The sequence below is a fragment of the Siphateles boraxobius genome, unplaced genomic scaffold (genome assembly GCF_051911475.1).
Source record: "Siphateles boraxobius isolate OS27281-9 unplaced genomic scaffold, OSU_SipBor_1 12, whole genome shotgun sequence".
NCBI classification, from domain to species: domain Eukaryota; kingdom Metazoa; phylum Chordata; class Actinopteri; order Cypriniformes; family Leuciscidae; genus Siphateles; species Siphateles boraxobius.
Window position 1 is genome coordinate 29,217,218 of NW_027508722.1, and position 72,089 is coordinate 29,289,306.

The 72,089-nt window shown below is 36.1% G+C and overlaps 2 protein-coding genes across 3 annotated transcripts in view; both read right to left on the reverse strand.

Moving 5' to 3' along the window:
* The window catches only part of calb1 (calbindin 1), an 18,927-nt gene extending 15,146 nt beyond the window's left edge, over positions 1 to 3,781 (reverse strand). The window contains exons 1-2 of the mRNA XM_077217703.1: positions 3,559 to 3,781; positions 3,205 to 3,281 (exon numbers count right to left, since the gene is read on the reverse strand). Coding sequence (XP_077073818.1) covers positions 3,205 to 3,281; positions 3,559 to 3,637 — 156 coding nt within the window. The 5' untranslated portion in view covers positions 3,638 to 3,781. The remainder of the gene's footprint in view (positions 1 to 3,204; positions 3,282 to 3,558) is intronic.
* Positions 3,782 to 12,822: 9,041 nt separating this feature from the next.
* pnp4b (purine nucleoside phosphorylase 4b) lies at positions 12,823 to 46,605 on the reverse strand. Of its 2 annotated transcripts, XM_077217714.1 has the most exons (9): positions 46,537 to 46,605; positions 46,404 to 46,438; positions 46,334 to 46,357; positions 43,414 to 43,471; positions 42,409 to 42,581; positions 39,277 to 39,380; positions 19,719 to 19,894; positions 19,407 to 19,597; positions 12,823 to 13,565 (listed from the first exon to the last, which is right to left on the reverse strand). In XM_077217714.1, exons 4-9 carry the CDS (start codon positions 43,434 to 43,436, stop codon positions 13,318 to 13,320), a joined length of 915 nt encoding a protein of 304 aa, XP_077073829.1. In that variant the 5' UTR covers positions 43,437 to 43,471; positions 46,334 to 46,357; positions 46,404 to 46,438; positions 46,537 to 46,605; the 3' UTR covers positions 12,823 to 13,317. The 2 variants fall into 2 exon arrangements, with proteins under 2 accessions (XP_077073829.1, XP_077073836.1); XM_077217721.1 differs by lacking the exons at positions 46,334 to 46,357; positions 46,404 to 46,438 and having other exon boundaries at positions 46,537 to 46,594.
* Between the last annotated feature and the right edge of the window lie 25,484 nt (positions 46,606 to 72,089).

The window sequence follows — 72,089 nt, forward strand, 5'->3', positions numbered from 1 at the left end:
GTGGGATTGCTGAAACTCAGTGCTGGTAACCTGAAGGTTACAGGTTTGCAGAAAATGTCATACTGTAATATACTGGTAGTTCATAATGAAACTACATCATCAGGGTCAGTTTTTTTCACCATTCATGGCCATTTAAAATTAGGTGCATTTTCTGGTGAATTTTGCGGCAAGCAACATGTATTGGTAATATTTTATATTAATATTTTCTATAGTGATCATTTTTATTATTTGTTTTAGTTTCATTTTTGTTTTATAAAAGCATTATTTCATTTTATTTGGTAGATAAAGACTATGCCCATTCTTGTTGTGCCATCAGTCAATCAACATTATCAATGTTTCAATATTATTTGGCCTAAAGTCACCCTGTGTTAAAAATCAAGTTTTTAATGTTGTTTATATGTCTGTGTGGTGCTTTTAATATGCTTTAAGACAAACCATCTGCAAATTCATAAGTCAAAATCACAATAAGTCACCATTAGTGAGTATTTTCACGACTCACTACTTTTTCTTTTTCATTTTTCCACACCACAACTATAACGATAACGGCACAGATAAACGATATAACTGGAATCCCTTTCAGATTGATTTTTTCCAGCTGATAAACGATAAAAACAAGAAGCCACCAGACTTTAAAGGGTAGAGCATTTAAAGATGCAGACGACAAAACTGCAGCACAGGCATATAATAAACGTTATTGTCCGCTGGTGTGGACACTAATGTAGTTATCATTAGTTACATTTATAGTTATTGTTTTTGGTGTGAACGGGCCTTTATAGTTTATAATCCGATCCCATAAGAAGCGACCCTTGTGATCTTTAGTACAGCACTTAACCCAGGTTGCTTTGGGCGAATTGTCCATATAGTGAGTGTAGTTTAACTGCTAAATTGCAATATACTCTGACCTACATGATGGAAGAACTGGAAACTTCACATTTATTATTATGACATTCATTACAGTCATTCAGTTACCAAGTATTCAGCATCTATTCAGTCATTCTCTGCCCTTATGAATGTTGTTTACTTCGCAATTTTAGCGTGTGCATTTTCCAGACAAGAACAAACCATCATTCGTTTACCAGTAATGAGTTTCATCCAAGGTCATTCCACTACATCAAGTCTGCACGCAGTTCTCTCCAATGAGGCTTTGGCTCTTTCATCTTTGTTTTCTACACACTGTGTGCTATGCTGTTCTTTATAGATAACAGCATAACCAGTAGATTGCAACTACAGAAGTATTGTAAAACAAACGCAAATGAGGATTTATCCTCTATGAAGCAAATGAGGGGAGGAGCCTGCAGCAGATGTGCATGGACACAGATGGGGAGACAGACTGACTCTAACGTGCTGACTGAGACAAACTGGGACAAAGTCTCTGTCCTCTATCAGAGCTTTTAACAGGTCTGATAACAAACCACTCCATCATATGATACAGCAAAGGAATTCACCATCATTTATTATAAATGCTAGACTGGAGACAATGTGTATGCCACAAAAATTGCAATATCTTCTATAAAAAGGTCATTATGGTTTATTTTGATGAATGAAAATGAGATGTATTCTGACCATGACCAACACCTCACACCCTCATATAATGCATAGACAGATATCATCTTGCTGGGGTGCAGTGGTGAAGTCCTGAAGTTATTTTTCAGTGGCAATAAAGTTATTACTTTTATTATCTTGTTATTGTGTTTATTATCTATTATAAATGTCATTAATTCTTTCATCTTTTCCTTTCATTTGTATACTTATGTTTAATATACAATATGCATTTATTTTAATTAACATTTTATTATATATTATAATATTACACATTATTATTATTATTATTTGGGCATCAGAGAACCTAAATTACAGAGACCCAAGATGGGTCCCCCAGGTTGGATGGTCCAAAATTTCAACCAATTCACAAGCAAACAGTACATACCACTCCGACAATTTTATGCAATAAGCATATTTTATGTAATGCTATGTTTTTGCTAATTCTGAAACTTTATGTGCTCTCCACTATTCTTTATTTTCTGGAAAAAAATAGCTTTTTTCAAACTTCCAGGCTGTTAGTCTAATTTACATGACGTTACATCATATTCTAAAAAGTTGTACAAAGATTTTTTTCAAAGCAGTTTAAAGACACAAGCTAGTACAATATTTGAGTGTGGCCCATATTTACTTCTTGACATATATCTTCTAAATTCCTAGTCCAACATTCATAAAACTGGACTATCCAACACCAGGATAATGCATGTGAATTTTTTTCTACTTATGGCCATAGGGGGAGATACAACTCAAAAACAGTTGTCTGCAAACGTTTTATGGAGGTAAATTAATGACAAATGTCTTTGAAACAAAGAAAGTCTATTGAATTGCACTAATTAAAAAAACAAACAAACATTGAATTAACAGTGCTTGCATTTGAATGCATTGTATTTTCAGGGCTTGCATTTTTGAGGGCTGAAATTCAACATTGTATTTTTAAGCATTGTATAGCAAGTAACTGCAGAAATAGCAGTAGAGTACGAATGCATCTCCATCTGCTGTTAGTCGGCCATAGGCTGACTTCCATGCGCTTTAGTCAAGGAAGTTGGCAATCTCTAATCAATCTGATAGCTGCTTGCACATCAAACAGAATGACCATCAAGAGCAATCCTATTTAAGCATATTAATGTGTGTGTGTGTGTGTGTGTGTGTGTGTGTGTGTGTGTGTGTGTGTGTGTGTGTGTGTGTGTGTGTGTGTGTGTGTGTGTGTGTGTGTACACGCAAACACACATATATACATTATCATATAGGAAAATGTGAGGACGCATTCAATTTCATAATTTTCCAATGTCAGGGGATACAATATTTGAAGAAGAAGACAAAAAATAAAGCTATGCAAAATACAATAAAGATTTTGATTTATTTTATTTTTTACATAGGACCCCTTTTTTATATATGTGGCTATTTTTGTCTGTATTTTGTCATTTCTTCCAGAAATAACTTTTTTGCTTGGACCCCAATAATTGATGCTGGCAGCTAGCTTTATTTATAGTAATAATAATCATAGTCATTAATTCCTACTCAGTGTCATTTATTATTGTTACGGTTGTTGTTGTTATTATTATTATATTGTGTTTATCAACCCTTCTTGGTTTGTGTCACATAAATCCCTGCCTTCTAGCTGATATCACTATGCAGCAGTAGATTAAAATAAACAGTTTGACTTACCAGTCCTGCTTGTTTTCGTGCTTGCTGAAGTTCTTTAATAAAATTCTGCAACTCCTTCCCCTCGATATATCCATTACCTGAGAGCATTTACACCCCAAATCAATGACACAACACAGTTTCAATGCAGATGAGCTTTCATCAGTCTGCCAAAAAGTAGATTTCAAAACCATCTGAAATTACTAACGGTATACCCCACAGGTTAATGCATGTCAGATAGGTAAGATAAATTAGACAAATAATTACAACCAAACTTTTGGAAACCAGTTGCAAAACAGGTGGCAAGAATAATCCCATTTTTTTCTTCCCCAAAAATGTTTCAGTTCATAAAATCCACAAAATAAAGAAAGAAATTACCATCGTTGTCATAATGATGGAATATATCCAGGAACTGAGAAGCTGATATCTCTACCCCTTGCAGGTACGCGTTTGCCATGTTCTCTCCGTGTATCAGGCGCTGATGCTGTGAGACCGATGCTGTGAGAATGGCTCTCTGGTGTCTCCAGTATTTAAGTGAAGTTCCTCCCTCCCCTCCTCTCGGATGATGGCAAACGCCCAGCGCACCTATGTCTCCTCACACCGCAGGTAGCGCGCATATAGTGCTGAGCTACACAGATGTGAGACGCATTTCAATCAGGACTTCTTTCTAGCGCGGATGTCACAGACTCTAACAGAGCACACTGACACTAATCAAAGTCAAAATAGGAACTGTGGAGAATCTGGCAACAAAAAATAAATAAAATAAAAAATCATGAAGTGCGCTTAATCGATTACTCTCGACTATTTCTGGGAGGGTAAATGTCTTTTAGGCCTATTTTCTCCAAACATTTATTAGTTTTAACAATGTTTTCTAGCATATTCAGGTAACTCAGAGCGCGTTTTTTCATACGTCCAAACAGATTGTGAAAATTCTGTCAGATATAGGCTACTCACATGTCGCTTAAAACCTTTCGTTCATCTTCGCCAGAACACAAATTAAGTAACATGAACTAGCCTATGCTGCGTAAAGTGATGTTGAAAAGTTCGTTTATAGCAGCTGACTCTGGGCCGGATCCGCCTCCAAACCGGCAGATCCGTGTAACCGTCACGCCCGTTTTACTGCCCCGTTCCAGATACATGTAGTCTCTGTATAATCAGGAGCAGGCTTGAGCATCCATCAGTCGGCGGAATCATAATAGTTCTGGCCCGGACTCGTCGGAACGAGCGCGCGAATTTTTTTTTTTTTTTTTTTACCGGTTCATACCAGACCAGAAGTCAGTCGGCGGAATCGTTGTTGTTCTGGCGCGGGGCGTCGGAACGAGCGCGCGAACTGTTGGTCATTTGGATCAATTCGGAGTGCAAGCTTTGTGGAAACAGTTTAACAGTGGAAACAAGTGTGCTTGTTTTTAATAGCGGTGTAATGCTCGTTAACATCATTTCGGAATGTTTTGACCGGGTTTTAACTTCTTACGATGGCTAATTGAAGAAGAGGCAATGGCTAACGTACGCTTTTCAGCTGGGTTAGCTAAATTAACTGAATGAACTGATAGCTAAGCTAGCTAGCATTAATAAACAACTTTGTGTGCAGCTAAAACATTAATGCTGTTTAACGTTAGTTAACTTACAATGATGTTGTACGTTAGTTTTGAACAGCACCAATTGACAGCACCTGTCTCCTTTTTAGGTTCAATCTTTTCTTCAACCCTGGCAGAGAGCCCCGGATTAATAGGGTAAGTTAACTAAAGTATTTTTCCCGGCTTTGATTTGATTTTCAAATCCTGGCTATAGTAAAGCATAACATTATGAAGTTATGATATTAAGTGTCAAAAACCAAAGCTAAAAGAAATTAGAATTTTCATCTGACATTAGTCATAAGTTAATTCATATGTGTAAATTAATTCTGAAGTTCACTGTCAAATTATGACAAATAAGGTCTATGGGCGGGAAAATGCATCTCTCATTGACTTATGAAATCCCTTCGTGGTATTATGGTTGAGGAGCAGTTCCTGATTCATTTTGGATATTTATTTGGGGCGTTTTCCGAGGGATATAGTGTGCTAGGTTAATGTTAAGCTTACCAAGTATTTACCCTCAGATTTCTGTCATGAGCTGTGAGAAATGTTATTTGTTTTGTCTAGAGGCTGATGGTTATCAGTAATGAATCAAATTTTACAGTTTAAAATTGTAATGATCATGAAATCAGTACATGCATTTGAGTCAGTTTGACAGCCTGAATACAACATTCAAATGTATAATGCAACTGCAAAACTACCTGCTACTTAATATTTCTCTGTGGAGTGCAGTAATAAACAGTGGCACCGCTGACAGTTTGTCAGACTTAGCAGCAGTAACTAAGGTGGGTGGGGCTTAGCAAAGGGTCAATTGGTCCAGGGTGTGTAGCGGGTATTTTAGAAGAACAGCCAAGATCAGCACCTCCTGTGGGCTCATGAAGTCTTCTGTTACGTCTTGTTACGTTTCCTATTAAACGTCTGTATAAGGGATACACCGAAATGAAAATTCTTGGCCGAAGCCAAAACCGAACATAAAGAAAAAATTGGCGATATGCCAAATTTAGGTGGAATAAGTCTGTTGTGTGCACTTCAACATTATCTTATCAATTAACATTTAGATAATTGGTTTTTGACATCTGTGAGTCTAAAAAAACACCCCACCTACAATAGTTGAGCATGTTTGCGGTACAAGCCTGCTCAGTGAACTAGGAGGGCAAATAAAACAAAATAATCATTCATTAGTTGTAATTGCGGTAAAATGTTCACTTAATCTGGATTTTGATTTTAGGTCAATTCTTCCAGCCTAGTCCCCTTTAATATTACCAATCTCTGTGGATTTTATGTAATTTGTGATTGCCATTATCAATTGAGTTCTTACATTCTTTTATACTTTGCAGAAATGAACGCATCGGCCATCCCCCTCTCTTCCATCACTGATAATTTGTTGGGTGTTATGTGAGGGTTGTGGGCATTCCCACTTCTCCACTTGCCTCATCAATGATTCCCGTAAAGCCATGAACGCGTATGAACATTTTGCAGTTTTTTCTGGGTTTCACATTACTAGAGTTGGATTTTGTATTGTGGCTATAAAATCTTTGTTATTTATACCATGGTAATGGAAAATGGTTAAAATCTAAATGACTGGCAGGTATTATCTATTAAGACAAAACTTATCATTAATTAAAACGTTACATCTTGTGTGTTTAGGCCGTAGAATCTCGTGTGTCTGCTGGCTTTAGCTTTTTTTCTGTATTAATTAAAAAAAATAACACCTGTGTCATAGGTGTGTGGTAGTAAAGAAGTTTCTTGTTCCTACAGTTGTTAAAGACAGAAATGAGCTGTAAAATGTGTTTATTAGATTGATTGTTAGTTTGGCAGTTATCTACTTTGTTTTAAGTTTCTGTCCTGTCTTTTTATCTCAGACATTTTAAATATAATTTAAAATGTGTATTTTAAATAAAATTTAAAATGTGTCACTCATCTGTTCTATCACTTTCTTTGCTGAAATTCTGTGTAGGACAAATAGAAACAGTCTGTGTAACAGAGTGTAGCAGCTTTGACTGTCCATGCTTTTTAAATTCAAAAGAAAGAAGTAATCGAGTTTAAAATGCAAGGAAAAAGAAAACGCAAGTAAAACAAGAAATCTTAAGATGGTGGGAGAAGGGGATTACGGTAGTAATATTTACTCATTTCCATTGACGACAACGTTGCTCAGTACGATTGCTCTAAAAGTTGCTCCGTGTATCATCAGCTTTAGTGTACCTTGGTAATATACAAGTCACTATTTGTTATACATTATATAGACCAGTCAGTTAATAGAAACAAAAATCAACAGATTAATTGAGAATGAAAGTAGCTGTTAGTAGCAGACTTCTATCCTATAATTGTAACAGTGCATGGGCATTAGCTCCTGCCATAAGTTCTGTGGTTGAAACTATCCCAGTAACCCTTTGGCTTCTCAGACAGAAATGGTGTACCTTCACTGATATCTATTACTAGGACCCATAGCACAAGCTGAATCATGCACAACATCTAAAAAAAAATTAAACTATCCCTTTAACTGAAAAAAAAATCTGTATTTTTGTATATGGTTTGTTTTGTGGGTATAGATCAAGGTTATGACAGAGGCCAGAGGTGGTGTGAATCCGGGCCAGAACTAATAAATGGAGCTGGCCCAGTGTCAGTCCAGATGTGGCCCAGAGTATCTTGGAGACTCTGGACCGGATCCAGTATGGAACTGGTCCAGATCTGGCCAGCCTTTGAGCCAAATGACAATAAAATAATTCTCATCCGTTCTGGAGCTGGGCCAGTGCCGGCCCAGATGTGAAAACCGGATCCGCACCGGCATTGGCCCGCTGTGCTAAAGGACACCGGCCCAGGTCCGTTTTACAGATCTGGCCCAGAACTTATGAAGGATCTGGGCCGCATGATTTTTGTTATCTGGTTGACCGCGCGCATGAACGCCACCACAAAGTCGTAAATACCAGTGGGAAGCCCCGATCTTTACGAGTTGGGCGTGTCAGTGAAAAACGTTACTATAAAATTTATAGGCTATATTTAGCAGTGACATTGTCAAGCTTTTTATTTACAACAAAATAAGCTAATTCCCTGCACATGGGTAATATACAACGTTATTGCACAACATTCGGCTATACTGAGAGACGATGTTCTGACAATTTTTTTATGCTAGATATGCCTGTAAATATCCCCCATTTTGCATTTTATGTTTTAAAGTTAATTTTAATTAGTAAGATAATTATACTTTTTAATTATTGTTTATCCTTATTATTATTATTATTATTTAATTGGGCTATCAGTAAATTAGCCTAATTAAAATCAATACCGGCAAGTCTACACTTTGAAGAGTAAAAATGACAGAACTGCAATTAGCTTAATGCACAAAAAAAAAATAGAGTCTGACAATATCACTGCTAAATACCTTAAATATTTTGGTATTCCGCCATGTTTCTCACTGACACGCCCCCAACTCGTAAAGATCGGGGTTTAAAGAAAATCCCGAGCTTCCCACTGTATTTAACCCACAACATTGTGGTGCCGTTCATGTGCGTTCAACTCGTAAATACGATCTTTAGGAGATGACTTGAATGCACCATTGAACCTTGAACCCACCATAAACATTTAAGTAGCCTAGGTCTACTTACCAGAATACGCCAACATGTGTTGCGCGATTTCTGTTGTAGTCAGTTTCGGGCAATAGCGATGAAGCATGACAAGTCTACTGTCATTTAGCTATTTGCACATCACAAATATTTCAGGCTAAACGTTTTGTGGTTTATTTAAAAAAATCATTTTAAATAACAATAGCCTACGAGTTGGCACACATTTGGACCCTGACATTTATATTTTACATTTAATAATTTGGCAAATGTTTAACAGTGCTTTAAAAATGACGGAATTCATTTTAAAATCTGTCCCCTGAAAGTCAATGTATAATTCTTCTCACATGAATTAATCCTTGTATCCTGTGCCAGTTGGGTCCTTTGAAGATAAAGCTTGCAATTGGATTCCAGAAATCAAGGTGTATAAAGAAAAGTGATCTTGGGTAGAAAAAACAGTCTAGTTTTAGTTCTAGCAGAAAGACTCGGGAGAATAAATACCATTATATACATTTATTAACAGCCCAGCAAGCAATATTATGATATAAAGTTCTTTGGCGTAGGCCCCGTCCGTAGCTCGCAATCCGAGGGTCCGGACTCTGCATTTCCTGCCTGAAGACGAAGGAGGTATGGGAAGCGACCATCCTGGTGGTGGGGAGGATGGAGGGCAAGGAACCATCTTGGTGGTGGCGGGGAGGATGGAGGGGAATGAAAGCGTCAGCATCTGCGAACTCAGACATGTGTAAGGAGATCTTTTATACTACAAGTATTAGAACACGATTGGATAGATGATAAGGCAAGTGACGGAACAATTGAGTCTTCCCGGCAGGACTTATGCTGAAGCTTTCATTTCACTGATTTAGTTTGGAAGACCTCGTGGGTTTGGTTTAGTGAGCTAGTGTAGCCCTACGTCTTTTTTTAGTTTGTGTGTGTGACACAACTACTTTACGTTGGATATTTATTGAGTACGTATTTTGTTCAAAGGTAAACTTGCAATGTGACATGTCACGTGGCTTTTATAATTGCTTGGCCTTCACAATTCAGTGGCTTTGTGTATGTGCTTTGTGTATGAATTATTCTCAGTGCTGAACTTATGGAATTGATTTTCCTTTTGCCTCTGTGCATTATCCCCTTGTACGTTTGTCTTGTTGGTTTTCTCATATTTATAGAACATTAATTTGTAAAAATGAGCAATGACCCATGAGATAATTGCTCTCCATATGTAAATTAATGAGGCTCTTCCCAGACAAATGACGGATGGGTCTCTGGTCCTCTGTAATGGCATCCTGCCTGGCAGGTAGGCAGGCACTGACAGACAGATAGAAAGACAGTTCAGCATCGTCACCACGCACAGAACTTCCCTGGTAGTCTGGCAGAGTGAGTGAAATAAGCTTAAATTAGACTACATGGTGCTAATGATGAATCCATATGTTATCACAAAACTGGTGTTTCCTAGGTCCCTTGCTCTCAGATCATTAGTGGTTCACAACACAGAATCAATGAGTTAATACAGACTCCTGAATCCTGATCATATTGTTGTTACTTTTAGGCAATGACTAACACAATGTCTCTGTGCCTCTAGAGAAAGAGAAGCAGGACAGTGTGACATATGTTTGTGGTGTTGGTCACTAATTACTGTATAGACACACCGATGGGTTGGCTGGCAGTTGTAGTGTGAGCCCTGGTTATTATGAAACACTCCTGAGGTATTGTTGTGAGGAGCTTACATCACACCTTAGCAAGTAAACAGTGACACCTGCACATGAAAACAACTTATCTACACCTCAGATGCTGAGATATACGCCATATGATACCAAAAGCAAAAAGAGTTGGAGACTTCTTTTCATGACAGTTAAGCTAAAAAAGAAAGATCTGAAAGAATCTGAAAGAGTCTGAAAGTTGCGATTGGTGTGTAAATGTACGTTTTTAACCGTTCACTTTTAATGTTATTTCTAGTGAGACATTACTATTGTAGTAATTAAATATTTGCTTAGTTTTCACCAAAGCTCTCTTTATTTTGCGGCAGATCGTTAAAACGGTTCCTTGCCTCAGAAGTCTGTCTGAAATCAGTTTCTTGAGGTACCTTGGTGCGCAAACGCTGCCTGCAAAGTCATCGCCTGATAGGGTTGCAACTTGCGAGGCAACAATTCAGCTGCCTAAAGTTTTCAGAAGCAGCCCTCTTCTCTTCTCTGATGATGGGTTTATTGGCGCAAGGGTGGGGCAACACGTCAATCAAATGAGATCACAGCAATAGCAAACGACTATGATCCAACAATCCAATCAATTCCCAATGAACAAAATCAAGTCCTGCCCAACATTTTTTCTTGTCCAAAAAGCCGTTTCACACTGCACCACTTCGGTAATAAGAAAACGGTTTTAAACTTACTAAAGAAGTAAGTTTTAAGGGACGATTTAAAAGCACAAAAGGATTTTGCATTCCTTATCTCAGAGGGCAGGGAATTCCACAATTTAGGAGCCAAAGAAGGAAAAGCCTGATCAACCATAGTTTTTAGGCGTGTTGTTTGGACAGTTAAAAGACCAGCTTCAGAAGAGCGTAGAGCACGTGTAGGGGTGTATGGGATTAAAAGTTCACACAAATATTGAGGGGCCAAATTATGCAAGGCCTTATAAGTGAGCATGAGAATCTTAAAATCAATACGGAAACTTTTTTGCAATTTTTCCAGAATAGGTGTGATGTGCTGCCTTGCACTGGTCCAAGATGCCACAGCATTTTGCAGCCTCTGGTTGTTTAAAAAAATCTCAGATTTAAATTCCTGAAGAAATGTAATAACCTTTCACAGGTAAGAATGTGTTTTTATATTAACTCAATATTACAGTGATTTAAACTATGGTAACTTTTTAATATTGTGTTAGCTAATGCCTTTGTCTTGTTTTGTGTTAATGATAGTTTACTGTAGTTTTCAACAGTTTTGTTGTTCATACAACTTTTTATAATTGGTGTAGAAACTTTCCTCACTAAAAGATGCCTCAGTGTATGTTATTCATGGAAGAACAATTTATCCATTAAGCAGATCACTGTTGAGCAACCAGTGGGAAAACGGAACCATTTTGTGTTTTATTTTTGTTTGTCTTGATCACTCATATGTCTATTTTAAATTACTTTCCTTTCTTGCTAAATATGCCAAATATAAATGTCTTTATTGAAATCATTGTGATGTGAAAAATGCTTGCCTTACTATTTTTCAATAATTTGTATCTCTCTCACAAACTAATTCAGCTTTGCTGCCAAATGAATTGCCAGCTATTTTTAGGAAGTCCGATTACAGCCGGTCTTTGCCTGGACGCCTAACATAAATAAAGTACTTTTTTGTCCCTCAGATAGAAGCAAATTGCCTACTGCGCTATCAAATCTGTGACAGGTGTATCAGCAACAACACAGACATTTTGTTCTGGGTATTTTGTAACACCTTCTAACCAGGATGACATTTGGCAAGAAGTAGCAGGTCTGGATTTCTCTGATTATTCCACAGTAAGCAGTTTCGTTCTTGTTAATGTATGTGTGAGGCTGTGAGCTTAAATGGTCGAAGTTCAGCCTTATGTTTAGTGAGAGATTTAACAGTCTGAAAAGAGTTTTAGATCCGTCTTTCTAGCAGAACTTTCAAAGACCCAATGATTGTTAAGAGGGGACCAATGTTTCATGCTGACTCCAAAAAAACAGTAATGCGAATTTGGGCCCAGTGAACTTTTAGTTTCTGCACATGACATTCAAGGGAAATCAAAGAAGGTTGTGCCCGCAACATCAAGACAAGTCAAAACTCCTGATTAAGTAAAAATCCATTTTATTGATAAGAATACTCATTATAAGATGGGGCTAAATAGAAGAATGACTTTTTGACCCTGAAAGTTGCATCTTAGAAGAGCAAAAATTAAAGTAAATTATGAGTTATTCAAAATAGTTTGCCCCAAGCTAATATTTTTACCGTAACTGACATTATCACATAAATACCTGCACATAAACAACTCATCTACAATTCAGATGTTGAGATGCAGAGTATATTATAGAAAATTCAAATTCACCAGTGTTTGTTAACACACCAAATAGATAATGCACTAATTTATAATCTCAATCTACTAATCTGAACATTTTAGTCATTAATATTTAGATTGATTCATTTTTTATTAACATTAGGTGTCTGTCAAAATAGATCCGCAAAATCATTGCCTTAGTTGTCACGTCGCCGGTATCTGCAAACTCAAACATGTGTAAGTACCGATCTTTTATACGCGAGTATAAGGACATGATTGGATAGATGTGAAGGTAATAATGATGTAGTAATTAAGTCTTCCTGGCAGAACTTTATGCTAAAGCTTTCATTCCCAAGTAAGTTTGTAAATCTTATTATATGTTCAATATATCAAGAGCTATTTGTTGCTGTGCTTTTACACTGTGCTTTTACACTGTAAGAAATAAAATCTGTAAATCTCTAAAACACAACACATTGCAATGTGTAATTCAAAATTTTGGTAAGATAATACAGCTGTTAAAAATTCAATACAGAAAATTCCTTTTTATTAAAAGGTCACATATAGGTTTGTAGTTGGAACAACTGATGAGTAATTGATGACAGAATTGTCATTTTTGGGTGAAATGACCCCTTAACTTAGTACATAGGACAGCGTTTATATGGACTTTTCTTAATGAGTAGATTAAGAACCGTACCTTGTGAAACAGAATGTTGTTTTTGGCTTATAAACATGGTTTGAAACATGTTCCCATTGAGATGTCAAACGTTTCATTTCAACTATAGGGAGGTTTATTTACAATGTTTTGTATTTTCATATTGAAAAGTCAGGAAAAGTCAAAAAGACAACAATCACAATCTGTAAATCAAATACATCATCTCCAAAAAGCACAGTGAGATCTCACATTGAATTTCTTTTAAAACAACCAGGTAAATAAAGGCTAAACATTACATGGAGCCTTTAGAGCTATTGTATCCAATCACATGACTTCTACAGCGCCCATGATTGATCTGGTTTGACTGACCCTAGACGGTATTTGAGTAGATGCAGTTGTTGTTGTTGATGGTCTCCACTTGGTGAGAGCGAGCGATGAAGGTCTTGAGCATGTTCTGGAGCATCTCAGCTCTCATCTTGCTGATCTGCAGCACCTCCTCATGATTCACTTTCTCCTCACGACTGTAGTCAAGAGAAACCTTGTTGGTGATGAGTGATAGGCCAAGGACCCGCAGTCCGCAGTGCTTGGCTACCGTCACCTCAGGAACGGTGCTCATGCCTGTCAGAGCAGCAGGAAAAAAAGAGAAAGAGAGAGAGACTCTTAATTAAATTTCTGTTGTGGCGCAGTAGGTGATTCATTATTAAAGCAGACCAGGTACATAACACTTAATGAGGACTATTGGGGTCCTGATGTATACACAGGAGGGAGGACGCACACAGGAACCAGTTGTTGAGCCAGAGGAGCCTACTAAGCACATACCCCACGCTGCTGCCGTTTGGTAATCGGAGTCCAATTATCTAAGACATCATTCAACTCATCAGAGGACCAGGAGTAAGTATAGTTTATGCCAATCATATGGACAAGAGAGTTATTCATATCACCGATTAACATAATCACATTGATTGAAGTGGGCGACTTTGGCCCTTTGGCCGGGCCTAATTTCCATCAGTTAATATGTCAGGTCTGCTAATACGGCACATCATTATTAACGAGCTATAATTTTCCTGAAGCACCAATTAAAGTGGCATTCGGCAACTATTTAAACTTAGGGTGTATTCACACCAGGAAAGTCAGATAGTTCACTTGCTTTGGTCCAGACCAAATAATTTTTTTATTTTTTTTTGTTGGTACGGTTCGCTTTCACACTGCTCTTTTTGCAAGTGAACCAAAATGTCGTGCCGACTCGGTGTCATTGGTTGTTGGGTTAAATCTTACCCAGATACAATAGTTGTCACGACACGCACACACGGAGAATAGAGATCCAAAAAAGCAGTTTATTTAAAAGGGTAATCCGTACTCACAACCAGTCCAAGCAAAGGTCAAATTCCAAAAAGGCAATCAAAAAACATAAAAGACAAACACTAGAAATAGGCTCGAAAAGACCACGGAAGTGTGGACAATATACAAGGACTCCGTGACAAACACTGAAACAGACAGGGTATATATACACAAGTGCAAACAAGGTGACGAGAAACAGCTGTAATGCAATGAACAATCAGTGACAGACAGGATCATGGGAAGTGTAGTGAGAATGCATAGACACCGTGAAATCTGAGGACCTCTAGTGTTTAAACCAGGGAATAACCAGACACTGTGACAATAGTGCTATTTTCTGATTGGCTAACAACACCAGAGGAGACGCGCTTCCTGCCGGTTCCACAGTGAGAGCGGCGCGACCAGAGTTTTGGGCGCTGCGGCATATTAAATATATTACAAATAGTTTTTCAGCGTGAGAAATACAATGTGTGGCGGGAGAGCGTGACAAAAGACCGAAATGAGTGACTGTCACGCTCAATGCGTGACACTTGAGAGCCCTGTCACTCATTTATTCATTCATTCATTCCATTCCAATGATGCACACACGACGCGCAGAAAGACGCGCAACAGTATCGTGTGGCCAGACAGCGCACCGGAATTGAATGTAGTAGGCTGTCAAAGTTTTCCTGTTAACTCAAAGGCGCAGTGCTTTCTTGCAATTGGGTCGGTTCATGTTCACACAGTAAACGAACCGTACCAGAGTTCGTTTGTAACCGTACCGAGACCACCTCTTCAGCTAGGTCTCGGTTCGGTTGTTTGGTCCGCACCCAAGTTCGATTTCTGTATTCACACCTGCCCAAAAGGTCCGCACCAGGGGGGTAAACGAACTAGAGTTCGATTCAATCGAACCAAACAAGGCAGGTGTGAATACACCCTCAATAAAACCGTTTAGAAATCATTTGGATGGTTTAATAACCTGTTCTGGTGAGAAGGGTGACTTTCCCCGCACCCCCCAACGTTCCTAGGCGGCAAACCAACCTTCCAACATGCGGATTAACGTCCCGGTAAGTTGGAAATAGGAAGTCTCATGAGAAGCGAGAACGAGCGAGAAACACAAACTGCTTTACGGCAATTCGACATAAACACACACGCCGCCCTCAATGTGTATTACCCACCTCGGAAGACATAGCTCCACACGATAAAGTTGGCCGGCACCGATAATAACAAATGCACATGAGCAGCGGTAGAAAGGGGAAGGAGGGGCCGCAAGGGAGTTTTTTTTACGACGTTGTTGTGAAATATACGCCTCACAGCTGTAGGGGGAGCTCGCTGAGAAAACATGCGACAACAAAAGTGAAAATGAACGAAGAAATAGCTAGAGTTGCCGAATGCCCTTTTAAAGGTGAGGCACTAGACGCAAAAGAAAACCGGAAGTTAAACCACTCAAACTCCTCAGAGAGAGGAAACCTGATGCAGCATAGGAGAATTTTATTATTTATAAACTATATTATCTTCTTTAGATACTAGTATTTATTAATTTTGAATTAGCTTTCACTTTTATATTATCTGTTTTCAGTAAGTTTTAGAGATTTCTGTTATTTTTGTTAATTTTCATTAGTTTAGTTCTAATAAAATATAAATACTAATAAGCATTTTTATTAGTTATTTTTATATTTCTATACATTTATTTTAATATAAGTTTTAGTCATTTTAGTACTTTAGTACTTAATTTTTTATTTTAAGTTTAAGATTATCACTTATTATTATTATTATTATATTTACAATTATTTATTTATTGTTAGTTTTAGCTTTAGTTTTAATTTTACAATAACAACAGAACAGGGGGTAAAACATTGCAGCTTTTTCTGGCCTAGAACCTTCCACTTAAACTGAAAGTGGGTCAGTGCATTTATTAAGTTGGCTTGGAAAAGCCAACTTACTGATATTGTATTTAAATCTTCTTCTTCTTCTTCTTCTTCTTCTTCTTCTTCTTCTTCTTCTTCTTCTTCTTCTTCTTCTTCTTCTTCTTCTTCTTCTTCTTCTTCTTCTTCTTCTTCTTCTTCTTCTTCTTCTTCTTCTTCTTCTTCTTCTTCTTCTTCTTCTTCTTCTTCTTCTGAGCCAAATTTTAGACTGTATCTCCTCCTAGACCGTTAAAACTACGACCACCAAACTCGGGTCAGACCTTCAGACTGTTCTGACTTGAGTTGCTATATCTTTTCAGACTGATTTGAGTTTCAGTTTTCTTAAATTAGTATTAAAAATCATAAAAATACCATAGACTTTCATTGACCAAATGTCCAAGACTGTTTGAACTGTTTAACTGCCAGAAGCCCTTAATACTCATTTAAGCTTTAAGCTGTGTATCTTCTTTTTAACTACTAACTAATATTTCTTTCTTTATTTCTGTCTCTCTCTCTCTCTCTCTCTCTCTCTCTCTCTCTCTCTCTCTCTCTCTCTCGCTCTCTCTCTCTCTCTCTCTCTCTCTCTCGCTCTCTCTCTCTCTCTCTCTCTCTCTCTCTCTCTCTTTCTTTCTTTCTATCTTATCTATATATCTTTCAATCATTCATTAAGTTGTTTCATTAAACTTTTTCTATCTCTCTATCTAAAATCTATCTATCTATCTATCTATCTTCAAACTTATATCTATCTATCTTCAATCTATTTTTTATCTTCAAACTGTTTCTATTTATCTATCTCTTTCTACCAAATTTATCTTTCTTTCTAACTAATCTTTCTTTCTTTTTAACTAATCTTTATTTTTCTTTCTTACTAATTAATCTTTCTTTCAAACTAAGCTTTCTTTCTTTCTTTCTTTCTAACCAATCTATCCTTTAAGCTATGTATCCTCTTTTTAACTAATAACTAATATTTCTTTCTCTCTCTCTCTCTCTCTCTCTCTCTCTCTCTCTCTCTCTCTCTCTCTCTCTCTCTCTCTCTCTCTCCCTTTCTTTCTTTCTTTCTTTCTTTCTAACGAATCTATATATCTTCCTAACCAATCATTCATTAAGTTGTTTCATTAAACTTTTTCTAACTCTCTATCTACATCTATCTATCTATCTATCTATCTATCTATCTATCTATCTATCTATCTATCTTCAAACTATTTTATCTATCTATCTTCAAACTGTTTCTATTTATCTATCTATCTCTTTCTACCAAATGTATCTTTCTTTCTAACTAATCTTTATTTCTTTCTTTCTTTCTTTCTTTCTAACTATTCTTTCTTTTTTACTCTTTCTTTTTCTTTCTTTCTTTTTTACTTTTCTTTCTTTTTTCAAACTAATCTTTCTTTCTTTCTAACTAATCTATCTTTCTTTTTTACTTTTCTTCCTTTCTAACCTTTCTTTCTTTCTAACTAATTTTTATTTTTTTTCTAACTAATCTTTCTTTCTTTCAAACTGATCTTTCTTTCTTTCTAACTAATCCATCTTTCTTTCTTTCTTTCTATCTAACTATTCTATCTTTCTTTCTAACTATTCTTTCTTTTTTCCTAACATTTCTTTCTTTCTTTCTTCATTCATTTCTTTTTTCTTTCCAAGAGTGGCAGTTTCTATCCATCTCTAATCTTTCTTTCTAACTAATCTTGATGATCTATCCATCCAACCATCCATGGTCATGTTAAAACATGCTAAATCATGCTAGCAATGTGGCAAACCATACTTGAAACATGTTAAACTGTGCTAGAACAGTTTAAAACTTTTTCAAACTTTATGGCTAGTCTTTTCCAAGCCAACTTAAAGTTTGTCTATGAACTTTACCATCTAGTTTCTATTATTATCTATTGTATCAAGAAATAACTTATGCCTGGTTCAGATTACACGATTTTAGCCCGATTTTGGCACGATCCGTTTGACGTAGGGTGTCGTGGGGATTCGTAAACGACAACGGGCGTCGGGACGCAAGATTCGATCGTATCATCTCGTATAGTGTGTCATAGTGGGCGACAACCTACTTCGCGTCTGCGATGCTTCACGACATCACGACAAAAAGACTAGCATGTTTAATTTTTTTAACGGTTGTCCACGACGGGTTCCGTCACATATATGAGGTTGACCAATAGGAGCACAGAAGCTATTCCGTACACAGCTTTCAAAAATGGTGAAACGAAAGAGAGACGATGGTGCTACTAGGTGGAGTATGACATGGAGGAAAGGTTCGTGGAGCTGTGACAACAGTACTCCTGCCTATATGATGTGTCATCGAGGGAGTGCGCGTGTGATTGTGTATGTATGTGTATGAGTGAGTGCGTGCGTGTGTGTGTGTGTGTGTAATCTGTTATCGTTGTGGCAAGCTAGCAACATTATTACTTGTACTACTGGCTAAAAGTAAAAATAAGAAAACAATATTTTACCTCAAGTTCTCTTTGGAGGATTGACAGCCCATACTGTCCTCTTCGAGCAATCCAAGAATGTTTCCATTGTCGGGTTTTCTTTTTTTTTTTTAATGTTTTTCTGAACACAGGACAGCCTCACCGCTTCATCCATTGCTTGTTTCGCCTTCTCGATGACATCACGCGCGTCATTAAAGACGGCACGCGATGACTGGTCAGGAAGCAACGTGTAGTCTGACATGTTTCTTGTCCACGACACGACAAGATTTTAGGAGTCAAAATCGCGTAGTCTGACACAGTGACTATCGTAACAGACAAAAAAAATCGTGTAATCTGAACCAGGCATTATATCAAGTAATAACTTATTGCAACTATATGCTAATGGATGTTTTAATAAGAGTGGCATCAAAAATGTTTCCCCTTTACGATTTATTTTCATTTTTAACCATTTTATTTCACTTAATTGATTAACTTTACCTCAAAGTACTGTAATGACAATAACTGACTTTTCAGCACAATGTAACTTATGAGTATGAAAAACCATACATTAAGAAAGGATTGTAAATTATTTTTAAAAGACCTAATAGATGTTTAGAATTGTCACAGATTTTCTGAATCAGTATTAAATCACTTATGCAAAGATGGAAAATAAAGAAATAAAAAATGTCATGTTGTTTTGATGAGTGTGTTTCATATAAAGTGCTCCTATGTTTTTGACGACTTGAGTTGTGCATTTTCCCTGTGGCAGCTCAGAATTTTTTCATACGCTTTTTTTGCCAGTTTTCCACCTTGTGTATTGTGACTGTTCATACCAACAGAGTCGCTCCCCAAGATGTGCAGCATGCGTGCCTCTGCGATGGTCTCAAAGTTGGGTCCACTAACCATACAGTAGACCCCCTCACGCACAAAATTGGAGTAGCCCAACTCAGCAGTGATGTCCAAAACTAATTTCCTCAGCTCTTTGCTGTAAGCATCAGACATACAAGGAAACCGGATCCCAAATCTGAGGAAGACAAGAAAGGACATGCACCATATTTTTCATAAAATGGGAAACAATTCTGTAAAATAATAACTCTCACTCTTTCACATTTCATTCTGCCTTTTTATCTCCCTCATCTGCTTACCGTTCATCATTGGGTCCACACAGTGGGTGCTGTCCAGCAAACCCTGGCAAGTTAATATGGTCCTTAATGACCATAATATCTCCCACTTTGAAATCCTGACAAAGACCTCCAGAGGCGTTTGTTACGATAATGGTCTCCACACCCATCAGCTTGAAGATCCGCACGGGGAACGTGACCTGGAAAAATTTCCCAGAAAACACAAGCTGTTATACAGCAGGATCTCTATGACATATTATTTTCACTTTTAAATGATTACTTGAATGATACTTAGGCCTGGTTTAACAGAGGATTGGGTCTCTTAGTTCAGTTAGGACATTTAAGTAGCAGTTAAAAACATAACTGGCATGTTTCTTGAGACAAAACAATGGACTGCATTCTTACAATATTTATTTATTTATATTTTTATGTAATGAAGTTTACATTCATTTGATCAAATTTATAGGCTATTGGACAAATAAAAGCCTCCTTTAATTTCAGACCACGTGGGTATGACAATATCCAAAGGCTTAAATGTGTGACGGTATCCCACAGAGCCTAGTAACCACAGTTTTAGGCAGGTATTAAATAAGCTTTAGTAATTCTAAATGGGATAAATATAGGAGTGTAGAGCAGGGAGCCATTAAGGGAGGTGTCAGTGTGAGCAGGAGATGAATAATGAACTTGCGGGCTCAGTACAGCACAGCTCAAGAGGGATGTCACAGTCTGTCAGCCTGCTCTCAAGCTGACGAACCAGGGTGGACGTGTGGGGCTTCCACGTGCAACACGGCCATTACAGATATACACAGACGGGTCGCCAAGGTGGACCAGAAAATACGCCTCAGTTTGGTTAGCCTACCCTTTAAATCAAAGATGACTTCTTTGTGGAACGTAAACTCTCTGAGATCAAATTGCTTCATATTTGAGTCTTTAACTCTCCTGAGAGAATTTGTCTAGGTGCTGGACTATAGGTTACCCGTCACCGGCAGTTTGATTAATGCGCACTATTACAGAGTAATAATGAGAATATGTCTATAAGAGGATAATGTATGTCTTGGTACTGTATCATGAATTGGCATTTATTTCAATTTAAGGGAATTCGCTGAGAATGGATTGCACTCGCTGATTGCGTCATAGGCTATTTGCACGCGCTGTATGTGTCCTTTTAGCACCGGTGTGTTGTGCCGAATTTTAACCCCTTGCCAAATTATTACCCCCCTCGTTGAAGTCAGAATCTGATTGCCTAATCCTAACCACACCCCTAATCCTCCCCCACAACTAATCCTAAACCTACCAATGCTATGGGGTTAATAATTTGGCGGGGGTCGAAATTCGGCACAACAGGTGTTTCACTCCTGAAGTAGTATGCAAATTAGATAATTTGAATATTAAAAATGCCTACGCCTGGTTTCTGTTATGTATAATTAGTCTGCATGTAGCCTAAATAAATACTGCATGAAACGTTGATGTGAATTGAAATTATTTTATGAATTTGCCTGTATAGTTTAGTAGTTATTAGCCTACACCTTGTGTCAAAATGATTTATGACCCTATGATTGACAGGTGGGCGTGGCTTTCCTTTGATCTTCCCCCGCCCCTTCCGGTTCCTCCCCTTCCTGTCCCGCCCCTTCCGGTTCCTCCCCTTCCTGTTACCTTTGACCCAGTTCCGCCCCTTCCTGTTACCTTTGACCTAGTTTCCGCCCCTTCCGGTTACACTTTCTGTCAAAATGATGGATGGTTACCTTTGACCTAGTTCCGCCCCTTGCGGTTACACTTTCTGTCAAAATGATGGATGTGTGACAGTTAGTTTGATTGTTTGATCAAGAAAAGGGAGGTATTGGCCTTGTTAACATAAGCTTTGATGTTACAGTTACAAAGTGATGTGACAGTTAGTTTGAGATGTGATTGTTTGAAGTTGGCGTTTTGGTCACCACATCCCTGAGCTTTATCAAGGGGAGCTGTGAAAGTGATAAGAAAAAAATGTACAACTATTCACTGGACCAAGCATTATGTTCATTTAAATAAAATGGTGAAAGTTTATCTGTTCTGTAAAAAAGAATATAAAATAAAATCTCACACAAAAAGTTGAAATAAATGTACAACTATTCACTGAACCAAGCATTTCAGTTTAAATAAAATGGAGCCACAAAAATAAAAAATGTACAACTATTCACTGAACCAAGCATTTCAGTTTAAATAAAATGGTGAAAGTTTATCTGTTCTTTAAAAGAATATAAAATAAAACCTCACACAAAAAGTTTAAATAAAATGGAGTCACAAAAATATTCCAAACAGTTAAAAAATGTATTAGAGAGTTGAAGAAAAAACATACAGCTTATGTAAAACCTCACACAAAAAGTTTAAATAAAATGGAGCCACAAAAGTATTGCAAACAATCCAATGTATGAATGATCTGACTCTGTCTCAAAAACATAGGGAGCACGCGCGTCTATGTGTGTGTGTGTGTGTCAAAGCAGGAATCCCCCCCCCCCCCCTCCGCATTGCTGAGGACCTTGAAAGTTTATCTCACACAGAAGTTGAAAAAGCATTATGTTCATTTAAATGAAATGATTATAAAATTTACATTTAGTCATTCACAAATATTTGACACTGACTCAAGTTGAAAAACCATGCTGTTCAATTAAAAGTATATAAATTAAACAAAAATAAAATCATCTTACTGTTTCACCATGGTTGAAAAAAACCCACAAGTGTTTCCCCTGAAGTCTTTTCTCTCTGTCACACCAGTGTGTGGCTGGCCTGGTATCTGTTTTTGTGACACGTTCCTGAGCCCATTGAAAAGCATTGTGTTCCTTTAGAAGTGTATAAATTAAAATATATCATATATAAAATAAATAGTTTACTAATTGTTGTTCATTTAAAATCTTACTAAATTACTTAAGTTGAAAATCATGCCGTTCATTAAAAAATCTTACTAAATTAATGAAGTTGAAAAGCATTCTGTTCATTTAAAATAAATATTTTACAAATTTACTGTAGCAATTATGTTAGATTTAGATAAAAATAAAATCATCTTACATTTTCACCAGGGTTGAAGTAGCTCCTATCACATAGATGTCCATATTGACCATTTAAAGTTGAAAAGAACCCCAGAGTATTTCTCTCTTTCTCTCTCTCTCACACCAGCGTTTGACAGTCAGAGGGCTGTGTTCAGTGATCAGAATGAGACTGTGAATGTTTGCTAAATTTATTTCATAGTGTATAAGCATTAAAAGTTTGAAATAGTTTCAAACTTATTCAATGAATTCATAAAAAACAATTATGCTATATCGATGGTCTCTGGGGAAAACTTGACTATATTTTTTTATTTATCAGGGTGCATGTAAAGAACTTTGAAATTTGCGGCTCTCACAAGTTATCTCACACATTGTGTGAAATGTTTAATAATTCCTCAAGTAGTATCTGTGAGAAAATCCCCACATAGGCCTATCTGTAGTGAGAGAGCAACAATGAAGACTTTTAGAATCTGTGATGCCTCAGGCCGAGCCCCATTGATAGCCTGCTTATAAGCTCCTTCCGATCACCAGCACATCTTCAGAGAAATACGTTACTTTACAATAATGTTAGCTTCAGGATATAGGGTGACAGAGCAGATGAGCCTCTGTGCATCACGTAATGTTAGTCTGCTAACGCCTTTCCAGAGCCAAAGTTTTGTTCGTACTAAATTTATTTCAAAGCATAATCGTAAAAGTTTAAATATGATCTTTTAAAAATGAAAAGATTGTTTAAATGAAATCTTTACATCTTTACAATCTTTTTTTTTAACGGTGACCCAAAGTATAATTGTTATTAATATAACCATAATGATTTTTGTACTGTAACAGCATATTCTACCCCGTACACCTAAACACGACCATCACAGAAAACTGCATTTTTACATTGTTTTTTACATACTGTTTTGCACTCTCACACACTAAGTTGGTTCCATAAACTCAAATAAAGTAAATAACTCAATGTATAATGACAAAATGTATTCCAACAATTTAACCTTAGTTTTAGCTAAATAATATATATAAAAATTATATATATATATACAAATATAAAATATAAAAACTCCTTACATTTTCATAGAACTGAAGAAGTAGTAGAAACTAACAATAAAAAAACAAATAGTTTAAGATGTCATAAACAAAAACCCTCCCAGATCCTTCAGGGATAAACTACAGGGTGAGATGAAGCTTCACACCCTCACAGAGACGAGAGGAGTGACAGGCCAGATGAGCCTCTGGGGTCACAATGCCCCAGCATATGCAAAGTTAGTCTGCTTTCCACTGTTTTATTCATATTAAACTTGTTTAATTAAAAGCATAATCTTAAAATTTTAAATGAGATCTTTTCAAATTAAAAGACCGTTTAAATCAAATCTGTAAAGTTTTATTAAAATCGTATCTTCTATTTATCTTCTACTTCTGTATGATATAAATGAATTTCATAAATTTAACCTAAGGTATTATTTTTTTACTAAACATCGTTTGTTCAAAAAATTGAATACATTTTTTTATAAATCAAGAATTGTGCTTTGGCGTCTTAGATCTTATTTCAAACAGTATTTTTGTCCATGCGACATGAAACATGTTGTCACAATGTTTTTGTTGTTTTAAAAGAAATCCCAGGACTCTACATTGCTCTTATTTAGATTAAATTGTATCATTTAGAAAATCACCACACATGTTCAGAGACGCGATGTGCCTCTGTGGTCCATGAGTAATAAGTAAAGTTTGTCTTGAGCGAATATATAATTTTACTCGTCTTAATTCAAAGCATGATCTTACTTTTTCTACGGTAGCTATGATCTATTGTACGTATAAGATCATTTTTACTTTTCTTGTATCTCCCAAACTATCCTTATTCATTGTGGAAACACACAGGGTGAACCCCTTTACTGAGAGTATACTATCGGTTATCTACTCAAAATATATGTAGAATTTTAAAATGTTAGCCTTTGTTGATGCGACAGGCCACATGAACAGACTTTGGAGAGAGCTGATGATACTATAGCAGGAAGCATGCCCCTTTGACCTCCTCCATTTTTGGAGGCTTTTTGTTAAATACCCTATAGCTTAGTCCTTAATGGTACGCTGTGTAGAAATTTCCCCATCTAGCGGTGATATTGTATTTTGCATTCAAACGCATAGTGCTCTCTAGCGCTTCGCTTTTTCAAATGCGTATTGCAACTACGGTAACCGCTATGTGCCAAGAAGCTACGCCCTGTCGTCCAATTGCACTTCATCGAGTTTAACTATACACGTTTTACCGTTATGTTGCCTATATAATGAATTACACAACCACGGAATGAAAAAGCTTGTAATTTAGACCATAACACTGACTTAACTGTCGAGGAGAAAGCAGGACTTCGGTGTCCCTTTCAAAGTCTTTTCTCCTTCATTAGCTCTATCCACCTGGGAAAAGCCACCCCCATATTTACCCTCGTTTTAAATTTGCCGGTCGCGTTTCCTTTTAGATTAAATTTTTAAGCTTCATCATGGCTACGAGGATTGCATTATGAAGTGCCGTGCAATCTTTCAAGCGCCTCTCACTGACCGCTTCAGTGGTTTCAGTCAGCCGGCTCTGAACGAAAAGGTTGGCTAGTTGAGCTAGGCTAGTGCTTTTTGTCCCTCTCTGCTATTATAGTTTTTCAAGATGGCGGAACGACATGGAGGCCTCCATGGACTTACCCGTACCATGTAAATAAAGATAAGAAATTCTTTGCTTACGAGGATAAGTCAGTTCGTTGGCAAAGGTAATTTTACACCAACGAGAAAATATTTATGAATAAAGACATTGATTTTAGCTAATACAATACTTTATAAAAAAAACTACCATAAGTTTAATTTCAGATGTGTAAATTACGAAACTCAATTTTTTAACCGAGTGAATCTACGCATGAGAGATCTTCATAAGTCATAACTTCAAACCAAAAGATTAAAAACCAAAGATTAAGCTAAATGACACTAGGTTCCAGCGTACCTAAAAAGTTAAAAAGTTAAAATCATGCATACGTGTTGTGTTCTGACACAAGGCCATTAGCTGATTCTTTTTGTTTTATAAATTTACTTTACTGATTTCTACAAATATCAGCCTGATAATATGTACTTAATACACGATGAAACAAGATAATCATGCTACCAATTACGTCTGACACAATGTTTTTAAGAAAAGTAGAGTTTTAAAATGCAACTAAACCAGATGATTTTTCTTTTGACAAACCTACAGAAATGCATGTCGATTACTAAGTTTCAGGCATAGTGCAAACATGCAATGTTCGAGAAAGTGTAATCTTTGCGAGGTCTCACCCACAAACGCAAAACTTTGTGTTGGGAAAATATTATGGAAGTAATTTTCAAACCGTAATTATATTACATTTATATTTTATTACTATTATGGTTTCATGTTGATTTAAAGTATTTGTTATTAATTAATACCTTTATTTTTATCTAACAATTCAATATCCAGCTCAAAATTTTGTTCAAAAATTGATCTCTGATCCCAAATAATTAGATAATGTAATGCTCACAAGCCACAGATATTCTCCTGCATAGTATGTGTGTAAATAGTAGTGCTTAAATCTTTGGCTGTATTTTGTCACCCTCATGCTGATCCATGCATAGCTTTTTACTAAAAGAAAATATTATGGAAGTCATTATCAAACTTGAATTAAACCATATTTTATTTATTAATATTAGGCTTTCGTGCTGATTTAAAGTTTTTTATTTGTTATTAACTAATACCTTTTTTTTTTTTTTTTACATCCACCACAATTTTTTTTTCAAAAATTGTTCTCTGACCCCAAATAAACAGATAATGGAATCTTCACAAGCTACAGTTAGATATTATTCTGCTTAGTATGTGTGTAAATAGTTGTGCTTAAATGTTTCGATGTAAATTTACACGCCAACATATTCTGTCACACCGTAGTGATGTAAAGTTCCACACTATTGTAAAGACTATGGTCTAACTTTAAAACATAATCTTTATACATGAATTCAAAAGACCAAATCACTAAGAAAAGTACCGTTTAAAATAATAAATACACAAAAGTTCACAAATGATGGTTTTATTACTATTACTATTCAGATAGCAGACGACACTGGTTCACATTTTGAATGTGTGTCTGTTTTAGGTGAAGACTTTTCTTTGAGAGCCGTCGACATTCATTGTTTATAGGAATAAATGACCATTGATAATTTAAGTGTTTGTACTCTGAAGTATTTCTGTTTGACAATGTTTGACCAAATTGCAACTTTCCCTCTATCTACGATGTGGAATCACACAAAGTATTAACGCAAAAAGTATGTGCATGCTGTTTTACACGTTACAACAGAATCACATATGACTATTGCACTGAGAGAGGCGTATTCATTAAGACTGTTAAACAAATCGGTTTAAACCTGCAGATAACATTGCACAAAGTAAATTCTAGTGATCAACTTTCTAAAAAGTAAATACAACATGAGCCATACAGAGAAGCCACTTGTGATCAGTTTTGTATGTTTGTAATTGACATCATGTTTCTTTTTGTACAGTTTGCAAAAACTATAGTCTCCGAGCGTGGTCAAACATATAGGAATTTATGAAAAACATGAACAGATATTTCTACATGAGATATTTATTTTAGAACATCTTTCAGCTATGTCTACGAAACATCGACATGAAAGATGAGTATTGCTGTTTTTCTGTTACCTATAAAACTATTATACTTCAAACTCGTCTAGCTATTGCCCATTTCACAGCACAGTCGGTTATTTTTTTCTACGTGGCTAAACAACGGTTAAGCTAATGAATTACCGTTGAAAGGCGGGATGATTCATTTTTTATTCCGTCTACACCGATACTTTGACACAAGAGTTTTAGTCAGGGGGTCTTTTAGGCCTGATCCAGAAAACAGACATTGTGTTTTATGTCTTAATAATCGTTCTTCTTTTTATGAAAAGTAAGCAGTTTTTGGCCTCATCATCAAAAATGTTTAAACATATTGTAAATATCAATTGTTATATAAATTATATGTGAAACACGCTCAGTCGCATTAGAGTCGGATTCTTGTTTATATTGAAGTTTGTTATTGAACCGCTAGTGTTCTTAAATTCTTTACCACGGTTTCATTTTTAACAACACAATCGTAACACTTTTCGTATTTTGTACGATGTTTTCTTTACACTCTCACCCCATGGATATCGGTTTCCTACAGTTAGCTGTAATGTTGGTGAACTCTAGGCCTTCTCTTTTTCATATACGACAGTATTTGCATGAATTGGCTTGATTTAATAAAATGATGGTTTAAACCACATTATATTATTATACCATTTTTAAATTGCGCTTAAATGTATATTTTATATTTTAACCCTTTATGCAAATATAGAATAGGCCTACCGCACAAGGATCTCTGAAATATTTTTTTCGTGTAAAACATCTATGTAGATCTATGTTTTTAAAAATACAAAGACATCTTTCTACCAGCGACCCTCAAAATCTGGGCATACAACAAAACACAGTGCATCCGTGTAGCTACGATGATTGATCAGAAAATTACTTTTGTCGCTTTGTTTGAAGAAACACTTTAATCAGCTGGTGCTTGATAACTATTAAACAACCCTCAATTCGGTAATGATGCGATATTGATATCGCGTTTTAATTTCAACTCAATGCGCTAAAGGTCTATAACTGAACTTTAACGTCTTAATATTTGGTAAAAGTTAACTTAAAGCCTTACTTTCTAAACGCTTCTCTTTCGGCTAAAGGCAGCAGCCATGCTGGTGGGGGTTTGGTCACTCTCCATTCACGATTGAGAAACCTAGCCAGAGGTCGACGACGTCGGAGACGATCTCCTTGCTGGATTTGTCCAAAAGCTCGTCTCTGATTTCTTGTAGTTTAGTACCGATGAATGGCTCGTCTTTTAATTCGCGCAGAATAGCCCCGAGTGTTCCTTGAATAGTCTCAGGCTGTGATTTTAACCCGCACCTGTTTAGGACAAATGCTATGATGAGTCGTAGAAGACTAGTTTGCGGTAGGTTCAAACAAACAGGAATGTCGAAGCAAGCTTTAGCAGGCCAACCAAATGTTTACCACGGTTCCTTCCAAATGTTCCTTCAACTTCTGATTAATGAGATGTAGCAGTAGACCCAACAGTCAGCGTTTTTACGATTTTGAATCCATTTGAAGCAACCGTCTGTAGCGTCGAAACCAGGTTTAGCAGCGTTACCACCACACACACACACAAACAGTTAGGAGAAACCGGCTTGCGTGCGATAACTGAGGCTGGGCTCTGTGTAGAGTTTATCAGGACAACTGATAGTGCTCACCCGCCCGTAGGAGGAGTTGTATAGGGGTGTCATCGTCATGACATCGTAAACTGTTACGTAGGATTAAAGCCTCATTGAATCATAAGTCATGGAGAAGTTATGCATATACCGCCAGAGAGAATTCTATTAATTACACCAATATATATATATTTTAAACATATGGCTGAGTGAATGTTCGCAACAAGTTCCGTAAAAAGCGTTTAGAAAGTAAGGCTTTAAGTTAACTTTTACCAAATATTAAGACGTTAAAGTTCAGTTATAGACCTTTAGCGCATTGAGTTGAAATTAAAACGCGATATCAATATCGCATCATTACCGAATTGAGGGTTGTTTAATAGTTATCAAGCACCAGCTGATTAAAGTGTTTCTTCAAACAAAGCGACAAAAGTAATTTTCTGATCAATCATCGTAGCTACACGGATGCACTGTGTTTTGTTGTATGCCCAGATTTTGAGGGTCGCTGGTAGAAAGATGTCTTTGTATTTTTAAAAACATAGATCTACATAGATGTTTTACACGAAAAAAATATTTCAGAGATCCTTGTGCGGTAGGCCTATTCTATATTTGCATAAAGGGTTAAAATATAAAATATACATTTAAGCGCAATTTAAAAATGGTATAATAATATAATGTGGTTTAAACCATCATTTTATTAAATCAAGCCAATTCATGCAAATACTGTCGTATATGAAAAAGAGAAGGCCTAGAGTTCACCAACATTACAGCTAACTGTAGGAAACCGATATCCATGGGGTGAGAGTGTAAAGAAAACATCGTACAAAATACGAAAAGTGTTACGATTGTGTTGTTAAAAATGAAACCGTGGTAAAGAATTTAAGAACACTAGCGGTTCAATAACAAACTTCAATATAAACAAGAATCCGACTCTAATGCGACTGAGCGTGTTTCACATATAATTTATATAACAATTGATATTTACAATATGTTTAAACATTTTTGATGATGAGGCCAAAAACTGCTTACTTTTCATAAAAAGAAGAACGATTATTAAGACATAAAACACAATGTCTGTTTTCTGGATCAGGCCTAAAAGACCCCCTGACTAAAACTCTTGTGTCAAAGTATCGGTGTAGACGGAATAAAAAATGAATCATCCCGCCTTTCAACGGTAATTCATTAGCTTAACCGTTGTTTAGCCACGTAGAAAAAAATAACCGACTGTGCTGTGAAATGGGCAATAGCTAGACGAGTTTGAAGTATAATAGTTTTATAGGTAACAGAAAAACAGCAATACTCATCTTTCATGTCGATGTTTCGTAGACATAGCTGAAAGATGTTCTAAAATAAATATCTCATGTAGAAATATCTGTTCATGTTTTTCATAAATTCCTATATGTTTGACCACGCTCGGAGACTATAGTTTTTGCAAACTGTACAAAAAGAAACATGATGTCAATTACAAACATACAAAACTGATCACAAGTGGCTTCTCTGTATGGCTCATGTTGTATTTACTTTTTAGAAAGTTGATCACTAGAATTTACTTTGTGCAATGTTATCTGCAGGTTTAAACCGATTTGTTTAACAGTCTTAATGAATACGCCTCTCTCAGTGCAATAGTCATATGTGATTCTGTTGTAACGTGTAAAACAGCATGCACATACTTTTTGCGTTAATACTTTGTGTGATTCCACATCGTAGATAGAGGGAAAGTTGCAATTTGGTCAAACATTGTCAAACAGAAATACTTCAGAGTACAAACACTTAAATTATCAATGGTCATTTATTCCTATAAACAATGAATGTCGACGGCTCTCAAAGAAAAGTCTTCACCTAAAACAGACACACATTCAAAATGTGAACCAGTGTCGTCTGCTATCTGAATAGTAATAGTAATAAAACCATCATTTGTGAACTTTTGTGTATTTATTATTTTAAACGGTACTTTTCTTAGTGATTTGGTCTTTTGAATTCATGTATAAAGATTATGTTTTAAAGTTAGACCATAGTCTTTACAATAGTGTGGAACTTTACATCACTACGGTGTGACAGAATATGTTGGCGTGTAAATTTACATCGAAACATTTAAGCACAACTATTTACACACATACTAAGCAGAATAATATCTAACTGTAGCTTGTGAAGATTCCATTATCTGTTTATTTGGGGTCAGAGAACAATTTTTGAAAAAAAAATTGTGGTGGATGTAAAAAAAAAAAAAAAAGGTATTAGTTAATAACAAATAAAAAACTTTAAATCAGCACGAAAGCCTAATATTAATAAATAAAATATGGTTTAATTCAAGTTTGATAATGACTTCCATAATATTTTCTTTTAGTAAAAAGCTATGCATGGATCAGCATGAGGGTGACAAAATACAGCCAAAGATTTAAGCACTACTATTTACACACATACTATGCAGGAGAATATCTGTGGCTTGTGAGCATTACATTATCTAATTATTTGGGATCAGAGATCAATTTTTGAACAAAATTTTGAGCTGGATATTGAATTGTTAGATAAAAATAAAGGTATTAATTAATAACAAATACTTTAAATCAACATGAAACCATAATAGTAATAAAATATAAATGTAATATAATTACGGTTTGAAAATTACTTCCATAATATTTTCCCAACACAAAGTTTTGCGTTTGTGGGTGAGACCTCGCAAAGATTACACTTTCTCGAACATTGCATGTTTGCACTATGCCTGAAACTTAGTAATCGACATGCATTTCTGTAGGTTTGTCAAAAGAAAAATCATCTGGTTTAGTTGCATTTTAAAACTCTACTTTTCTTAAAAACATTGTGTCAGACGTAATTGGTAGCATGATTATCTTGTTTCATCGTGTATTAAGTACATATTATCAGGCTGATATTTGTAGAAATCAGTAAAGTAAATTTATAAAACAAAAAGAATCAGCTAATGGCCTTGTGTCAGAACACAACACGTATGCATGATTTTAACTTTTTAACTTTTTAGGTACGCTGGAACCTAGTGTCATTTAGCTTAATCTTTGGTTTTTAATCTTTTGGTTTGAAGTTATGACTTATGAAGATCTCTCATGCGTAGATTCACTCGGTTAAAAAATTGAGTTTCGTAATTTACACATCTGAAATTAAACTTATGGTAGTTTTTTTTATAAAGTATTGTATTAGCTAAAATCAATGTCTTTATTCATAAATATTTTCTCGTTGGTGTAAAATTACCTTTGCCAACGAACTGACTTATCCTCGTAAGCAAAGAATTTCTTATCTTTATTTACATGGTACGGGTAAGTCCATGGAGGCCTCCATGTCGTTCCGCCATCTTGAAAAACTATAATAGCAGAGAGGGACAAAAAGCACTAGCCTAGCTCAACTAGCCAACCTTTTCGTTCAGAGCCGGCTGACTGAAACCACTGAAGCGGTCAGTGAGAGGCGCTTGAAAGATTGCACGGCACTTCATAATGCAATCCTCGTAGCCATGATGAAGCTTAAAAATTTAATCTAAAAGGAAACGCGACCGGCAAATTTAAAACGAGGGTAAATATGGGGGTGGCTTTTCCCAGGTGGATAGAGCTAATGAAGGAGAAAAGACTTTGAAAGGGACACCGAAGTCCTGCTTTCTCCTCGACAGTTAAGTCAGTGTTATGGTCTAAATTACAAGCTTTTTCATTCCGTGGTTGTGTAATTCATTATATAGGCAACATAACGGTAAAACGTGTATAGTTAAACTCGATGAAGTGCAATTGGACGACAGGGCGTAGCTTCTTGGCACATAGCGGTTACCGTAGTTGCAATACGCATTTGAAAAAGCGAAGCGCTAGAGAGCACTATGCGTTTGAATGCAAAATACAATATCACCGCTAGATGGGGAAATTTCTACACAGCGTACCATTAAGGACTAAGCTATAGGGTATTTAACAAAAAGCCTCCAAAAATGGAGGAGGTCAAAGGGGCATGCTTCCTGCTATAGTATCATCAGCTCTCTCCAAAGTCTGTTCATGTGGCCTGTCGCATCAACAAAGGCTAACATTTTAAAATTCTACATATATTTTGAGTAGATAACCGATAGTATACTCTCAGTAAAGGGGTTCACCCTGTGTGTTTCCACAATGAATAAGGATAGTTTGGGAGATACAAGAAAAGTAAAAATGATCTTATACGTACAATAGATCATAGCTACCGTAGAAAAAGTAAGATCATGCTTTGAATTAAGACGAGTAAAATTATATATTCGCTCAAGACAAACTTTACTTATTACTCATGGACCACAGAGGCACATCGCGTCTCTGAACATGTGTGGTGATTTTCTAAATGATACAATTTAATCTAAATAAGAGCAATGTAGAGTCCTGGGATTTCTTTTAAAACAACAAAAACATTGTGACAACATGTTTCATGTCGCATGGACAAAAATACTGTTTGAAATAAGATCTAAGACGCCAAAGCACAATTCTTGATTTATAAAAAAATGTATTCAATTTTTTGAACAAACGATGTTTAGTAAAAAAATAATACCTTAGGTTAAATTTATGAAATTCATTTATATCATACAGAAGTAGAAGATAAATAGAAGATACGATTTTAATAAAACTTTACAGATTTGATTTAAACGGTCTTTTAATTTGAAAAGATCTCATTTAAAATTTTAAGATTATGCTTTTAATTAAACAAGTTTAATATGAATAAAACAGTGGAAAGCAGACTAACTTTGCATATGCTGGGGCATTGTGACCCCAGAGGCTCATCTGGCCTGTCACTCCTCTCGTCTCTGTGAGGGTGTGAAGCTTCATCTCACCCTGTAGTTTATCCCTGAAGGATCTGGGAGGGTTTTTGTTTATGACATCTTAAACTATTTGTTTTTTTATTGTTAGTTTCTACTACTTCTTCAGTTCTATGAAAATGTAAGGAGTTTTTATATTTTATATTTGTATATATATATATAATTTTTATATATATTATTTAGCTAAAACTAAGGTTAAATTGTTGGAATACATTTTGTCATTATACATTGAGTTATTTACTTTATTTGAGTTTATGGAACCAACTTAGTGTGTGAGAGTGCAAAACAGTATGTAAAAAACAATGTAAAAATGCAGTTTTCTGTGATGGTCGTGTTTAGGTGTACGGGGTAGAATATGCTGTTACAGTACAAAAATCATTATGGTTATATTAATAACAATTATACTTTGGGTCACCGTTAAAAAAAAAGATTGTAAAGATGTAAAGATTTCATTTAAACAATCTTTTCATTTTTAAAAGATCATATTTAAACTTTTACGATTATGCTTTGAAATAAATTTAGTACGAACAAAACTTTGGCTCTGGAAAGGCGTTAGCAGACTAACATTACGTGATGCACAGAGGCTCATCTGCTCTGTCACCCTATATCCTGAAGCTAACATTATTGTAAAGTAACGTATTTCTCTGAAGATGTGCTGGTGATCGGAAGGAGCTTATAAGCAGGCTATCAATGGGGCTCGGCCTGAGGCATCACAGATTCTAAAAGTCTTCATTGTTGCTCTCTCACTACAGATAGGCCTATGTGGGGATTTTCTCACAGATACTACTTGAGGAATTATTAAACATTTCACACAATGTGTGAGATAACTTGTGAGAGCCGCAAATTTCAAAGTTCTTTACATGCACCCTGATAAATAAAAAAATATAGTCAAGTTTTCCCCAGAGACCATCGATATAGCATAATTGTTTTTTATGAATTCATTGAATAAGTTTGAAACTATTTCAAACTTTTAATGCTTATACACTATGAAATAAATTTAGCAAACATTTACAGTCTCATTCTGATCACTGAACACAGCCCTCTGACTGTCAAACGCTGGTGTGAGAGAGAGAGAAAGAGAGAAATACTCTGGGGTTCTTTTCAACTTTAAATGGTCAATATGGACATCTATGTGATAGGAGCTACTTCAACCCTGGTGAAAATGTAAGATGATTTTATTTTTATCTAAATCTAACATAATTGCTACAGTAAATTTGTAAAATATTTATTTTAAATGAACAGAATGCTTTTCAACTTCATTAATTTAGTAAGATTCTTTAATGAACGGCATGATTTTCAACTTCAGTAATTTAGTAAGATTTTAAATGAACAACAATTAGTAAACTATTTATTTTATATATGATATATTTTAATTTATACACTTCTAAAGGAACACAATGCTTTTCAATGGGCTCAGGAACGTGTCACAAAAACAGATACCAGGCCAGCCACACACTGGTGTGACAGAGAGAAAAGACTTCAGGGGAAACACTTGTGGGTTTTTTTCAACCATGGTGAAACAGTAAGATGATTTTATTTTTGTTTAATTTATATACTTTTAATTGAACAGCATGGTTTTTCAACTTGAGTCAGTGTCAAATATTTGTGAATGACTAAATGTAAATTTTATAATCATTTCATTTAAATGAACATAATGCTTTTTCAACTTCTGTGTGAGATAAACTTTCAAGGTCCTCAGCAATGCGGAGGGGGGGGGGGGATTCCTGCTTTGACACACACACACACACATAGACGCGCGTGCTCCCTATGTTTTTGAGACAGAGTCAGATCATTCATACATTGGATTGTTTGCAATACTTTTGTGGCTCCATTTTATTTAAACTTTTTGTGTGAGGTTTTACATAAGCTGTATGTTTTTTCTTCAACTCTCTAATACATTTTTTAACTGTTTGGAATATTTTTGTGACTCCATTTTATTTAAACTTTTTGTGCGAGGTTTTATTTTATATTCTTTTAAAGAACAGATAAACTTTCACCATTTTATTTAAACTGAAATGCTTGGTTCAGTGAATAGTTGTACATTTTTTATTTTTGTGGCTCCATTTTATTTAAACTGAAATGCTTGGTTCAGTGAATAGTTGTACATTTATTTCAACTTTTTGTGTGAGATTTTATTTTATATTCTTTTTTACAGAACAGATAAACTTTCACCATTTTATTTAAATGAACATAATGCTTGGTCCAGTGAATAGTTGTACATTTTTTTCTTATCACTTTCACAGCTCCCCTTGATAAAGCTCAGGGATGTGGTGACCAAAACGCCAACTTCAAACAATCACATCTCAAACTAACTGTCACATCACTTTGTAACTGTAACATCAAAGCTTATGTTAACAAGGCCAATACCTCCCTTTTCTTGATCATACAATCAAACTAACTGTCACACATCCATCATTTTGACAGAAAGTGTAACCGCAAGGGGCGGAACTAGGTCAAAGGTAACCATCCATCATTTTGACAGAAAGTGTAACCGGAAGGGGCGGAAACTAGGTCAAAGGTAACAGGAAGGGGCGGAACTGGGTCAAAGGTAACAGGAAGGGGAGGAACCGGAAGGGGCGGGACAGGAAGGGGAGGAACCGGAAGGGGCGGGGGAAGATCAAAGGAAAGCCACGCCCACCTGTCAATCATAGGGTCATAAATCATTTTGACACAAGGTGTAGGCTAATAACTACTTAGTTTCTTAAAACTTCTGTTAAAAAATTAAGAAAAATAAAATTACAAAACTATTCAGCCAAGTAACAAGACGAACACTGCTGCAACAATATTACAGTAATGTTAATACAGAAATCCTCAGAGGTCATTGCCACTATATCAGTAACTGAGATGCAAGATGTTGTCAATTGGATTTGTAACAAAGAGCGAGAGTCTGTGGCGTGAGAGACATGAAAATCACGCCGGTTCAATTCACTGTTGAGTGAACTGACATAAAGCATAAATATTAGGAAACATCAGATGGCTTAAACTGCAAAATGACACTTATATTACGAGGCCACACAATAATGACCTTTCAGCTCTCTTTCTATTTCTGAACAACAGAATGCAGAAGTAGTTTAGTGGAAAGAAAACCCCCAGTACAGTCTAGAGATGCGTACAGTTTAGACAAGCCCTCTAAATGCATCTGAACAGCATAAAGCTGCTTTACTTGCTGCAGAACTAATCTCGACTGTCCAATTACCCTCCAAAGCACAGCTCTCCACAACAATGAGATCACTTAAAGAAGCCATAATAACTGTTTGTGTTACCTAGGGCAAACATGAAAGAAAGTTTGCATCATAAACTGTAATGGAAATGAGTTGGGTCCAATTTTAGGATACAGTGAGTTGGCACCGATTTGCACAGTGACAGATATGAGTCAGCTAAAGCAAAATGAACATTGGATTGAAAGTACAAAACCAGCTGTCACAGTTTGACAAAAGATTTAATAACCAGATTGGTTGAGCTTTTTAATTAATCAAAAAAATAAAGACAAAACATTGCGAAGCAAAGAGGACACTGATAACCTACCGACAGAGCAGGTTACTTTTGATATGAAACAAAGTCTCAGCTTTCAAATTCTGTCAATTTTATTACAAAATTCAAACAAATGTGGCATGACAGATTGCTGTATCTGTGTTCCTCTTTATTACTAATTATAGCACCAAATAAACATGAATGAACATCAGAAGGTATGCTGAAAGATACAGTACAGCTTTGTAAAATGTATAAAATGTATATACATATGTCTCATGTAGTCATTCAATGAGGGTTTCAACGGCAGAAAAGATGTTTATTGTGAACAGTATGCCACGTAAAACCAATTAATGACCATTTTACATGTTAGTTAGCTAGAAAAATGAACTCCACATAGGAGCATTTTGCTATATATATGCACTATATTACATTTTTATTATTTTACACACTATTATATCGTTAAAAAATATTAGGCTATAACATTATTATAAAACCCCCATTATATTAATTGTATAAGAATGAGTTGTTCATTTTTAACCTTTAATAAAAATACCACAGCAGACAGGTTTCCCTGTATGTTTACAGCATTAGTTGAGAGAGATTTGATTCCTTGAGAAAAATGTATAGGCCCTACTCTTACTAATATTTAGCCAAATGAATCAATATTGAATCAAGATCAGAGTCGAATTGCAAGCTTATGAAAGGAATCACCCCCCTACCACCACCCCATCCGTAATTCTCACTCCAGGCTAAACTGAAAAGTTGGCAGCCCTGCCTTACAATACATAATTAGATTCCCAATACTATGGCAGGTTCTTCCGCTCAATCCTTGTCATTTTTTTAATAGAAAAAAATATTATGTACCCAACACCTCAACCAAATGTTAGGATGTTGCGCTGGTAATGTCATGGGTGAAAATGTCATCATAAAATACTATAACAGGGACATTTGCCTCACTATTTTTAACATCTGCCTGATTTGATCTGACATACGCGGATTGTTTTCCTGCATCCTATTTAGGACAGATATGCAAATTGGGCTGCAGTGCGTTTTTATGTGCCACAGCCATTAAGACATTAAATACAAAATAGTGTTGTGAAAAGCTTGAGTTTGATAACACAGGGGGCTGATGGATGTAATGCCCCAGCCTCATATTAAGAGTAAAAAGCTTTTGGCTGGCTGTAGAGGGCATGGTGGCCATGACAACTGATTGTAATGCATTGTGTCATGCTGTCAGGGCTGCAATTACAGTGACAGTCCCACTCCAGGGCAAGAGGTTGCAGATTCCTTGGTAAATTAGTAAAAAGTGTCTCTCTGGCCCCATGTGCAACAGATAATTTATTCCCCTGCAGACTTTGATAGAGAGAAAGCCAAGGGCTCACACAAATCATGCTGCTTGGTTGAACTCCGGGGTAAATTAACATTTGAAAACTTATAAATTAACAAGGACTTTTAACCGATGTGCAAATTTATTCATGATTAATATCATATTTTTCTTAGTCAACATGCTAATGCATTCAGATCCTTTTTAAAGGAACAAAACTATTCTCCTGTTAACAAAGGACGACGAGAGCAAGCTTAATATTGTCGATGAACTGCTTTGAAACGAGAGTGACAGGAGCAGTGAGCAGTTTGTTTCTCCTCCACACCTGCTTTCTCAGCATTCACCCTCAGTATTCATGCATCTCCTGGTTGGGACAGATAAAGTTAATGACCCATACTGGAGGCAACAGCTCCTCTCTGTTTTAACAAATAGGAGCTGTTTACAATGAGTTTACTTGTCCTTGAAATGATGCTAAAAGGGAACCAAGGCCACTGCTTGAAACGCATGCCACAATACTTTACACGACATTGATGCCGCAGAGTTGACAAAAATGGGATTTGTGATATAGCTTTTACTTCAAGTGAAGAAACCACTGTGCTTGTAAGTATTATAAATGGATACAGCTAAGAACTGTATCGAAAGGCAAGATGAAGTTATATCAGTTCAGGGCAAGATAAACAACAAGATGGCTGTGGTAGCACCTGCAATAGAGGCATCAAACTGTTTATTTGAGCTCACCTTGCACAACGAGTAACCCTCGTACAGATGGAACCTTCCTTGCATGAAGACACAGGACTCGCCTTTGATTTGACCAAACACCAGACACCCTTCATGACCAGGAACTATGCATAAAGAGACAAACATTTCAGTGAAAAACATGCTTACTCTTTTTAGTACAACATTATGTATATACCATATTAATATTTTTATTAAATGGATGGATGGATGGATGGATGGATGGATGGATGGATGGTATGGTGCTTTTAGGATGGATGGATGGATGGATCGATTGATTGATTGATTGATTGATTGATGGATTGATGGATGGATTGATTGATTCCAAGCACTGTAGGTGCTGGAACCTTGTTATTTGTACTAGTTTTCTTCTTCCTCTTGAAAATCATCATCTTTTTCCTGCCCTAAAAATGTATGGGTGTTAATTTGTAAATTGTAATTTTATTATATATATGTATATATACTGTATAACATATTGCAGTTCAACACACATCATTTAAGAATGTGACCATATCCAAATATACCAACTTGAGGAGATAATATCATGAGACCAACGTTTTTGGAGGTAAAGGATAAAGGGAGACACATTGTAATTGCAGCATTTCACATAACAAAGAACGACAAACTCTACAAAATCATTTAGGGCCTGATTTACTAACCAGGGTAAATTAACGCAAGTGCAAAATGGGTTAAGAAATGCTTTTTTGGGTGTTAAATAATGGCTCAAATAGACTACCACATACTAAAATACTGTATACATATGAAATAAGGTCAGGTGCAAAAACATTTCCACACAAAACTGTCCACTCATTTCCATCTCTAATTTTTCACTGCAGGTAAATCATGTAAGGAGTTTTTGTTTAATGCCAAGTTTGGCATAGTAAAATTGGTCCTTAGTCTGAAAATATTTCCCTGTGAAAAATAAATAAATATTACTCTACCACGGTGTGATGTATGAAGCATCTTAATGATAAAAATGCAGTGTATTGGGCTCTAAAGCTGTCTCTCCCCAATAAAGAACCTCCTGCTGTAAAGAATTTACTCTTTGCTGTCTCCCTATCCCTAATATATTACGTCTACCTAAGGGGTTATTCATCTAATGCAAAACCTCTCTGTAATGTGCAAATAAAAGGTCAGATGCTGCCATTGATAACAGATGTCATCTAATCCTTTTCAATAATATGGCGTTAACTGACTAATGACTGTCCCCAAGTCTAAGAGATCCTGCTGGCTTGGCTGTATTTAGAAGTTCATTGATTTGCATTTGCATGTTCACTTTGCTCATTCAACAATCGTAAAAAAGTTAATACCTGCTGCTTAGGGGTGACTGCTGATGTCATCAAGAATGGCATTAGTGAGACTGATTGTGCATCTTTAGTGTACGAACAGGTGGAGCAAACATTGTTTTCTAACGTTATGAGCCAGTAGGAGGCTGCAGTTTGTTTGTGGCTTCGGGAACTTACTTTGACATGGGAACAGGCTGACTGAGCCAAGTGAATGTAAGCTTATGTAAATATAACCTTGAATTTTGGCCGATGAGATGTGTTTGGCCCTAAAACCTGCAGCGTAATGAGGTTCTTTGGAATAATAGCTCTGTTTTTCCAGGGGCCGATTCCTCTTTTCTTGCACGAGCATTGATGAATGGCTCTGAGAAAAAAACTCATTCAGAGAGGGGGCTTATTACACTCACCGTGAAATGTATTTCCTGCAACATTGTAAAAATGAATGAGCAAATGAACAAATTTATTTCCTGCAACATTGTAAAAATGAATGAGCAAATTAACGTTTCAGTGCATGCGGCCCGAGTTTTTTTTTAATCAGATTGTCACAAATTGACAAAACAGTGAGTGTAATGAGAACAGTTCTGAGATAAATTTAGTAATGCTTAAAAATGACTAATTATCGAAATTAGTTTTAATGAAAAATAAGTGACATATTCAAGATGAAGTACATATTTTGAAAGTTATACATATATATATATATATATATATATATATATATATATATATATATATATATATATATATACACACACTGTATAACTTTCAAAATATGTATTGTTATTTTGTATATTTTTTATTATATTAATCTGTCTATATATTTATATATATAAACTGATTAATATAATAAAAAAACATACAAAATAATAATAATATGCACTTGAATGCAGTATAAATGATAATTCGGTATAATCATATTAATATTAGTTGTTTACTATAATCACTTCTTAAAATGCATCAAATCACATTTTTACTACCTGTAGCACTTATGTGTGAGTTTATTGTCTATTTTGTCCATATTTTGTCTGATTTGACACTTGCTGATTTATATGAATGATGCAATGGGCAATGTGAAGAATTTATTATTTAAAAAATGAGCACAGAGCATCCATAGTTCATTCTCATTATTCAAACTGTCCATCATTTCTCTGTTAGTCTCCAGCAGCGAATTTAAATTATGAAGTGCATTAGAGAAAGAATGACAACACAAATGGATTCTAAGACCCTTATTATACTTTCCCTTATTTACAAGGGCTCTTATTCCACACACACACACACACACACACACACACACGCACGCACGCACGCACGCACACACACACACACACGCACACGCTATAGGTAGTGCAAAATCATTTGATGCATCTGAACACTTCCCAAGATTATTCACCTCACCATATTAATATTTAAACCTGTCAAAGATATCATAGTATTAACTCCCTGTGGCAGACATTAGGGGCTATTTTTGCTCCACAGTCATAATATTTTATTCATAGGCAGTAGTTATTCATTTTGTAGTTCATATTACCAGGAGCTGGGCATAATTTGTTAACCATACAATACAATGAGAGACAGAATGAAAACCTCTGTGCTTTTAGATTCCCTCCAACAACTCCTGTATCTGTCTAGTGGCATTTTATAGACTCAACATGTTGACTGAAATGTCCACACTATGTAAATTAACATAAGAACATCCACGACTTCATCCTTTGCTTTATTACTGCATATGCCAACTAAAATGTATTGTGTAGCATTGCTATGAGGGTTGATCTTTCGAAAGATAGAAAGGAGCAAGAAAGAAAGTTGTAAACTGTTCCATTAATTCAGCTCTGATACACTTCCATGAATCCGGTACCTGTGCTCACTGGGAAGTTGGGAATCTCCTCATAGCGGATGATCTGTTTATTTGAGACACTGTCTGCGAGAAGTCCCAGGCCAGAGCCGCACACGATAGCTATCTTTGGCCTGTGTCTCGTCCTGCTCAGCAGCCATTCTGTAGTCAGTTTGCAGTCATCAAAGGAACAGCAGCTGAGTCGGGAGAAAGAAAGATACATTAGAACAGGTCACATTGATAACTGCTCAAATTGTGTCTGATAAGATACAAAGTGGAAATAAACAATCATCTGATTATATCAGCCAATGCTTACAATGAAAAACATGATAATCTTTCGAAGATCATCAAGACATCTTTATGCAATATCAACATCATATCTTGATCAGATATCAATACACCATATATATATATTTGATATTAAATTCCACCATAATGTAAGAACAATCAAACTTCACTGTAATAATTTTTCATCATTTTTATTACATCCCAAGATTTCCGGAGTCAGTTATGGAAATATAATGGCATAGCACACAGGAAATTAACTAATATAAATGAAACCACAGAGACCCTCTTGATAGTTGAAAATATGCTGGTATCAAAAAAGCTGAGAATATAAAGCTGGCGTAATAAAGCTGAATAGGTAAAAAGCTTAGTAGCAATCACAGTGAAAATGCAAACAGTAGACACATTTACAGTTCCAAAAGCAGTTTTAACGATTCCTAAACACAAATTTACAGCATGCAGTTATCAAGGCTCTGTTTAATTTGCATCTCATTTGAAGATAATTCTGCATAGTCTCCATGTTGTGACTCAGCTGTGTTTGGCAGGGCTGATATTTTTTATTGGCCTTACTTATTTGATTAAATGCATAAAGGATCTTACTCTAAGATAACAGCTGTGAATCCAAATTAAATTATCAACTGACTCTTTTAGTAAACAGAAAATGTAAATATGTTTTCATCAAATATGTTCCTTAACTCATTCTCTGGTATGTATATATATCAATGACATAAAACTAAAATTTACCATGAGTTTTCCTTGGTGTGCATGATCTCAGTCACAAGTAGTCACAGGCTGACAGCACCTGGAAAAAGTGTGTACTTGTTCTATGAGAACAGATAAGAAAGAGATAGCCCTAGAATAACCCCTCAAAGGACTATAAGGTCTCGTCTCATTGGCTGCATTAATGGTGAGAGCAGGAAATAATCCTTTCCAAGAAATTATATGACCCTGTCCCCTGAGAAACTTTACTTTCACACACTAAAATAAAAGCAATTTACTCAAAATGCAGATAAACGTGAAGAAAGTTTAGAGGCTATAAATGCATCTTTTATGTTAGATCTACTGGTTTGAGAACTATCACTTAGATTATGGGCCTTAAAGGGAAAACACATTGTAGCCACATCAGTCTATGCGAGGTAGCGTGACTTAGACTATGGTAAATAGCAAACACTTTTACATGTTTGTGCACTTTGCTGAGCTGTGAGATTACTGTATACATTATAGCTCAGAGCTTCAAGGTCCATTATAATTCTCTAAAGCCGTAATACTGTGGCTTGGAAATGGATTGGCAGACTCAGTGTTGGAAAGGTGCGACTCTAAATCTAAATACACTGATGCATTTACAGCAGTGCCTGAAGCATAATTTTTACTCAGAGATTTTGAGCTGAATCCAAAGATAGAAAACTTACTGTATAACAGAAAATAACCAAATCTGAACATTATATGAGAACCCACAATTAGGCAAAATATGTAGCTAATTGTTTTTCACTAAATTGCATAAAATTGTGACTTATTATTTACTTATTTACATAATTTGTTGAATGAAACAAGCTTAGTATCAGGACTCTTTATTTTGTGCCAGGGGTCCAAGGTAGTTCCTGTCAATGAGTAATATAACCAGATGTTAAATTATGTAACAGATGGGCCTACTTGATATCCACGCAAGGCAGACTGACCAACAGCGACAGAAAAGTGAATGGATTAATCATTCATTCTACTTTTACTGAGTTCAGATGGTTCAAAGATTTGTCAAGTGCATATTTCCAGCTGAAAAGGAACACAGGGAAACACAGATCATGACTATCTGTACACACATAGGCTAACTATTAACCTAGCTCTGTTAGCATAGGTCAACTCACTATCAACAGCTCACGTAAAAACTCTTTATTTTTGGCCATTTCACAAGTTTAAAGGGATAGTTCACCCAAAAGTGAAAATGTTGTCATTTAATCAAAAAGTTGTTCCAAACCTGTATGAGATTCTTTGTTCTGTTGAACACAAAAGAAGATATTGTAAAGAATGTTGGTAACCACTAACCAGACAGTTGACAATAGCCACTGACTTCCATAGTACTTTTTTTCCTACTATGAAAGTCAATGGCTACTTTCAACTGTCTGGTTACCAACATTCTTCAAAATATCTTCTTTTGTGTTCACCAGAAGACGGAAACTCATACATGTTTGGAACAACATGAAGGTGAGTAAATGCTGACAGAGTTTTCATTTTTGGGTGAACTATCCAACTAACTATTTAATTTGTAAACGTTTTCAATTCAGTAGGAAGAATTAATGCCTTTTCGAATCAGGACATTGATAAGTTAAGTATTAATCTGTATAATAATTATAACGTTACTCTGTTTATTAGAATTTAGCTTATAGGTTCTATCAGGGGTGTAAAGTCCAGGGGTCAGAAAGTAAAAGTCCTGCTATATGTTTATTCCACCCATGAACTCAGCCAGCTAATTTCACTAATTAGTTCTATCTCCTGGCTGAAAAACTGATCTAATTAGCAAATCCAGGTGATTGGAAAAAAATACAGAGGAGGACTTTTACTTTCTGAACCTGGACTTTACACCTCTGGGTCCTTTACATACAATCTGCAAGCAATCGCATCATCATCGCATGGCACAAGCTGATTGGCCTCTGCTGATCCTGCAGTCAATGTGATTGCTTGCTCAAAATTTAAACAGTCTGGTTTATGGTTTGCTGTAAGCTAGTCCTGCAGTGCGCTATCAGAGTTCCTCTGAAACCCTCCAGCTCCACCTGCCTACATCTGAAATGGGATTTATGCATCTACTTTATTTATGCAGCAGCAGCATATCTTACATGCTCACAGAAGCATGCCTGTGTATCTATTAGCAGTAGCAAGTCCATACTTGCTCTGCAGCAGCAGCGAAATCAGCAAATTCCTGTGCACCAAATCAGCAATTTAGAATTCCGAAGGATCATGTGACATTGGACTGGAGTGATGGCTTCTTTTTTCCGTATGTATCTATTTAAAAAAAGACTTTGTCAGACAGACAGACAAATAGATTTGTCAAGCCAATACAATTAAAATCTGACATGATCTCTATCTGGACTGCTATTGGACTGGTGTTGTTTTGATCACATTTCATTTGACGAGCCCTGCAGGGAGGACGGGTGAGACTGACCGTAACTGTTTGTCCAGACATACAGTGTGCCAGCTGTCTCACCAACATACAGGTGCTGGCAGAGCTGTGGGGTCCCTTCAATTAGCAAACAATCTTCCAGCGACCCATCAGATGAGGGGAGCGTGGGGTCAAGGTAAATTAACATTTTAAGAACTGGCAGTGCATGTTACGTATTGCATGTGTGTGTTTAATGGATGACTTGGCATGGATATCAGACATGCCATCTGTTCACTCATCACAACATAGCTGGTTAGTTGATGCTGAGCAAGTGAATAACCTGGCAGGTCAGATAAAGAGGCAACAATATAAAGACACTCAAACACTACAGACAGACCAACTAAAAGCCACACACACACATACACAAAATGATTTGATAAGATTTCAATAATGATGCAAGCTATTTAAAAACAGTATATTACATCACACTCTCCCGTACAATAAAATCACTTAATTGAGAAACATATATGCAGTCACAGATTAAGCATTGATCGGGTGATGTAGCATGTATCATACCTTCATCGTTGTTGTTGCAGAAGTATATGGTTTTTCATTCAAACTTTTCATTCATTCATTTCATTCATTCATATGGTTTCAAAAAGTCTCCCTTCTGTATCATACCTATCAATTCCATAATGCATCCAGACTGGTTTAATTGCACATGGCTTCACTAACATCAGCTCAATGGACTTAGATCAACCTATAATTAATCATCTCACCAGACTTTATTGAGGTCAAAGGTTAATGATCCATCAAGCATATATTCGCTGGGTGGCCGTGACTGAAATGTCAAGCCTGAAACCTCTAGACTCTCCTGACTGGTTTGCTCCACAAGCAATTGGCAACTTAAGATGACTAGACTAACAATGACATCACTTTACTAAGTGTCAATACCATCTTACTTTTGAATCAATATATGATCTTTGTAGAATTCTTCCTTCATCTCTCCTCTGTCAGAAAACATTGCTTATTTAACTGCAGGAAAAAAAATTGACTTGTTTCCCTTGGGGCAATTTAAATCAATAATATTTCTGCTTCTTACTCACATTCTACATAGATCTTCTGCCAATAAAACACTGAAATCAAGGTCACATTGTGTGAGCATGCAAAACCAGATATTGCATATCCAGGTCAAGATCTCTGAATAAAAAAACAAATATAAGTACAATATATATTTCCTTTGTTGTCAACAGATTAATCATCATAGTCCCAAGAAGTTTCTGTCCCAACGAACTTGACAAATCAGACTCAATTACATTTCAATGGAACAAACTGCTGATGCAATCAGGGAAGCAAATATCCAGATCTATAATTCTGTGCGTCACATCAGCAATTTCTCAGCTGAGAGCTCAGGACTAATCATGTATTAATAATGATCTTACAACACAGCCATTGTGAAGCTTCATGATTCTGTCATTGTTTACTTGTTCCAAACTTGAATTACTTACTTTCTTCTGTGGAATGCAAAAGGGGTGTTTACTGTATGTAAAAATGTGAATTTGGACATTAATCAACACATTAATACACCACCATGTTTTACCTTTACATCGACCTCATAAATTAGATTGAAAGTAGCATATTTGTAATTTAACTCAAAACAGTTTTATGAGCATTGGCACTTGCAACGTTAAGGTCATGGGTTTGATTCCCAAGGAAAGCAAGAACTGATTAGAATGTAAATGTGTACTTTGAAATGCAATGTAAGTTCTTTTGGATAAAAGCATGTGCATAAATGTAAATTGTTATTAAGCAAATTGTGAAAAGAAAGTAAAAAAAAACCATATAGAATATGTCTCAAATAATGCAATCTTTTGCTATATTCTGCATAGGTGTCGATTTTAAAGCCAGACTGAAATCTTTGAGGCTAAGGTGCATAGTGAAAATTTATATGAGAGAAGGCAGCAGATTGTGAATTTGTCATTTCATTTCTGCCTTTAATGGTTATGCACGTACAAACACGCACACACAGAAATGTTTGGGAACACCAACTCCAAACTTCAATCACTGATACAAATTTATACCACTCCAATGCTAGAAATGTCTCTGTGTAATGTCACAGAACGGGTATTACATTATCCCCAAAACTGCTTAATGTTCCTTGAATGGAATTTTCTTCTGGTAAATCAGCTGAGGAAACTGGGAAATTACTTTTTGACAAATCACATGTGAAACACCACTTTCTATTAATCTTTGAATAAATTCAATTGCAAACGAAGGTGGGCCTATTATAATTCAGATCTCATTCTCCATATGCATACATACATGAATATAGTGTGTGTGTGTGTGTGTGTGTGTCTCTACTGTATGCGGCTACATAGATATTAGATAACTATAATGTGTCTCATTCCTCTCTCTATGTTGCGTTAAGTAACGTAAACACGGGCACTGGCAGGGTTTTGGGACACTATTAGTACATCGCTGGAGTGGCTGCGACGCGATTACCTGGTCGCATAATGAAACGTCACTGTATTTATCAACGGCTTTGCTGTATGTGTCGGAACGTATGTCGTGCAACTTCGTTGTCCAAACTTTCAAAACGTAACTTACCGTCAACAAATATGCGCTCATCCATTTATATTTTCTCGAGAATGAAGAAAACAAGATGGCTTCCGGTAGGTGTGAAAGCTTGGATTTTAGTTTCAGATTTTTTAGTGAAAGAACATGTCAGTGCACTGACAATGAGACAGCTATAATAGAAAATCTTGCATTTTATTATGGACTGTCTAAAATTTACAGAGAGTTCTTAAATTTTCTTAGAATATTTGAGCGGTGAGTTGTGATATTGAAGATGACACAATAACTTCCTTGTGTTTGATAATCCATTGCCAAGGTCATTTGAGTGGTTTCCAGTGTGTTGCAAGCGAAAAGAAGTGAAAAGTTTACAAAATCGCCAGTGAGAGCCTAAATTACCTATAGAGGTTAAATCGGCATGAAATAATTCACCTATTCATCTAGGCCTATTTTCTAAATGCATGTTGGCCTATAGCCAACCTTATTGTGAACAGTTAATCTGTGCTTATGTTTGATTTTTTTTTAATGTTCTGACCTTGTAATGTTTAGTTAAACTATCATAAATAGACATGTTGGTGAAAACAACTTTTCTCTGGTGATGTATGCAGGACACACACATTCATCTGCTGCACTTTTGAGTGCAATGCCTATATCTCAAAATCCAAATGATTCATAGAACAGTCGCCATGCACCCTACATTTTTTTCTCTCTTTCCGTTACATTCAGATGTACATCACAATATGTAAAATTGATCTGTCGCTACTTCCGATTTCTATATATGTATTATACCCTTCAACTAAGAAAAAATAAAAGGTCAGAATATAATATGAAAGTAGTGTATCCCATACTGAGCTTACTTGCTGAAAACAGTAAGGGTTGGCATTCTCCCATATTAATCTTCACAGGAAGGGAAGTAATATAAGAATGTTGTTTTGAACTTCAGTGTGATGATTTCCTCTGGGTTTTGGCGGATGCTGAAAAAGAGAGTCATTACTGTCGCTCATAGATATTTTTTAGAGGAGCTGCTGTTGAACAAGTGAATGAGATCATCATTCTTCACACAAGGACATGGGTACTTTACATGGCTAATCAGGCCCACCGACAGGCCGGTTCATAAGGAGTCCAGTCATTTACCCAACCAACAGAGTATCAGGCTTGTACTTCAGGAAGTTAATTAAAGCAAAGTAAAGCATGCTTATTCATTATTCACCATGAATCATGGGGGCTTTGCATGGTGAAAGGTCAAGAAAAGGCAAATGCCCTTTCTTGTTAGTCCACTTAACTGGTTAGAAATTGACCATTGTTTGAAGAGTAATATTTTTACATTTGATACAGTACATCAGCACTTTTTTATCCATATTATGGCGAGTCTAAGAAAAGCGCATTAGAAATAAAATGCATTATTATTATTATTAAACTCTTTGGGTGAGCTTATTTATAGCTTCTTTACTTTTTGCTAAATAACATCTGCTAAATTATATACTTCCATAAATATAATTTCACAGCTGCTTTTGAATAGTTGTCAATATGATGTTATTATGATATCTACTATAGCAGGGACTCTCCTAAAGGAATATTCTAGGATAAATATGTAAAAAATTTAATAATAATTGCATCAACAAGGATGTACTTGTATCACATACAGTAGTGTTCATACAGTAGATGGCTTAAAATGACAGATTGTGTTTGAAAATAGAGATTTGAGCCGTATGAGTACATGTGCTTCTAAGCAGTTATTGAGCACTGCATGTTTTATCCAATCGATGCATTTCATTCTGAGCACAACAGGAGGTTTAAAATAGAGGAAAAGTAAGTGAATCAATCACAGCCTAAAGTCCAGGTGAAAATGAACCCGAGGAATAGATCTCTATGTAATCAGATCGGAAAATACCCACCAGTTTTAATTGTCTTAATAGATGTTTTCCCATTATTCTCTTAGTGGCAGATGGTTATGCTATGCCTCAGGCATGTTTGTGCCACAGTTGAGCATCACCTCTATCTTAAAGGTGAAATAATTCTTATTGTGGAGATGACAGGGTTAGATTATGAGTGATGACATTTATCTGAGGATGTCATTGGTGGAATGACAGTTCAGTGATGGGAGAATAGATTATCAAGCCCTCTCCATCTCGCTCTGGCTGTTATCTGTTGCTGCCGTGTCATGAGAACATGTACTTCCATAATCTCTCTTTGGGGATTCCTTACTATAATTTACCTCCCATTGCCACAGATCTGTGCAGGGACATGTTTTTTCTCCCCTCTCAATGGCTCATATGGCTGTTAACCTAGAAAAAAACCCTGAGGCAACATATCAGCAATGATGTGCTCCTGATGTGACCATTATGAGATATGGCCAGGACGATGTCCAGCTCGAATCATATCAGATGGTCAGATGTGTGTGAGAGGTTACAAATTATGATAAAATGACGCTTTTTTCTGTTACTGGTCTGCTGGTGGAAAAAAATATAAATAGATAATAAAGATAATGGCCTTTCAGTGCTATATTTCACAAAATGATGTCACAAACTCATCGGGGCTAGTTGTCACACATAATTTTAACTGAAAGTTATAACAGGAAAAGGGTATTTTTCATCATGTTGGGGAAATTCGTCACATTTTATTGACACTTTAAATTATTTACATATTATTAATTACAAAATATAGTTTTATATATTTTTTATCTTACATTAAAAAAGTTGTTTTTTAGTAATATTATAGTTTCGTAATTGTTTTATTGAGATTTTCCGTACAATTCTTAAAATTGCTAATTTTCTTTAAGAAAGCAATAACAAAGAGAACACGACGTGAATGGGAAACCCATTTTTGGAGGATTTAAAAGCAGAAACATGAATCTTATGATTTGTAAAATGAATAATTTATCAAATTATGATTTGATAAATGTAAAATTATCAAATATAAACCCACACTGAGAAATATTCCCTATAGTAACAAGTGACAACTAGCATTCGTCTCCCCTATACTGTCCATTTTCTGACTGAAGCAAAATATGGTATTATTTTACTAGTACTAGTGATTTAGGAAAATGTCTGATCCTCTGGTGAAAAACAAAAGCAAGTAGTTTTGGTCCTTTTCAAAAGGATGTCCCTGCAGGCAGCATGTTGACTTTTTGTGCATTTGACCTGAGAGAAAGCGAGAAGTGTCAGTCCTCTGCCTGACAAGTGAAGAAAGGTTAATGGTTGTGTATTTCGGGAATGTGATTCATTCTGTTTCACCTTATCTGAATAAGAGCCCCACGTGGGTTTGCATATCTTTGAATTCATTAGAGCCCATTAGCGACAGAGCTTGTTACAGACTGATCCATCGCTACATTCAGGACGCGGGAGCCTTTGTTCCTCAAATGCCAAACACTTAACAAGTGAACACCGCAGTCACTCTTCTTCGGGCAAGGGTCAGGTTTCAAGCGAAAATAAAATGAGACAGAGGTCAGACAAGATCATAAATTGAAGAGGGCACTTTCAGGTGTCTGACAGATTTGCTAAATGACTGGAGAATATAATTTGGTAAATAGGTGAATTAATTGAACCCACACACTGCTTTTCATTGCTAGAATATTCCATATAGTTGTTTTTTTGGATTGTTGGAGGATGATAATTCATGCTTGCTCATGAAATAAAGCATGTTAGCCGCGGTGAAATGGACTAAATTTTTCCGTTTGAGAAGTTGTCAACTTTGAGTTTTTATGCATTGCCTGTCCTGGCAATCAGAGCTCTGCTACAGTCAGTAGTGTAAGCCACTTATGCTGACTAACAACATGGTGCTAATTCTGTCAAACTCGCATTTGCCTATTGTAAATATTTTTATTTTACATGAGATTTAAAGAAAAGCCACAGTCAATTTTTTGAATCCCTTCAACTAGGGGTCTACGATGAGTTACGTGTGTCGTGGAAATTCTTAATACGAATACTAAATCTGACTTCTTCACTACGGACAATTTAAACAACTAGTTGTTAAAAATAATAACTACAGTATCTTGAGGTAATTCCCTGAATACAATACAATACTTCCCTGAAGTAAGGTGACGGCGTCCCGTCAAGAAGCTACTATCACCTCAATCACACTTCTTTTGTTGTCTTTTGAGCATAGAATCTTTAGTACTTCTATTACCTCAATCACACATAGATGTTCTGTTGTTGTCTTTTGAGCATAGAATCTATCTCTCAGCTGCGCAGCATATACCTGACACGACTTCCAAGTTGCTCGTTGTAGAAATGAAGCTTTATTCACGGCCGGGAGATCACTGGCCACAACAACCAAGCGAGTCTCCTGAATAGAAAGATGCATGTATATTTAAATCATACAGTTGAGTAAAAATCAATGTCACTCAAGTCTTCTTCACTGTGATTTGTTCTGGTGATTGGTTTGTTAATGATCTATGCTAATTATATGACTGTTAGTTCTACTGTGTTAAGCACTTTTTGGGTAAGTATATATGGACTTTGACCTGAGCATCCTTAGTTTGCATTTCTCTTTACATTTAATGTTGAAAATAACTATTACATAAAATATTTCTATCACACCTGACATTACCGAGTATGTCCTTTCTTTAACAAAAATACACCTTGAGAGTGCACGCATGCACTGCGATGTAGTCTATTATGTTAGACTAGTGCGCTTGCGCATTTAGAGTGCACGCTTTCACTGCATGATTTAGTATATTAAAATTAATTTAGAATGCCCTCAATATTCCAGAAAAGGGGCTAAAATACATCTGTATTTAATATTTATATAATTTAATCTAGTTAATCAATAACATAAAGGATGCCATTTTTTCTCCAAATATCAGCGTGATAACAAACGTGATATTGATTTTATACAACATGCAGTTCAATAGACTAGAAGTTAAATATTAAGTGACACAATATTGCCTGTTTTTGCATTGCATATTTCGCCAATGAAAATAGTTCCAATATATACCTGTAGTTGGGTCTCAAATTGTAAGACCATGATGGTGTGCAGTTTCCTCTTAGTTATACAGTGAGTGGTGGTGAGTTGTGCAGTTGCGAGTGCATTGTTATTCTCATCCCGGTGGTGTTTACACCCTGGTGTGATCATTTCATGCATGATCACACATACACTCACACACACACACATACATGCTCTGGTGCTTGGCCATTCCTTTCCACAAGCAGCTGTGGTGTGTACTGCCACATCTGCTATAGGAACAAATAGATAAGAAGTGTGAAAAAACAACATTCTTTATTTTTCACATTATTACATGATTTTCATTTTTCTCTCTGATATTATAACAAACGTGTTTGGTTAGATCTGCACCAAGAACGAGTTAAGTCCATTAAATAAACAGAGATCAGCTGGTCATATAAAGGAAATGTTGATTCACATGATATTCTTTCACCTTTTGTCCCATTACCTTTAAATCAATGGATTGTTTCATTGCTGATGGAAAATTCACAGATATTAAATTAACTCTTGTTATAAAAACTAAACCCAATGAAAGCAACTACCAGGAAAGCACATAAACCTGTCAATATTTGAACTTTACGACTCTTATAAATCTCCTGTACATTTTGCCAACTGCCTCCCCAGCCTTGTTTTTCAAGAGTTGCTCATTTCAGAGGGGAAATGGCCATCACAGTGGTATCATCTTGCCCCATCATGCCAAGTCCTTTTTTATAGGTCATTGGTTTTGTAATAATATAAATATAGGCTGTAAATCTTGTGAGATTATAACAGTTGTTTATCTGCTGCTATCTCTGAATTTATTACTTGCAGGCCCTACAGCTAAATGAAAGTTGAAAACACAAAGAGGGAGGCAACGGAGGGTAAAAACCACTCTAATTATCTTCCTTTCAAGGCATCAGTTATTGCAACTAAGCTTTAGCTTTCACTTGCACCTCTTTGTGCTTGGTGAATAATAGCAAGACTATTTTTCTTAATACAGCATGTGAAGTCAAGGAGTAACATCTTCTCAGAAACAGTGTAATGCTTCTTTTGAAAAGTTGGAGAGTTTAGGTTGACATAAAAGTGATATATGTCTTGGATTTTATATTAATTATTGGTTTATAGCTCAGCCCCCCAAAAAGTCACTATTTCGATTTGCAAATGCTTAAGAGTCTATGATTGGATCATTATTGCAGTGATTATTATGTTTTTAGCATGTTATATGTTCGGCAACATGTAAAAAGACATGTAAGAAGACACATCATGGCCATGTTCCAGGATGACAATGTCAAGATTCATCACGCTCAAATTATGAAAGAATGGTTGGGAGAGAAATGCATTGAAAGTCTTTGGGATGTGCTGGATAGACTTTACAGAGTGCTTGACTCTTGCATTGTCAATACAAGATATTGACCAAAAATTGATGCACCTCTTGATGGAAATAACATTACAACATTTATTTCCATCAAGAGGATAAAAAATAGCTGCTATAACTGACATAATAATCCCTGCAATAATGATCCTATTATAGATTCTTAAGCATTTCCATATTTAAATCTAAACAGGCTTCTTTTTTTTTTTTGGCCAGGCAGTGTAGAAGGAATTAAACGTTTGTGTCATTAAAATAACCTAGATAAAAATTTATATTTCAACAAATACAAAAAATTAAATTTCGAACCACTTAATTTTATTATAATGAACTTTTTTTAATATATATATATATATATATATATGTGTGTGTGTGTGTGTGTGTAGCCTATATATATACAGTATATATATTATAATATATTATGTAGTTTATTCCAGTTTAAATCAAATTTGTATGCAATAAAATGTCTGCCAGTCATCAACATATGAATTATGTTACTTTTGTTTTCATTTTCTATGTGTCAGCATGCTTGTATACAGATCACCCATGTAAACAGTAAGTTCCAAAGGTCTGATGTGTGATCATGCTACTACGTGAATACAAATGTGCGCAGTATTACGGTGATAACGAGAGGCCGGCTCCTGGGGGCACTTTGGTCACTCCAAACCTGCCAGCATGTAGCTTTTCATTTGGTCCCCATTTCATCTGTAGGCCAGAAAGCTTTGTTCCCTAAAGCACAAGTGTCAGCAGACAGCAGACAAGTTGGAGAAAATCTATTCCATTTTCTGTTAGCCCTGTCTTGACACAGAGCTCTTTATTTAGAAAGTGAATTTCTGTAAAGCACCAGTGTAACAATAGGAATTGGTGTTGACATTAAATGCAGGTAATAGAAAGTCACATCTTATAGATACAAGCGGCTCAGACGGATCCTCAGGGCGGACAACAAGAGATATTTTTTATCCACATGCTCTTTTACCTAGAGTCAGTTAGGTGGCAGCTGTGTTGGGGAGTTAAAGGTTATAGTGATGTACATCAATACACAGAGTCAAACTTAATGACTAGTCTCCTTCATAGTGATGAATAGTGTGTCTACATGGAAATCGATGTGGACCAACAAGTGCACTCAAGATAAAAGATATGCACACACACACACACACACACGCATGCATGCACACCCTAACCACCGTGGGCTTTATTTGTTGTCTTTTCCTGGTGATAATGATTCATTACACTGGACACTGTTTGTTTGGCTCTGAGCCTTTTTTTGTGTTTCTGACCAATCAACCGCCGATATAAATATTCACGGGTCATATGTGCTGTCCTACATAGCCATAAAACTGACCAGTGGAGTTATACTTTGGTGGTGCTTTAAAGTAACACCAGGTAACTTTTGCTCTCGGGGTCCCCCTACAGTTGGGAAACAGTATTGTCCTCTACTACTGTCGTAAACTCTGTCATCGTGCATTTGTTGACAACCATGATAGCCCGGAACACTGTAGGAGGAGGTCACATGCAGGTGTTCTGCTTGCGTTGCGTGTGAAATGTCTTCATCTCAGGTACAGTGGCATATATTTCAGCATGTCATATGAATATAATTTCATGGGTTTTATTTTTTTTCTAACGACAAATGATCGCGATGATCACGTTTACAAGCCAGTGTCATTATAGTAGCCTAGTCTATTGGTTACCGTTTTACTGAATCTATATGATACTTCAATGCAATGTTTGAGTGGTAGATAATAACCATATATCGTCAATATTATAATATGAAGCTACCATAAATAAATCTGCAAATTTTACAAATCGATTTGCATTATAGCTTGAGGCAAGACAAATAATCATTACCTGATTCATGAAGATAAATGGAGGATAAGATAGCTTCCGTAACATAGTCAGGCAGACAAAAAAACACCCCAGACTACGGGGTGTCATTGGTTGTTGCGTTAAATGTTAGCCAGATACAATAGTGCTATTTTCTGATTGGCTAACAACACCAGACGAACAACACCAGAGGAGAGGCGCTTGAATTCATGCCTGTTCCACAGTGAGAGCGGCGCGGCCATAGTTTTGGGCGCTGCGGCATATTAAATATATTACAAATAGTTTTTCAGCGTGAGAAATACAATGTGTGCCGGGAGAGCGTGACAAAAGACCGAAATGAGTGACTGTCACGCTCAATGCGTGACACTTGACAGCCCTGCGATTTTAAGGAAGTGGGGGTGGTGGTGGAAGTGACGTATATGCCGTAAAGCAGTCGAGTTTTGTAGTTCTCTTTGAAACCCGAAGCTTAAAAGTATGATTAAAAACGCTACAGACCCCGTCAGGCTATGGCAGACGTGTCATTCAACCTATTGTAAGTCGATGTACCATCACAAGAGACTTGGAAATATATTATAAAGGTTGAAAAGTTACCTGGTGTTACTTTAATGGCCTTTTAACAAAAGTGAAAATTAAATACACGTCGTTGTAAAAAAAATTACGTTATTTCATCAGAAAAAGAAAGTAAAAATACTACAAAACTTGGTGAGTGGTTACATGTATCGCACTGTAAAATAATAGTAGCATGCAAGCATGCAAACCGAATGCACTCAAAAAACTGAGTAAAGTGAAATAGGAATAATATGTAGAACTAACAAGTGCATGTCTAGTAGTGTACACTTACAAGAGAGTTCGAGTAACTTAAAATAATTTGTATACTATACTTGATCTTTTACTTTAGATGTACTCATTTATGCTAGTTGTGTTAACTCTGATGTAAAATCCAATTAGTACACCTTACTTGAAAAAAGCATGCAAACCGATTGCACTCTAAAAACTGAGTAAAGCTAATTAGGAAAAATATGTAGTACTAACAAGTGCATGTCTAGTAGTGTACACATCTATTATAAATCATTGAGAATAGTTTCACAATTTTACAAAAGATAACATTTACAACTGGACAAATAAATGAAAGGCAATGATACAGTTCAAAGGTAAAATTATTGTATTGTTAAAAACTGACACAGGGGTGGTCCACACAAATTTGCATTGGGGTATACAATTTATGTAAATCACTTTAGGTTAAAAAAAAAATTTAAAACAAAAAACGGAAACACTTTATAATAAGGTTCATTAGTTAACATTTGTTAGTGTATTAACTAACAATATGCAATACATTTGCTATTGTATTAATTAATCTTTGTTAATGTTAGTTAATAAAAATACAGCTGTTCATTGTTTGTTCATGTTAGTTCACAGTGCATTAACTAATTTTAACCAATACAACCTTTGATTTTAATAATGTTTTAGTAAATGTTGAAATTAATATTAACTAAGATTAATAAATGCTGTAGAAGTATTGTTAATTCTTAGTTCATGTTAACCAATTAACCTTAGTGTTAAGTGTTTCCCAAAAACCTTTTACAGTACAACAATATAAAAAATATAAAAAGATTTTATATAAAATCTGAATAAAAATAAATAAATTTGAGACCATACCCTAACTCTTAACACACCCTCAACAAACAGCTTTAACAATTCAATAAATAACAATTACTCACTTTAATCAATAACACTTCGGAGACCAAACTTGGTATATAGAAGTGCAAAAAAAGTGGCTACATTCATTAGCCTAAACAGTGAAAAAGCAATGTCTCTGACACACATGTAAATTAGAAATGAATACGCTGACAGCATCTTAAAGGGTTATTCACCCAAAAATGAAATTTCTGTCAGTAATTACTCACCCTTATGCCGTTCCAAACCCGTAAGACCTTTGTTAATCTTCGCAACACAAATGAAGATCTTTTTGATGAAATATGGGAGCTTTCTGTCCCTCCAAAGACTAACGTCATTGCGACTTTTAAGGCTCAGAAAGGTAGTAAAGACACCGTTAAAATAGTCCATGTGACTACAGTAGTTCAACCTCAATGTTATGAAGCGACGAGAGTAGTATTAGTGTGTAAAAACCCCGCCAAATAACGACATTATTCAACAATCTCTTCTCTTCAACGTCATTCTCCTACGCTGTTGATGTAGTGTAAACAGCGCAGCGCTTCTGGGTTCTACATCAGAACGTAGGTTTATTATTGGCCGAAGCTGGTCATGTGTGATGTTGGCAAATAGGGAGGAGGAGCGATGACAGTAGAGATCGAGAGAGGCCAGGCCTGGATTTTATGTTGTGTTTTGTGTGGCCTGGATTTTATGTTGTGTTTTGTGTGGCCAGCAGTCGTCCTCGAGGGGCAGCTGGCTTATACTTTCGTTTTGCATTTGTTTTATTTTATGTTATTAACCTTGTTGAATGTTCGCCAGTTCCCGCCTCCTTCTTCCCATAAAAACTGAACCTCGTTACATCGCTATTTGGGGGTTTTTTTGCACATAAAAAGTATTCTCGTCGCTTCATAATATTAAGGTTGAAATACTGTAGTCACATGGATAACACATGGATAACACATGGATGTTTTTACCAGCTTTCTGGGCCTTGAAAGTTTCAATGACGTTGCGTTCAATGGAGGGAGAGAAAGCTCTCTGATTTCATCAAAAATATCTTAATTCGTGTTCCGAAGATGAACGAAGGTCTTACGGGTTTGGAACGGCATGAGGGTGAGTAATTACTGACAGAATTATCATTTTTGGGTGAACTAACCCTTTAACTTGCTCATGAACTAATGAGCTGACAATTGTAAACAAGTGGCTTAGTTTCCCTTTTATTTTTCTATCAACTAATCTAATTCCACTGTCATAAACAAATGTAATCTAATGCCAAACATCATTAATCTTGCACATTTCATTACTCAACAAGAGATTTTTCAGAGATTGCAGTTTTGGTGGGAGTTTGTTATGTCTCAAACCAAGCATCAGTGTTTTTCATGTCTTTTGTGTAATCCAAATTTAAAGCATAAGACAGACCTAAATAGATGCAAATTGCATGAGGCAGGTTCTGCAGATTATTACAATACCTCTCTCAACAATGATGGCAGTAGATACTGGGCAAAGGTAGAGAGAGAGGTTCTTCTTCGTCAATGACAGTCAGCACCCCAACAGATACTTGTGCCCAGGCTTCAAAAACATCACAAACCTGAATGAAACCAAACAATAAAAATATTACAACAGGGAAAAGTGAAAAGGCATGATTAATTGTCAGTTATCTGCCCTGCATACATGTGTGTATTGCTCATGCATGAGCAGCCAGTTGTTATCCTTTGAACAAATCGATAAGATTTAGTAAATACAAAATATTATTTTTATTTTATTTTATATAAATATTATTACAAAAAGCGCTCATGTTGCTTCATGAAATGAGATTAAACCACTGGAGTCACATGAGCTACTTTAATGATTTCTTTCATTGCTGCCTATTGAGGAACAGAAAGGACTCGGATTTTATTTAAAAAAAAAAAAAAAAAAAAAAGTGTCATTACCATTATGTCTTTAAGTGGAGAAGTGACTATAAAGATAAGTCCACAGTTAAAGGGTTAATCAACAAAACCCCACAACACATTAGACAACAGCTAAATAGATAAGCAAAACCATAATCAACTCAGAATAATAATAAAAAAAATGAAGGCTGCAGTAAACTCACCCCTGTATTAATTTGATGCATAAGATCATCAAATTTCTCTCCAATGCTTCTTGAAGACTTGTGACAAAACGTGGTGTGTAGCGATCCACAGCACCATAAATGTTACTCTGCAGTCTGCAGATCTGTGGTGACTATCCTGTCAAACTCTGCAAAAACCTACAACACGGGCACACAAAAAAGGCATGGGACAGAGTGGAAATTTTTCAATGCATGGTCAGGCCTACAGGCCAATTCTAAAGCCAAACCTAAACATAATGTGGTTTCTCATGGTGGAAAAGGGGATATGAATAAGTTCTTACTGGTCTCTCTGTAAAAAGAGCTGGCCACTGCTCCATCTGCATCCACAATCTCACATCTTCATTGAGAAGGTCTGGTCCATCTTTGATGCAATCAGAGGTTCCACTAGGGTAACATTACTTAACATTACTAAGTTTCTCATCTTGTTAAAAGATGGCTAATTTTATCAGCAGTGATAAAGCAGTTGAGTTTGAGTAAAGAAAATTAGGGATGGCCCGATACCATTTTTTTTCAAACCGATACGAGTACGAGTATTTACATTTGTGTACTTGCCGATATCGAGTACCGATACCGATATTTCTACCGCAAAAGTAACTATAGGCTCCCAGAAAAGAAGACAGAAGACTATTTTAGAACACAGGTTAGAAGACTGTTTTTATTTTCTTCTCTGCTTGTTTTAACAAGTCTAAAAATAAATAATAATGAGTAAAATAATAAATGTATTAACACACAAACCACTGTTAATTTAACATAAAAGCAAGCAGTTACTGCGTGCATGGTCTGACATGACTGAATGCGCCCAAAGTGCTCTCCCTTAATAGTCTAATTCCTAAAAAGCTGACTGTTCATCGCGATCTCACACATCTGTTATTATCAATGAAGCTGACTGTACAATGAATCTTTCATAATATCCACACTTTGTTTGTTATAATTAGAGGATTTGCCAGCATACAGAATTCAGCACTGAACAAAAAAGTTTTGAGCAGAGAGGGGAGTCTATCTTAAATGCTTCTGATTAGCCATTGCGTTCAAGAAATCAACACACATGTCTGTGATTGGCTACATCGCTCAACGCTGCAAACATGTTATGAATAGAAACTCTGGCCTGTAAATCGTTTCTATTTTGTTTTAGTTGTTCTTCTTGCTTTTCTGCAACAGATGAATGCAGGGATTAAAGTGAAAAAAATTCTTCTGACTGAAATTTTTTTTCAGGCCAAGTCATATTCCTTTAACTTTATTTAAATAGCCGAGACCAATATCGTTTTAAGGGGAGATGTTTTAAACCGCTTTAATATTGCAAGTTTGCATATTTTAAAAGCTATTTTAATCTATGAAAAAAAATTACTTAGCTTGACAAATAATCAACCATCTACATAACTTTTCAGTGCATGTTTTTATTTATCTTATAAGACCAAACAATGCTAAATTATATTAATATATAGTTTGTTTAATGGCAAATCGTTTTGGCTGAGGGCAAAGTGAAGTTTCATAACTTTATATATTTAGGCTATTTAACTTTAACTGTGTAGCCTATTAGAGAGCTGACTAATGTTTGACTGAATTGTTTGCTTTATTTCTCATTGTATAGCTTCTTATAGACTACATATTAGGCTACTTATACTTTTATGGATATTATTGATAATTAAAACTGACATTTAACAAAAAGCAACAGGGTTGTGTAATGTTATATATTCTAAAATATATAAAATATTCTTTATATATTTTACTATGCATTCTCTTGTATGTGTACATGCATAATAAAATAAAATGATACAACCCTGTCTCTGTTTGTTAAGTTTGTCAGTTTTAATGATCAATAATGTTTCATATTTTTAAAATGAAAACAAAAAGAAGCAGGGTTGTGTTTTATATTGCGTGTTGTTATAAATATATGGAGTGAAGATAATCAATGTGCGTTGTCTGAACCACATTTGTGTGGCCATATAGGCCTAATATGTTTATGATAATATGTTCATTTATAAATGAAAAGAGGTGTTTTGTATATATTTCGTTTTATTGTTGATGAAAAGAGGCAGAGTTGTATTTTATACCATATTACATTTTATTGTTGCCTAAAATATACATAAAGAGATAACCGGAGTAGCCAGAGCGAGCTGAGTGACGAAACCAAGATCGCCGCGGATCCGTTTGCAGAATAACCGGACTCGCGTCCTCGGGAGTTCGTTCTCCCGAGTCGAACTTGCCAAGACCGAACTATCAAGGACGCAAGTCCGAGGTTTATATTTATATTCAGGTCAATATTGACCCGCGTTCTGTTTTCTATCATGGGCCGTGCACGTTTGCGTTGACGTAATATGCACGCAAACGCGCCAGGGTTCGATAGAATTAAGTTGAACGTGAAACCAGACCAACGCTGCGGGGGGCGCAGGGAACAAACTCGCTCGGATTCGGACCGCAGCAAACCAGCTGTAGCCTGACATGCACTTCTCCAAAACTAAGATTAATTGAGTGAACACGGAGCAGTTTTTCCGTGAGCGGGAATTGACAACCCGGACTGGACCATAAGCGAAGTGATTACAGAATGTTAGAGTGGAGAGAGGAACGTGCTTTCGCTCCGATCCAGGCTTTATCACATCCCCCTCAGCAGGGTGAATACACCTCGTCTTTCCTTAATTTAAGACCTATTCAAACTAAAATTAAGACATTTATCACACTATTTGAGAAATGAAAGCCTATTTACGGCCTTAACATTATGAAAAGTGAATTTAAGACATTAAGGACAGACGGGAACCCTGCAATTGACGGAAATCCGTCATAGACTCGCTGCAATTAACGGAAATCCGTCGTAGCGACGGAGAACTTTAATCCCTGTGAATGAAAATCTATTAGTTTTAATATGTTGTATTCATAGATATTTCTAGTTTGCGGGAGACCCGCGAATCGTTTTATTCTCCCGGAACCCGCACACACAGAGTGAGTGCATTACCGCCCGCGCCCGCGCTCGCGCTCGGCCATCAGATCTAGTGCCGCGCCGCACTCTTTTGCGTTGGGAGTGCACGTCCCTATGCCTCAGTTCACCTCGACAAAGCACTCGCGGCGGCCAGTTTCGTTTCGCAAAATGTACGTGGTATCGGCGAATTTTTATGAGTACGAGTACGAGTATATGAGGACAGTATCGACCCGATCCCCGATGCCAGTATCGGTATCGGGCCATCCCTAAAGAAAATCATTTTTACAGTGCTTGCATTACATTCTTATGTACTCAATTTAAAAATAAAAGTATAATGCTATTGTGAATTCATAAATACTGTCAAAAATCATCAAAAACTTAATCTATGCATAAACTGCAGGTTAACGTTACCTTTAACTGTAAATGTGCGCCATTTCACAAGATTTGTAACCTTAATAATTTATAAACCAATGCCAACAGAGGAGAATGCATCAGTGAAAATGAATCAGTTTTACATTTGGGAACAATAAATAGCTTTTCAGGCATTCCAGGAACTGTTATGCCTAACCATATTCTTCAAGCTCTGAATATCACAATTATTTGGTACACTTTAAGGAGATCAGTAAAGATTAGCTACAGACAATAAAAAAACATTCACACAAAAGTAACATGCTTGATTACTCACCTTATTATTATCTCATATTATTATTCCAAAAACGTAGCGAAGCTCCAGGTAAAAATGTAACGTTAGACAATCGGTCAACGTCTTTCCACATTCTTCAAAATTGGCGCTGAAATACACACAGAATCTATCGCGCATGCTCTCACAAGTGCCGCTTCTTCTTCTTTGTTTTTTTCTGCACATTAGGCACGCTTTAATGCACTGCTGCCTCTCACTGGTTTAGTAACGTCATTGCATCCTTTGTTGCTACTTGCTTGTTTCAAGTAAGCGTCACTCAAATTATTGAGTAACTTGTTATTTTCAAACTGCAATTGACTGTTACTCAACAAAACCTAGTAAGAAGTATATATTTTATATAAATGAGTAAAGTTGGCTAATATATGTGAGTCAGGAACGCTATTGGATTTTACAGTGAGAAGAGCCAATGAGAAGAGCGTGTGGGCAGAGTCTCTCTGCAAAAGGACTGTACTCGCAACCAAATGGATAAATACATAATCAAATTCTTAAATATTCTACCATTTTAACATTAAATGCAGAAATAGAAACTGTTTATAAAATAGAATCATTGCATATTGCCGTCGTGGCTGGTTAGGCCAAAAACTCTGATTAACATGGAAAAGAGACCTTTTATCATGTGTCGCGGTGTCCTGTCTGGTTAAGACACTGTGTTAAGCAGATTTTTTGTAGTTGAATAACTTAGCATATTCATATTATTTAACTATTTATACTGTATATATACACATGAACGTTAAAACATTCAGTCAAATTAAGTAATTAGCAATGTCTGAAGCATTTTTATAGCAACTGTACTAACGTTTTATTGTAAATACAATATTTTTGTGACATGCTATGGTTGAACAATGTAAGTACACAGTTTCATTGACTAATCACAGATTTCTTTACATTTTCCATTCAGAAGGTCCAGAGGTTAGCAAAAGTATTCATAATCTGTGTTCTTCTCAATCACTATCATTCTGCCAGAGACATAACTTAGCCTATTTTTCAGGGAGTCATAACAATATGAAGGCAAATAATCAAATCAGTGTTTTGTTTCCCTGAGGTTCCAATCAAACTCTGAGAGACGCTGGGACGGGGAGGAAAGATCCAGATGATGCTGATGATAATAACTGCATGATTTTTGGCAAAAGGTTTCCCAGGAAAATGATGGAATGATTTGATTTTCATGCTGCATTTCTGCCTGGTACAAAAAAAGCCTATAATAAATCCTCCCCTCTGGTGAATTATAATTGGCAAGCAATAATTTTGAGGGTTTTGTCTTTTGGGTAATCAAAATCAAACAGCTACTTGGAATAATAAGTGCAAATCTGAGCTAAAAAGGCAATTTTGTTTGTAACAATCAACTCTATTGTCCTCATGCCCTCAAGATGAGTGAAGGGTGCATTTACTAATTTCCTCTAGAACAACAACAAAGAAATGGATGCATGTCTGAAAGAGCATCAGACAATCACGAGCAGCATGGCAAAAGCAGCAGGGGAATGTTTTAAGCAACAACATCTACCAGCTGGAGAAGGTGTGTAAGCCATTCGCCAACCTTTTCTCCACAGGTCACCGCCATGTCAGACGCCACCGACGTGGTGTTCATGGCAACCGCAGCCTAGAAGAACAATAAGAGTGCCACAGAGCACAGTGGATTGCTTTCCAAAAATAGAAAAAACTGCCACTAGCCGATAATTGGGTGTTCAGTGTCATCCTTTTCAAACCTTAGATCTCTCACCTTTCAACAAGAGTATTGACACAAAGCCAAATACGCCATGAAGACAGAATGAGGGCTGGAGAGAAGATCACACTGGACGAAGAGACAGGAAAATGAAATGAAGCAGTCCAAACTGATCCATCAGGTTTCAGAAGGTGAAACATGTGTTTACTGTGTCCTGCACGTCAAATAATTGAGCTGCCACACTTCATCAAGAGCCTCTTTAATCACCAGCCTGTTATTGGTAGCTATTAATGATACATTATATTTGTTTCATTCACAGTCTCCTGGAACCAGGGTGGATAAAGTTAGAAGAGGACTGAGATTATTACGATGATTGTGTTTGAAAATGGCAGAATGGTGCATCATCAGCCATCAGAATTCAGCTGTTTGTGAGTGAGCACATCATGGTTAATTGTATATGCCACCCCACAGGGAGCATGCCTCAAATTCATTCTTGATTAGGGACAGAGGCAAGGGAATAATAATAGCCTACAATCATGTGTGGAACAACACAACTCTCAAATCAGCTAAAGACGCTCCTAAAAAGAACTCACGTTATCGCCGGTGTTGTGCCGAATTTTGACCCCCGCCAAATTACTACCCCCCTAGCATTGGTAGGTTTAGGATTAGTTCTGGGGGAGGGGTTAGGATTAGGGGTGGGGTTAGGATTAGGCAATCAGGTACTGACTTCAACGAGGGGGGTAATAATTTGGCAGGGGGTAGAAATTTGGCACAACACCGGCCTGAGGCAGTGGCAACAGGTACGATGCTCAAGCACATTCAGTTTAATGTTGAAACGGACAAATTACTGACATGTTTTAAGAGTAGCTAGACCTCCTTTAAGTCAGTTGCGATCATTGTTGTTCGTCTAATTTTCGTGACCTATCGACGCGAACAGGTAGCCTATAACGATATTTCGCTAGGGCGAAATGTTTCCACACATATATTTCGCAACGGGTTCAAGTTGGTCATGCAGATTTACGGCCAAACAATCCATTGTGTTGTCAATGTATGAAGCTGCCTCAGAGTCTTCTATTCCAATCAGATTTCAATTGGAAAGTCAAAACAGAAAGTCAACACGGCGAATCCGTCGAACACGTTGCAAAATCAGTGAAGGGAAATCTTTCTTTGTGCGAAATTAACAATTGCGTGGATTCCTTCTGAAATAGCCTAACTGTATTTTGCTTGTGAAAATTGGCAATGCATTAATACCGGCCTTACTGTAGCCTACAATTTCTATATTAGAATTTCCACCACCAACAGGGTGCCGATCGAATCTCATAACCTGGTGATCTCTTTGCAAATGAATTTCATATAATATGAGATTAATGAGAATCCAGGAATAGCCATTCATTTAAGTAATTACATATAGTAGCAGTGGCGTGCATAAGGAAAGGGGGGGGGGGGGCTCAAGCCCCTGCCCCTTTTGTCTCAAAATATTTGTGCCCCTCTCTGATAATTGTAAATAATAATAATTATTATTATTATTATAAATAGTATAATAAATAACAATACACGTATACACTATTGCCACTTAGAATAATAATACAAAAAAATATTAGGCTATATAAATTTTTTTGGGGCGGAAGTATTTGGCGGAGGTGAGGTGGTTGGCGGAGTTTTCTTTTGCGGCGCCTCGTGTAGGCAGTTCGCCGCGAGCCTTCAAACTACACGAGCAGCAGGAAACGTAAAGCTAATATGGAAAAGTTACATTTATTCAACCATGCTACTGTAAAAGGTGCGGCAGCATGCGAGTTATTAACTAAAATAAAAGTATAACTCGATTCCAGGCGCATTCTGAGTCTGACAATGTCCTTCGTTTTTATCCAAGACAAGGGTTATAGCTTGGGGAAATACATCTAGTGAAATGAAATCTTAAGTCCATGTCCAACTCTAAATTGTAAGGAATGTATATATTTGATTTCATTGTGACACTTTACAATAAGGTTCATTTGTTTATTATTCATGTATTAACTAACATGAACTAACCATGAGCAACACGTTTGTAACTGTATTTGTTAATAATAATACACCTGTTAATTGCTTGTTCATGTTATGTCACACTCAGTGCATTAACTAATGTTAACACATACAACTTTTGATTTTAATAATGTTTTAGTAAATCCTGAAATTAATATTAACTAATATTAATAAATGCTGTAGAAGTGCAGTTCATTATTAGTTCATATTAACAAATTTAACTAATGAAACCTTATTGTAAAGTGGTACTGATTTCATGATAGCTAACACTACATGCATATAATACATACATAAAATTTACAACATCAACAAATCTAAACATGTATTCCTCATACTTACCTACTTGATTCTCACTTTTTTGTTTGGTAAAGTAGGCTACATGATGATGCGACAATTTGTAGAGAATCTTGTTGAGGAAATTCACTAAAATCAATAGAGTGGTGCAGGAATGCAAAATTTTGTTGGCCAAAACCCAGAAACAGAAGAGTTTTTTTTAGCACTTTTTGGTTCTACTGTCTTGAAGGCAATGGGTTTTTTGATTGGGTTTTTGGTAAATGTTTGAAATTAGGTCTGTGGCGAGCACAAGCTCAAGATATTTTCACTTTTTCTTTTAAAATACATCAGTAATACTCTCAATTGTGATTTTTTTATAGCTTTCACTTGTCTTGTAAAAGGCCATTGCTAACAAGTAAAAAAGGCTACAGAGGTTGTCGTGGATATTAAATATCATTAGCCGAACAGGTAAACTCATCTACTCACTAATTAGCCTTCACAACCTCTTTGTGTTTATAATCATACTCTTGAAAACATTTCTAACTTTAACTTTCAGGGAAAATGGTTTTAAACAAAGACTGAGGGCCCTTTTACATGACACCGTTTTCAAATAAAATTTTTTGGCCATTCATTTATATGACAATGGCATTTTGGGGCCATAAAAACGCAAACTTTTGAAAACGGTGATGTTATGCGCACGCGTATTACGTGTTCAGAATAGGCGTGTAGTGTTTCTTCACTAAATGACATCGCCAACTACTGGCCTGCTATGCATATACAGCGTTTTTAGTTCTTTCGCAAATCCTTGTGGAAGGGGATTTTTGTTTTGTTTTTTATGTTGTTTTCTGTTTGCGAAAACTTCTGTTTTTAGTATATCGTTGTCATGTAAATGTACCCTGAAAGAGTTGTCGGAAGCTTAGTGATGGTGAGGTTGAAGTTACGTTGTTCATACGCTTCAAAATTCATAAAAGTTTTGTTCTAAATAATTTAGTAATATTATAATAATTTCCCTATTTTCGTTTGATGTGTTATGCATTCTAATTCTATCAACATCTTTTCATAGAATGCAAAGGAAATAATGGATAAAAAGAAAAAAAAACAAGGAACTCTTCTTTTTTCTTTTCTTTTTTTGCCCTTTTTGGTCCTTCAGCCCCTGCCCCTGAGGAGGTCTGTGCACGCCACTGTATAGTAGCCTACATTTGTTGCCACCTGCTCTGGATTAGGCAGTCCACAATAAATCTGTATGAACAGACCGGTAGCCTACTAGCTCTGTGAATTAAACTGTAATATGTAATACAGTTCGTTTACTTTAAAGTAAAGTTGTTGCAAAGTAATGGAAAATTGGCACACAAATATGTGCCATATGAACATCTTTTATTTGTGCTATTTGATTGTATGTGCTTTTGCAGTAAATTATTGTTAAAATTATGTTTTTGATTTTTATATAAATAAAACAGTGTCACCCAACAGTGAATTTCTGGCAAACACAGTTGCCAGTTTTTATTTAACAGAATATGTTTTACTGTGTATGATTTTCTTCAGAGAAAACAGATTAAAATGAGGCATTATGGTTGAATCTGGAGCATTGATTATAACCGCGTGATGTTAATTAATCTGTTCTGTTCTAAATAAATAAATATATACAAATATCTTCCCCCTGAATTATCTTTTATATCAGTGATCTGTCTATCTGTAAGCCTGTTCTTAATTTTCTCTGTATTATCTGCCTGCCTTGTGCATATCCTTATTGACAGCTCAGGCTTATCATGTCTGAAATATGTCCAGTGTACAGTGGAGGAAGCCTTCTAATGTAATTATTTCCTCTGCTAATCTGAGCGTGCACAGGTGCTTTGGACTGCCATGGCATCGGTTGATCTCCATGCTGTCAAGTCACTTGAAATGTCACCTGTTTTAGCATGGGAGTCATTTGTCATATTTCAGTTTGAACTGTGAATTATGATCTTAAGGCCATCATCATTTGCCTGAGACGAATTAGGAAACTGGCATGTGCATCAGGATATCATCTTGTTTGTAAGACGATGATGAACTATTAGAGTATTTATCACAATAATAACATAAATATTATTATTAGTTAGAACGTTTAACCAAAAGGGTCAAATGAAAGAAAGCTTTTACAGTATGTGAAAAATATAAATAACGGGAAATCCTGTGAGGTGAGATGCTATTGTCCTGTTTGTGCTGAACAACATTTGTTAACATAAGGAAAACCATTAGCAGCTCCAGTTAGTATTTTTGTGGGATGAAAAGCGGGACAGGATCCCTAATCCTATGTGATCTTACTCTTAATTAAACACTCAAATCACTTCTAATGCTATTTCATTTCTAAAACTGAATGAAGGATAAGGTTATAGCTGTCACCTCGGCGGCAAGTCAGATGTCAAGTTTCTGTAACCTTAAAACAATGGATCCATAAGGGGCATTTAAAAATATGCTGTGCTAATAAAGCCCTGGATTTTTTGTCACACTAACAATAAAGAAACGAATAAAACAGAATATACACACACACACACACACACACACGCACACACACAAACGCACACACACACACACACACACACACACACACACACACACACACACACACACACACACACACACACACACACACACACAAACACACACACACACACATATTGTGTAAATGATGACGGTTTTTATTTTTGAATTGCCCCTGTAAGGTAAAAATTGGCAAGCCATGTTCTCTGGTTACACGCTGTGTTTTGCACTAATGACACTCCACAAACTGTGACTTCTCTAAAAGTATTTGTAATATATTCACTGTCTTTGCAAGGGTTTTATAATAATATGCTAATATGTCCATTGATGTCAGGCTCACTGTTATTTGCTATGACCCCTGTTGATGTGTCATTGAACTGGGAAAAAACTGCTGAAAAGGCCTTTATTTAAATGAACTCTGCACAACATGATGGGACAAAAAGGGGAAAAACACTATTAAAGAAGCCAAGACGGTTCTGATTCTGGATGCTCAAACCTCTAAAATGTTATTTCCAGTAACTATTTGATAACTCTACTGCAATCACTATAGACCACCACATATGTTATATATCATATGGCTGGTAATAATCATGACCACCATTTATTTTATGTAAAATAAGGTGATATATTTTGTTGTCTATTTGTATTATTGTCTCTATGTACTGGAAGCTTCTGGCACCAAAACAAATTCCTTGTGTGTGTGCAAACATACTTGGCAATAAAACTCTTTCTGATTCCGATTTTGATATAATAGGAACTATTCTGATGGATTCTTGACTCTTTGTTATGAAACCAGATGTTCAGATAATATTTTGAAAATGCATGATTTTCATGGCTCCACATAAACTATATTCAAATAGACTCTTGGTTTGACCCAGTTTAATAACAGCATAAAATATTCTAAAATGATTAATGTGAGTATATTTTTAGTTCGTTGTAGTAAAATGACTAAGGGTTTCCTATAACATTGGGAGAAAATGATCTTTCACAACCTTCATGATGGTCTTTATTAAATAATGCCTTCTAGTTAGGCTGATAGAATACTTCAACATTCAACATGTGATTAAATACTTTATGGAGATGATATGGCAATTAATTCTTTTTCTGTGATGTATTATGAAGGAAACAGATTAGCATGACAGAGCATTGATCCATTTACTGCGTTAAACATTTGATTAATGATATTGTCATTCATTTTAAAGGACATTTTATTCCCTTTAGCATTACATTCTGACTAAGTTCAGTTTACTGATGTAAGTGTTAAATTATGTGACAGGTAATGCTGGCAGAATCTCTCTTAGACTTTCTAGATAATAACAATGAGTGTTTAAGACAAACATAAGTACAAAATAAATTTAGGAAACAGAAGCAGTGTAGAAGATTTGTGGCAAATTACAGTAAATTCCTAAATCTAGCTGTCCATGATGAGGACTGTCCTGGTAAATGGCTCTTTGTTAATCTAATTCCTGACACCATGCCAATGACAAAAAATAATTATTCTTGTCAGCCTGCCACCTCTCTCTAACGGTACTGGCACATTTCAATTCTGTTTAGTTTAGGAGAGAGAATGTGCTGTAAATCATTTCTCCAAGTGAAAACAGGGCCATGTTTGCCAGTTCCTCACCAAAAGAATATATTCCTATCCATCCATTTAAATATAATTACTCATGGTCATCCAAAAGATTTAGTCCAGACTTTCAGCATATGCGTATTGAATCAAAACGCATACACATAGTCCACATTTTATTTTTGTACTGCTGTGTGCTTCCTATTCAAATGTGTCAATGATGCTTAATTATAATGAACTAAAAAAT

Coding starts and splice junctions, on each gene's coding strand:
- pnp4b (XM_077217714.1), bottom strand. CDS start 43,436: ATGCACACCAAGGAAAACTCATG. Junction 39,381..42,408: donor CAACTTCCCAGTGAGCACAG/GTACCGGATTCA, acceptor CTTTATGCATAG/TTCCTGGTCATGAAGGGTGT. Junction 19,598..19,718: donor TGTGGACCCAATGATGAACG/GTAAGCAGATGA, acceptor TGTCTTCCTCAG/ATTTGGGATCCGGTTTCCTT.